The sequence below is a fragment of the Orycteropus afer genome, unplaced genomic scaffold, assembly GCF_000298275.1.
Source record: "Orycteropus afer afer isolate SDZICR_OR568_19922 unplaced genomic scaffold, OryAfe1.0 scaffold00476, whole genome shotgun sequence".
Taxonomy (NCBI): Eukaryota; Metazoa; Chordata; class Mammalia; order Tubulidentata; family Orycteropodidae; genus Orycteropus; species Orycteropus afer.
In genome coordinates this window covers 888,835-940,098 of record NW_006922063.1, presented here as the reverse complement: position 1 = coordinate 940,098, position 51,264 = coordinate 888,835, and the positions used below count along the sequence as shown (strand labels likewise).

General features: G+C 50.3%; 3 protein-coding genes across 3 annotated transcripts; 1 reads left to right on the top strand and 2 right to left on the bottom strand.

Moving 5' to 3' along the window:
- The first annotated feature begins 2,145 nt into the window (after positions 1 to 2,145).
- ATP4A (ATPase H+/K+ transporting subunit alpha) lies at positions 2,146 to 16,610 on the top strand. Its single transcript, XM_007954846.2, has 22 exons — positions 2,146 to 2,157; positions 2,254 to 2,394; positions 2,500 to 2,559; positions 3,030 to 3,233; positions 4,393 to 4,506; positions 4,728 to 4,980; positions 5,288 to 5,556; positions 6,101 to 6,299; positions 6,830 to 6,939; positions 7,020 to 7,154; positions 7,473 to 7,665; positions 8,225 to 8,400; positions 10,254 to 10,390; positions 10,476 to 10,626; positions 10,714 to 10,882; positions 10,973 to 11,127; positions 12,632 to 12,755; positions 13,340 to 13,485; positions 15,608 to 15,741; positions 16,095 to 16,196; positions 16,289 to 16,380; positions 16,582 to 16,610. Exons 1-22 carry the CDS (start codon positions 2,146 to 2,148, stop codon positions 16,608 to 16,610), a joined length of 3,105 nt encoding a protein of 1,034 aa, XP_007953037.1.
- A 4,059-nt stretch (positions 16,611 to 20,669) lies between these two features.
- On the bottom strand, positions 20,670 to 22,357 carry TMEM147 (transmembrane protein 147). The gene is made up of 7 exons (XM_007954844.2): positions 22,281 to 22,357; positions 22,135 to 22,204; positions 21,532 to 21,591; positions 21,306 to 21,442; positions 21,084 to 21,168; positions 20,875 to 20,996; positions 20,670 to 20,793 (listed from the first exon to the last, which is right to left on the bottom strand). Exons 1-7 carry the CDS (start codon positions 22,355 to 22,357, stop codon positions 20,670 to 20,672), a joined length of 675 nt encoding a protein of 224 aa, XP_007953035.1.
- Positions 22,358 to 22,989: 632 nt separating this feature from the next.
- Positions 22,990 to 48,123, bottom strand: GAPDHS (glyceraldehyde-3-phosphate dehydrogenase, spermatogenic). The gene is made up of 11 exons (XM_007954841.1): positions 48,057 to 48,123; positions 44,427 to 44,604; positions 43,466 to 43,562; positions 43,163 to 43,269; positions 26,100 to 26,190; positions 25,899 to 26,017; positions 25,365 to 25,446; positions 24,919 to 25,070; positions 24,574 to 24,736; positions 23,153 to 23,250; positions 22,990 to 23,062 (listed from the first exon to the last, which is right to left on the bottom strand). The coding sequence occupies exons 1-11, from the start codon at positions 48,121 to 48,123 to the stop codon at positions 22,990 to 22,992; spliced, it is 1,227 nt and encodes a 408-aa protein (XP_007953032.1).
- Between the last annotated feature and the right edge of the window lie 3,141 nt (positions 48,124 to 51,264).

Sequence of the window (51,264 nt, the reverse complement as noted above, 5' to 3'; positions counted from 1 at the left end):
ACCCCCCAAAAAAAAAAAAAAAAAGAATAGATAGTTGATTCCAACTCATGGCAATGAACAGGAAGAGTAGAACTCCCCATTCAGTTTCCAAGGCTGTAATCTTGAGGGAAGCAGGCTGCCACATATTCCTCCTGCTGTGTGGCTGGGTTTGAACCCGGTTCAAACCACCGACCTTTTATTTAGTAGCCAAGCACTTAACCACTGTTCACCAGAGCTCCTAAGTTGGGATAAACCCACTACCAATGCCACTGCCATAGAGTTAATCTGACTCACAGCAACCCCCACTGGGTTTGCAAAGCAGTAAATCTTCACAGATTGCCTCATCTTCCTTCCACGGAGCAGCTGATGGGTTTGAACCACCAACCTTCTGGTTAGCAGTCAAATGCCTAGGCACTGTGTCACCAGAGCTCCTGAAGTTGGGATAAAAACCAGTAAGAGGTGTGAATAAAGCAGGGTAAGGAGATGGAGTGTGGTGGGGGTACAGTATTGCAGGGCAACCTCTTTGAAGAGGTGACATTTGAAAGAGACCTGAAGGAGGTTAAGAAAGAGCCATGTACACATCTAAGGAAGTGAGTACCAAACAGAAGGGACTGCAAGTGCAAAGGCCCTGAAGCAGGAATGGCCTTGGCCTGTACAGACTGTAGTAAGACCAGGGCCCACAGAACTGTGCAAGAGAGAGGTGCTCTGATGCCAGATCTTGTAGGTTCCTAGAGACTCCAGGAATGACTATGGAGCTCATCCTGAGCGGGAAGGGAAGCAGACACGGACACTGCTTTTTTATACACGTAGCTCAGCGGAATGAAGGACAGAGGAAGTGGACTCACTGCGAGAGCGGCCTCCTCTCGTGGGGTTTCCTGCAGCAGGTGGGGATGGCCAACCTGCAGGAGCCTGGACTGCTCAACAGCTTTGACATTCCCAGATGACCTGCCTCAGAGGAGAAGGACATCACCAAGGCAATTATCTTATCAGATACACCCACAATCACCCCAGTAGACACACCCACCCAATGAGGTCAAAGGACCCTGATATTCTGCCAGGCTGGCCCCTCACTGCTGCCCACAAAGGTCCCTGCCTAGGGGACATGGAGAGGGTCCCCAGACTGCAAACCCAGCACCAAGCTCAAGCCAGGGCCCTTGGACACATCCCTTCTCCTGCTCTGTACCTCAGTTTATCTGTCTGGGCAGGTCAGGGTGACTGAAAGCTATGCTGGTTATAGCTGGATATCTCTGAGACCCTCCTTGAACCTCTCTGAGCATCAGTTTCACCTTCTACCCAATGGGAATTATACTGCAGCCCTCACAGGAGTTGAGTGCAAGGACTCATAAGGACACATGTGCTGAACCTGGAATATACTTGGTGCTACTGTGAAATCTGGACTTTTCATGAGTGGTACCTTGTAAGAGCTAGGCTCTGGGGTCGAACATAGGCACCTATCCTCTCCCTGATACTTAGCCGTGTGACCTTAGGCAAAGTCCTAAACCTTTCTGTGCCTTTGTTTTCTCAACTGTACAAAGGGACTAATAAGATAACATAACTTTGCAGAGCTGTTGTGAGGAGTTACTGAAATGATTAAAGCACACAGAACACAGTCTAGCACATAGTAAATACCTAGCAAACAGCAGCCATTACAGGGACTGTTGTGAACATCTTCCTCCTCCAGTCCTGCACAGGCTACACGGCTTAAGAGCAGACACTCCTGCAGCTCACCTGCCTGCTCTGAGTCCCAACTCTATTACGTCCTAGCTTGAGGACCACAGGCAAGTGATTTAACCCTTCTACACCTCAGTTTCCCCATCTGTAAAGGGGAGATAAGAATAGTTCCCACCTCACGGGTTCTGTGAGGCTAAATAAGTTAATACATGAGAGCCCTCAGCTCGGTGGGCATGTTTGTTATTCTTGTTGTGAATATACTTAGTGATTCACTGCTTGAGCAGAAGATGAACGGAGCTCCGTGGGGTTTGGGCAGGTTGGGGCAGTCCAGTAGGGAACTTTTAAACGATGTAGACCTGAAGGTCATCCTAAGGAGCCGTGTAATCAACTGTAATCAGGCTGGTTCTGCTCCACCCCCTCCCTCCCTGGATATATCAGGGCTGCTCCAGACCCCAGACTCTGTCTAGGCAAAGGAGGACAACCAAAGCAGGCACCATGGGGAAGGCAGTAAGTGGGGTCCAGGGTCCAGAGGTTGGTGGTCGGGGGCAGGCACTCTCTTGGGGTCTGATGTCTCCTCTGCCACCTTCCCCTCCCCACTCTCAGGAGAACTATGAGCTGTACTCAGTGGAGCTGGGTCCGGGCCCTCGTGGGGACATGGCAGCCAAGATGAGCAAGAAGAAGGCGGGCGGTGGTGGAGGGAAGAAGAAGGAGAAGCTAGAGAACATGAAGAAGGAGATGGAGATTGTGAGCATGGCGCTGGGGCATGGGGCTGATTGGAGCCTGGGCAAGGGCGGGGGCCCAGGGGGCTGGTGAGAACCAGAGAACGAGTTTCTGCCATCGGCCACACAGAACGACCACCAGCTGTCAGTGGCAGAACTGGAACAGAAGTACCAGACCAGTGCAATCAAGGTGAGCTGGGGTAGGCCAAGGGGAAGGGAAGGAGAGGAGAGAGTGATCCACACAGACACATGGAGAGGTGTTTATGTAAGAAAGAGACTGGAGAGAGAGAGAAGTATATAGAGAGACACGGAGAGGGATGGTGGAGAAAAGGCATTAGAAAAGGTCAAAAACAGAGAGAGACAGAGTAAGAGAGGCAGATGGAAAGAGATAGAGACACAGCGAGGCAGAGATAGAGAGAGGCAATGAAGAGAGAGAGAGAGACACCGAGGCAGAGATAACAGGAAAGGAGAGACAGACAAAGGGGGGAGGGAGGAAGGGAGAGGAACAGAGATAGAGAGATGAAGGGAGAGAGACAGAGATGGGGGAGAGGCACAGAGGGAAAGAGCCAGAGGGGTGACCCCACCCCACAGCATGAGGGGTCTTTGGTGAGAGGAAAGCCTTTCTAGCACCCACCATAATCCCTGTCCCTCTGTCCTCAGGGCCTGTCGGCAAGCCTGGCAGCTGAACTGCTGCTGCGAGACGGGCCCAACGCACTAAGGCCACCTCGGGGAACCCCTGAGTACGTGAAGTTTGCACGACAACTGGCAGGAGGTCTGCAGTGTCTCATGTGGGTGGCTGCTGCCATCTGCCTCATTGCCTTCAGCATCCAGGCCAGTGAGGGTGACCTAACCACTGACGACAATGTGAGTGGCAGGTTCTACGAGGCACATATCAGTCACAGGGGTCTGAGACACAAGAGGACATTAAGCATGGGACTCAGTACAATGGGGACATAGGATAAGGATATAAATACATGGAGGTGCAATGCCAAGACATGGGTCATGGGGGTACAAGGACATTGGTGTATGGGATAGAACTGAGGACACACAGGTCACAAGGCTCACAGGGATCACTGAGAATGAGTCTCAGATATGAGGGATAGGATAGGGGCACAAAACATGGAGTTGCAATACTCAAGACATAGACATAGGACATGGAATTAACCAAGGATGGGGATACAGGGAAAATGGACTCAGATGTGGGGATATAGGACATGAGGACATGGGGGGCACAAGGGATATGAGCCTTAGGACCTAGGAAATGGGGAAATACAAGAAATGAAGACATAAAAATGCAGGACAAGGAGTCCTTAGATATATGACAGGGATCAGAACAGGTGACTTGGAGAACTAGGGACATCTTCTGACAATGGACATGGGCCTGAAAAGTCCATAGGACACAGAACATAGGATGGAGACAGAGGAAGATATTGTTCACAGGGACTGGGGTTGGGGACATGAGGACACTGGTCATGAAGGACACAGAACATAGAGCATGAGATCTGCAGCACAAACACACGGAAACGGAGACGTGAGGACAAAGAAACTATTGGGCATAGGGAGGAGAGAATGGCACAAGGTTATGGAAAACACAGAATATGAAACTTGGGGCACAGGAATGCAGGACATGGGGATATAAGCCAATGGAAATGGGAATGAAAGACATGGGGGACAGAGGAAAAGGGAACACATAAAACCAACATACATGGTGACATGGGGCATGAGTCACAGGACATGGGCACATGGAACATGGGACATTTAGGATTCAAGGGCCAGAGGATATGAGATATGGGGACACGAGGACACAAGACACTAAGAATACAGGGTGGTTGATGGTGGGATATGAAGGGCATGGGGAGAGAGGACATAGGACACAGGGAAAAGCACATGAAGCTTCCAGAGTGTCTGGGGAAAAGCCTGGGGTGACCCAGCGGATGCCAAGGGACCAAGGAGCAGGAGGGTGGCCATGTGCAGGCACCGCCAAGTCCTAGGCATAAAGCCCAGCCGCCTCTTCTTCTCCCAGCTATACTTGGCACTGGCTCTCATCGCTGTGGTAGTGGTCACTGGCTGCTTTGGCTACTATCAGGAGTTTAAGAGCACCAACATTATCGCCAGCTTCAAGAACCTTGTACCCCAGGTGGGTCCCAAACATCCCAGGCAGGCCGCCTGGCATCTCTCTGGGGGCTCCTATTTCCCATCAGAACCAACCTGCCCTTCATCCATGGACCCCATCTCTCCCCACTGACTCTCAGCTCTTCCCATGATCCCACCTTTCCCCATTTCTTTCCACCTTTCCACATCCTCATATCTAGCAACCTCCACTTCCATCCCTTCACCTCTGGTGCTCCTGCCCCACAGCAAGCAACTGTGATCCGAGATGGGGACAAGTTCCAGATCAACGCAGACCAGCTGGTGGTAGGCGACCTGGTAGAAATGAAAGGTGGGGATCGAGTGCCAGCCGATATCCGCATCCTGGCAGCCCAGGGCTGCAAGGTGGACAACTCCTCGCTGACTGGAGAGTCTGAGCCGCAGACCCGCTCGCCTGAATGTACACACGACAGCCCTCTGGAGACCCGCAACATCGCCTTCTTCTCCACCATGTGTCTTGAGGGTCTGTGAGGCCCCTGGCTGCCTGCCCATCTGACCACACAGCCTCCACGCTTCCCATTACTACTAAGCCAATCACACTGCCTGCGATGGCTCCTCTACTGCTACGTTCTGACACAAACTGCTTACCTACGCTATGTTCCTGCCACCTGTGCAGGCCACACGTCTGTTTCCCATTATTACTACCCTCCTCCCAGGTCACACTGCCCTCTACTGCCCTCCATGACTGCCCCTTGCTTCAGTTCACATTGCGGTGCACAGCTCCATTGCTGCTCGCCCTGCTCTAAGTCACCCTCTTGGACCCACCGCAGGTACAGCTCAGGGCCTGGTGGTGAGCACAGGGGACCGCACCATAATTGGGCGCATTGCATCTCTGGCATCAGGAGTGGAAAACGAAAAGACACCCATTGCTATTGAGATCGAACACTTTGTGGACATCATCGCAGGCCTGGCCATCCTCTTTGGTGCAACATTTTTTGTGGTGGCCATGTGCATTGGCTACACCTTCCTGCGGGCCATGGTCTTCTTCATGGCTATTGTGGTGGCATATGTGCCTGAGGGACTGTTGGCCACTGTCACGGTGAGTTGGGGAGCCAGAAGAGGGGTGCAGGGAGTTGAAAGGGCTGTCCATCTGTCTAGCCATTCCTCCAGGCTCCACCCGGAACCTCTTTCCATTTACCCATCCAGTCAGCAAACATTTACCAAGGCTACTCTTGGCCACGCTCTGTGCTATAGGCACTGAGGACTCAGAGATGTTGACATCCTGACCAGCTGAGGCGGAGGCCAGTGTGTGCAGCCAGCATGTAAATGGCCTTCAACTGTCAGCTCCCCAGCCCGAGACAGGCCCAGAGGAATGTTTTCTCATTTTTATATTCTGTTGATAAGAAAACTTACAAAACATCCGTTAGAGCAGCTCAGAGAGAGGCCTGGCTATGTTTGGGCAGACTGAGGAAGGCTCCCAGGTGGAAAGCAAAGGCTTGGAGGCAAGACACAGCCTGGCTTTTTCAGACCAATGCTGCGTATGCAGAACTGTGGCTGGGACAAAGGACCCCTGAATGCCAGGGAAGAGGAAGAAGTGGGATTGGAAGCAAAGACTGGGCCGAGCACTTGGTTTCTCCCCTCAGGTCTGCCTGTCTCTGACAGCCAAGCGGCTTGCCAGCAAGAACTGTGTGGTCAAGAACCTGGAGGCAGTGGAAACTCTGGGCTCTACATCAGTAATCTGCTCTGACAAGACAGGAACCCTCACTCAGAACCGCATGACTGTGTCCCATCTGTGGTTTGACAACCACATCCACTCAGCAGATACCACAGAAGACCAGTCAGGTGTGGGGGTCTGCGGGGACAGGAGGCGGGGCAGGCAGGCTCTAAGCTCGGGCTCCGATAGATGGAGGGGATCTAGAAGGGAGCTCTGAGGTTACTGACAGGGGCGAGGGTGTCAATATAAAAGGGAAGGGATTCCATCCCAGCTCTGGGAGAAGCTGGGTTCTGGGCCCAGAGAGAGGATTCGGGTCTGAGACGGAGCTCAGTAAGGGCCTCACAAACCAAACCAAACCAAATTCACCGCCATCGAGTGGATTCTGACTCAGAGCGACTCCATGTGGGTTTCCAAGGCAGTAAATCTTTACAGAAATAGATTGCCCAGTCTTCCTTCCGATAGGTCTCCCAGTACACTCCATATTGGGTCTAGAGAGAAGGTTCACTGAGGAGGGGGTTGGATCTTAGGTCTGAGGAGGAGCCGCTGGCCTAGACCTAGGCGGAGGGGCTCAGTCTGGGTTTGAGGGAGCGGCCGCTGCGGCGGGTCTGGGGCCTGTGTGGGATCCTTCCGGGTTCCAGCCCCCACGTCCGGCCTCTAGGACAGACATTTGACCAGTCTTCGGAGACATGGCGGGCCCTGTGCCGCGTGCTCACCCTGTGCAACAGAGCTGCCTTCAGGTCCGGCCAGGACGCGGTGCCGGTGCCCAAGGTGAGAGCTGGGGACGTCCGGGGCGCCCCCGGGAACCTGGGGCCGCCGCCTTCGTCCCTAACACTGGCCCCCGCTCCCAGCGCATCGTGATCGGTGACGCGTCCGAGACCGCGCTACTCAAGTTCTCTGAGCTGACGCTGGGCAACGCCATGGGCTACCGCGAGCGCTTCCCCAAAGTCTGCGAGATCCCCTTCAACTCCACCAACAAGTTTCAGGTGCGCAGCCTCCGCGGGCAGCCCCGCCCACTCCTCGAGCCCGCTGCCAACCGCATAGTCCCACCACTGGAGGGCCCAGGACCCAGCCGCTTTCTGGTCTTGCCCTTGACGAGTCTTGGCCCTTATTCCCCACCTTTCCCTGGCCAAACCCCACCCTCATCCTCGTCCTGCCCACTGCCAAACAAGGCGGTGCCTTCAGCCAAGCCCCTAACCAGCCCACCCAAAGGATCTGGTGGAAACCCACGCCCCTGCACTCAGCGCACCCCTCCTCCATGCTCGGTAGCCTCGCCTACAGTCCCGCCCCCTCTCTGCCCTCAGCTGTCTATCCACACACTGGAGGATCCACGGGACCCACGGCACGTGCTTGTGATGAAAGGCGCCCCAGAGCGCGTGCTGGAGCGCTGTAGCTCGATCCTCATCAAGGGCCAGGAGTTGCCGCTGGACGAGCAGTGGCGCGAGGCCTTCCAGACGGCCTACCTCAGCCTGGGAGGGCTGGGTGAACGAGTGCTTGGTGAGACCCCCCACGCGAGATAGGGAGGATCCAGAGCATAAAGAGGCCAGTGGACCTTCCTGGACCCTGCCCTGCGCCCTTCTACACACTCACCCTTGATTTTAAAGTTTCCTTCTGACCCCTGACCGCCCTCGGTTCCTCCTCTGAACCCTGATCCTCCCCACCTGTCCTTACCTTGACTTTCCCCATCCTGACTTAACTTGTGATCCTATGTTTTTTTCCAGCCCTTGCCTCAACTGACACCTTTCAGACTCCTCATCTTGACTCTTTGACCTTCCTCAACTTGACTTTCCCTATCCTGGTCTTGACCCCTGACCTCCCCCAATTTTTGTCCTAACCCTTAAATTTCCCTAACCTCTGCCTTGGTTAAACTTAAACCTGCCTGACACTGGAAGGCACAGGCCTGTGGTCTAATTTTGGATCTTTACTTGTGTGACCTTTGGCAAGAGGATGGAGTTAGGTAATATGAATGAAGGGTTTGTCGTTTCTCTCATCTCTTGGCCCTGTCAGGGAAAAGCTCCTCCCAGGGCTCCTCTCTAACTTCCTGTTTCCTGGCTAGGCTTCTGCCAGCTCTACCTGAGTGAGAAGGACTACCCACCTGGCTATGCCTTTGACGTGGAGGCCATGAACTTTCCAACTAGCAACCTGTGCTTTGCGGGACTGGTATCCATGATAGACCCACCCCGAGCCACTGTTCCAGACGCCGTGCTCAAGTGTCGTACAGCAGGCATCCGGGTAGGCCACTTGAAGGGAGGTCCAGGTGATGGTGTGGATGGAGTGTTTAGGGATAGGAAACCCTATCCCTAAACAGGAACTGACTTGAACAAAAAAGGGAATATATTGGTTCATGAAACTGAAAGACTCTGGAGAATGAAGCTTCAGGCATAGCTGGATCCAGGGACTCAGGGTCATTTCATTAGGAATTTGCCTTCCTTCATGTCTCAGCTCTGCTTTTCTCTCCTCAAGGTTTATTCTCAAGCAATTATCTTAGGGGGCAAAGGTTGTCCCCTCAGCGGCTCCAATTGACATCCCATCTGGTTAGCTAGCCCACAGAAAGAGTGCCTCTTTTGTAATAGCTCCATATTGAGTCCCTGAACCAATCACTGTGGCTTGGGGGATGGAATACCTTGATTGGCCGGTCTGGGCTCACTTCCCCAATCTTGGCCAGGGACCTCACTTCAACCAGTTGCCTGGGGGTAGGAGGAGAAATGGTTCTCCAAAGACAAACTGAGGGTGGGAGAACAGATGCTAATCAAGCAGTGCCCAAGGTTTTCTCGTGATCTATAAAGTCCTGTAAGGTCTGGGGCCTATTACCTTCTTAAGTCATTCCTTAGCCCTTCTGCCTCTTTCCCGCTTCTCTCTGAGCGTGCCTCCATGCTGTTCCTCCAACAGTTCAGGCATACTCTCAACTGAGGAACTTTGCATTGCCATTCCCTCGGCCACAAACGCTCTTCTCCCAGATTTTTACATGGCCAACTCCCTCATCTCTTCACGTCTTTGTTCAAGTGCCACCTTCACAATGAGGCCTTCCCTAAACGAAATGAAACCAAACCCATTGCCATTGAAATGATTGACTCATGTGACCTTGAAATTGAGTCACCACTTCCTTCACCCAGCACTTGCCATCCCCTTTTCCCAGCTTTATTATTTTTCTTAGCATTCATCACCTTCTAAAATATTCTGTGGGGACATTGGTATTTCAGTGGTAGCATTCTCACCTTCCATGTAGGAGACATGGGGTCAATTTCTGGCCATTGTCCCTCACAGGCAGCTACCATTCATCTGTCAGTGGGGCTTGCATGTTTTTATGATCGTGAACAGATTTCTGTGCAGCTTCCAGACTAAGACAGATTAGGGAGAAAGGCGTGGTGATCTACTTCCAAAAATCATTTTGAAAACCTCATGTATCACAACAGTTCACTCTGCAGCCAATCATGGGGATGGCACAAGACCATTGTGCATAGAGTCACCATGAATCAGGGACCACCTTGACAGTGGTGATCAAAACAACAAAAGTAACAACATACCATATACACGTATCACCATGGCTAGGTTACAAAGACCAAGCTATTATATGAAAATCAGCATTATGTGAAAACGGAGTGTGACCACATCAGATCGCAAAATGGAGGATTATAACATCATCACGTAACTTTCAAATTACATCATTACATAACTGCTAAACCACTAAGAATCGTGGCCCAACCAAGTAGGCATAATGTTAACCATCACAACCATCTTGCCTCACATGCTGGGGTTTGTTACTGTCAGAAGTACATGATTAATGCACAAAATAGTTGGATAGTAGACTTTTTTTTGTTGTCATAAATGCAAAACATTCAGATAATATAGTCAGTAAGTGAGTACTAGGTGTAATTTATTTATTATGTTTATTTTCTTTCTTCTTCACTAGAACATTAGCTATACTTGGACTTTGATCTGTTTTGTCCCTGTTACTTCCCTGGCACTTCATAGGTGGTCATGATTGGTTGAATAAATGAATGAGTCTATCAGCAGATGTCTACAAGTGAGGATGGGAAAATTGGGATGAGCTGAAAGGGTCAAGAGTCTCCTGGTTACACCTCCAGGTGATCATGGTGACAGGTGACCACCCCATCACAGCCAAGGCCATCGCAGCCAGTGTGGGCATCATCTCAGAGGGCAGTGAGACAGTGGAGGACATCGCTGCCCGCCTCCGAGTGCCCGTGGACCAGGTTAATCGGAAGTAAGCCCTCCTCAGTCCTCCTCAGGGTTCTTGCCACACCCCACGAAGCCTGAGGCCCCAGCAAGTCCCCCTTCTCCTTCCTCAGGGATGCCCGCGCGTGTGTCATCAATGGCATGCAGCTGAAGGACATGGACCCATCAGAGCTGGTTGAGGCACTTCGCACCCACCCTGAGATGGTGTTCGCCCGCACCAGTCCCCAGCAGAAGCTGGTGATTGTGGAGAGCTGCCAACGACTGGTGCGAATCTGATGATGAGGGGTGCAGAGGGATACCCTGGGCTGGCCTCTCGATGATCACCTACCTGCCTGCACCCACTCCCTGCAGGGTGCAATCGTGGCTGTGACAGGGGATGGTGTGAATGACTCCCCAGCCCTGAAGAAGGCAGACATTGGTGTGGCCATGGGCATTGCTGGCTCAGATGCTGCCAAAAATGCAGCCGACATGATCCTCCTGGATGACAACTTCGCCTCCATTGTGACGGGCGTGGAGCAGGGTTCGGGCTGAGCCAGGGGTGGTCTGGGCAATGTGGGCCCAAGAGGAAGCAGGTGGAGAGGAGGCTGAGGTACCTGCTCTATCTCCACAGGGCGGCTGATCTTTGACAACCTGAAGAAGTCCATTGCCTATACACTGACCAAGAACATCCCTGAGCTGACGCCATACCTCATTTACATCACAGTCAGTGTGCCCCTACCCCTTGGGTGCATCACCATCCTCTTCATAGAACTCTGCACTGATATAGTGAGTCTACAGCCCTGATGTCCCCACCCATACAGTGCCCACCGATATATGCTCATGGTCAGACATGATGGACAGAGACTGCCATGGACACTCTTAGACACAGAACAACCCAGAGAAGGCATATGGATACATTGATGGACAGCCAGACATGGAATACAGGTGGCCAGGGAGGTGGGCATGGACAAACCCATGGACACACAGAAATTCAGAGTATTAAGTGACACAGATAGCTAGCCAAACTTGGATCACAGCCAGATATCCCTAAACAGACATGGACAGATAAACACATTCAGACAGACTCCAAGGTAGATGAGAAAGGGCCATAGATGTAGCCATGGCTGGATGCTTGGCCATGTGGACAGTATCAACAACACTTACATGGCACTTACTACTATGGGCCAGGCATACATACTCGTTTACTTAGTTTTGCCCTCAGCCACCCTATGAGATGGGCTTAATTATTGTCAAACTCTTTTTACAAATGAGTAAGTTGAAGCATAAGCAGGTTGAACCAGTGGTAAAGCTAGGATTTGACCCCAGCAGCCAAGGGCCCCAGAGCCTGTGCCCTTGATAAGTACACTTGAAGGAAGTGGTGGTTCAATTTTAAGGTCACTATGACTCCTATCACTCCTTAAACAGGAGCTCTGGTGGCATAGTGCCTAAGGTATCTGACCGCTAACCAGAAGGCTGGTTGTTCAAACCCACCAGCCACTCCTTGGAAGGAAGACTGGGCAATCTACTTCCGTAGTAATACTGCCTCGGAAACCCAAGGAGGGGTCACTATGAGTCGGATCCGACTCAACAGCAGTGAATTTGGTTTGGTTTATGAGTCTAATCTAGTCATGGATTTGATTTGGTTTGGTTGGTTTAGGAAAGGCCTCATTGAGAAGGTGACACCTGAACAAAGACCTCAAAGAGATGAGGGAGTTGGCCATGTGAAAATCTGGAGGAAGAGTGTTTGTGGCAGAGGGGACAGGCAATGCAAAGGCCCGTAGTTGAGAACATGCTCTGCTGCCATTTTGTAGTTACATTCGGACAAGAGGGTGAGTGGGGTGGGAGATACAGGGACCTGAAGAGACAAAAGGCAGAGAAACAGGGAATGGCAAAGACAGGGACACAGACACACAGAGTCACAGAGAAAGATCAGAGCTAGGGACAAAGAAACAAAAAGAGTAAGGACATAAAGAGAAACAGGGAAACAGAGAGGCTGAGACCAGGGTACCCCAGAGGCAAACACAGAATGACAGAGACAGAGAAGATAAAAACAAAAGACATTGATGGAGATGGACACCAGGACAGATGTGGGACTGGACATGCCAGCACTCCTGACAGGGGCAGCCCAGGCCCAGGCCCAGGCCATCCAGGCGAGTGTGACTCTGTGGTCACTGCAGGTCCTGCCCTATAACCAACCACAGTCCCATCCCTGCCCACTGGGGAGCTCCAGAGCACAGGGGACAGGAGCCTAGTCAGACCTTCAGCAAGACTCCTTCCCTCCTTTGGCCAGTTCCCATCTGTGTCTCTGGCCTACGAGAAGGCGGAGAGTGACATCATGCACCTGCGGCCACGGAACCCAAAGCGTGACAGATTGGTCAATGAACCCCTGGCTGCCTACTCCTACTTTCAGATTGGTGAGTGTCCACAGGACCAGGAAGAATGGGGGGCTCTTTAATGGGGCCACTCATTGGCCTTGGGGTCTCCCATTTGGGCTCTGGCTTATTCTGGATCTTAGTGTCTGCTTTTGACCCTGTCTACCCATGATGATCTCTTCAGTTCCCTTGCTCTGTGTGGCCTCTGTGACCCTGTCTCTTGGCCATTGCTTCTTTCTCTTTTTGGTTCTCTGGGTCAGTTTCTCTCCCACGTTGTCTCTGAGTGTCTCTCTCTGTGACTCTCTGTGTCTCTATTGATCTTTCTTGGGATCTTTCTCCCTCTCTTTCTCTGTGTGTCTTTCTTTCCATCTCTGTGTCCTTGTCTCTGTCTTTCTGTGTCACTGTCTACTTGTGTTTCTGTCAGCTTCTCTGTGTTAATGACTGCATCCTTGTCTTTCTCTGTCCTGGTCTCTGTCCCTGTCTCTCTTCATGTGTTCCTGATTTTCTATGTATCTATCTCTCTGTATCCCTGTCTTTCCATGTCCCTCTCACCCTGTGTTCTTGACCTTGTGTCCCCATCTCTGTCTGTGTCTCTACCCTCCCTGTGTCACTTGTCTCTCTCCCAGGTGCCATCCAGTCATTTGCTGGCTTCACTGACTACTTCACAGCCATGGCCCAGGAGGGATGGTTTCCACTGCTGTGTGTGGGGCTACGGCCACAGTGGGAGAACCACCACCTACAAGATCTGCAGGACAGCTATGGCCAGGAGTGGGTGAGCCCTTGCCCTATCCTATCCCATGACTGTCTTGTGCCCAGTGCCACCTACCCAATGTGTGGCCAGTGCTCACTCCTCCACATTTGACTGCACAAAGCAAAAGGGTCTTGGATACCCAGACTGATTGCCAGCCCCCTGCCTGTTCTGGAATGAAGGACCTTTCCTACCACCATCTCTAGTTCCAGACTCCTGCTTCTAATGATCGAAGCTGCAGATGGGTCCTCTCTCCACCCTGACAGACACACGTCACCTCAGATGTGGAACCAGACCCGTTCTTTTTCTGCAACATCACTTACATGCAGTATTTGCATGTGGTGGTCTTTAATGAACTTTGGAGCATAGAGTCTGTCTAGCAGATGTATTTTGTGTAGCTTGTAGAGTTATAGACAGGGTATTCCCTGTGACATATATCATTGTTGTTGTTAGGTGCTGTTCGGTGTTGTTAGGTTCCAGCTCATAGCAACAACAGAACGAAACAGTGCCTGGTCCTGCACCGTCCTCGCAATCCTTGCTGTACTTGAGCCCGTTGTTGTAGCCAGTGTGTCAGTCCATCTTGTTGAGGGTCTTCCCCTTTTTCACTGCCCCTTCACTTTACCAAGCATGTATCCTTCTCCAGGGCCTAGTTCCTTCTGACAACATGACCAAAGTACAAGAGATAAAGTCTGGCCATTCCCACTTCTAAGGAGCATTCTAGCTGCACTTCCTCCAACATAGATTTGAATGCAGACCTTGGAACCAGACTGCCCAGATTCATGACCTGGCCCTGTTCCTCACAAGCATGACCTAGAGCAAATTGCTTCTCTGTGCCTCAGTTTTCTCACCTATGAGAGTGGGAAGAATAGTGTCTACCTCTGGTTTTCACTGTGTACAGGGAAGTCCCAGGACAGCAGCTTTAGCATCACCTGGGGACTTGTTTGCAATGCAAATGCTCAGGACCCACCCCCAGGTCTCTGGGGTGGTGCCTGGCTTCCGTCTGGCAGTTTGTTTTAACAAGTCCCTCAGGGGATTCAGATGCACAGGAAAGTTTGTGTATCACTGACTGACTTCATGGGGTTTTGTGGGGCTTAAGTGAGACAATGCATGTGAAACGGTTGGTACTTGAAGCATACTAAGTGCTCCTACACAATTAGCTGCTACTAAAGTTGTGTTGATACCATGGCTTGGGTTGGGCGCACCTTAGTCTTCAAAGTGACATCTTTGCTCTTCAGCACTTTAAAGAGGTCTTTTGCAGCGTATTTGCCCAGTGCAATACACCATCTGATTTCTTGACTGCTGCTTCCATGGGTGTTGATTATGACTAAGGAAGACTGAAGAAGAGTTGATACCTTTGAATTATGGTGTTGGTGAAGAATACTGAAAGTGCCATGGACACCAGAAGCGTGAACAAATTTGTCCTGGAAAAAATGCAGCCGGAATGCTCTTTGGCAGTGAGAATGGCCAGATTTCATCTCACCTACTTTGGTCATGTTGTCAGAAGGAACCATTCCCTGGAAAAAGGATATCATGCTTGGTAAAGTGGAGGGTCAGCGAAAAAGGTTAAGACTTTCAACGAGATGGATTGACCCAGTGCTGCAATGATGGGCCCAAGTATAGCAAGGATTGTGAGGATGGTGCACAACCGGGCAGTGTCTTGTTGTGTTGTACATAAGGTCACTATGAGTCGGAGCCAACTCAATGGCACCTAACAACAGCAACAAAGCTGTGTTGAAAAATGGGCTGTTTGTGGCTGCTCCCTAAATGGTCATGTGCCCTCTTTCCTCAAAGGCCCACCTGACTCATTTTTGCCACGTGCCTGGTCCCCCAGAGTCACTGGACTTTGCACATCCTCCTTTAAGGTTCCACTCCCCTTTGCCCAGTTCCTCAGGGCCCAGGCCATTCTGGCCCATCCTTTCATTGTGGAAGTAATCTCTCCTCCACGCTGGCCCAGGGGCTGTGCTCCATGTTCTGCTTGACTGTTTTCTGGGCCCTTCATCCTGGGGTCTGCAAACCTGGCAGACCCTGCATCTCTTCTCTCCCTGAGTTCAGCCTTGGACATTTAGGGGCTCAGGACTAGAACCCAAGGGCTGCAGAGGCTCCCCGGCTGGGCTCAGGCTGTGTTTGTTTCTTCCTGGTCCCACAGACATTCGGGCAGCGCCTGTACCAACAGTACACCTGTTACACCGTGTTTTTTATCAGCATCGAAATGTGCCAGATAGCCGACGTCCTCATCCGCAAGACACGCCGCCTTTCCGCCTTCCAGCAGGGCTTCTTCAGGTGTCCCCATCAGCCCCAGCCCTGCCCTGCCTTCCTACCCTGATCCCGTCCCTCACAGGACTGACAGCAGCCAGGGAACACTGGCACAAAATTCTTCCTTATCACCTGGTGAATAACTCCTCCCTGTGCCTCCCAACTGGCCCTTTCACGTTTCATCAACTAAAGGGGTCATGCTGAAGAGCAGGCATCCATGCAGGCCACTCCCGCTAAATGTCTAATACACCCTCCTGCCTTTGGTAGTAAAGAATATACTTTGAACTGGTACCCTGATTTCCATTTGGTCCTGGCTTCTGATGGCCTGTCTTTGTCTTGACCCCCTCAGTCTGAGCTTGGCCCATCTCGCCCTACTGCAGGAATAGGATCCTGGTGATTGCCATTGTGTTCCAGGTGTGCATTGGCTGTTTCCTGTGTTACTGCCCTGGAATGCCTAACATCTTCAACTTCATGCCCATTCGGTAAGGGGTTGTGAGATGTGGGCAGAGAGGTGGGGGCTGTGGGATGCAGACTCAGGGGTAGCCTTCACCTCACCAATACCCTGTACCTTCAGGTTCCAGTGGTGGCTGGTCCCCATGCCCTTCGGCCTCCTCATCTTCGTTTATGATGAGCTGCGGAAACTTGGAGTTCGTTGTTGTCCAGGGAGTGAGTGTGGGGACTGGGAGGTTGGGGGTAAGAGGCAGCTGCTCCAACTTTTGATCCTCAACACTCGACCTCTAAGTCTTTGACCTTCGTATCAGACCACAACTGATCTGAAACCTCTGAGCCCCAAGTGCCCAACCTTGACCTTCTACATCGGCTCCTGTTCTCCAAACCCTGACCTGAGTCTCCTCTCTCCTCTTTCAGGCTGGTGGGACCAGGAACTCTATTATTAGAGGGGCCACTACCTGCACCCCTGCATCCACCACAGCCAGGTGGGGGCAGGGCTTATGGAACCTCTATGGGCAGCCACCAAGTATCTGAGCAATCAAGAGTCCTATGAGCACCTCCTGTGTGCACTTCTGCAGCCCATGGCTCCTCAACCTTGGACGGACTACACTGATTCCTTTTCCCCATCCGTAAGTGGCCCACCACCCCTCTGGAGCAACACCTCCTTGGCCCAGCCTTCTCAGCTGGTCCTGGTGCGGCTGCACCTAAGGTGGTAGTGGTGGAGCTTCAGTGAGTAGGAGCTAGCAGCTCCTGGTGAAATATGTCTGCTTAGGACTCCAGGCCAGATAAGAAGGCTGCCTGGGAGCTCTTTGTTGAAAACACATCTGTGTTGTGTGTGACAGTAATAAAACCAGCTCACACTGATGTGCCAAGCACTGTCTTAAGTGTTTTCCATTAGTCCATTTGGTCTCCCACATCGTACAATTGTGGTCGGGGTAATTTGTTCAGGGCTGTAGAACAAATTGTGCCTAGAACACAATCCCCTACATGTTGTTGTTATGTGCCGTCAAGTCGGCCCTGACTCATAGCGACCCCTCCTTGGGTTTCCGAGGCAGTATCACTACAGAAGTAGGATTGCCCAACCTTCCTTCCGAGGAGTGGCTGGTGGGTTTGAACCGCCAGCCTTCTGGTTAGCAGTCAAGTGCTTTTAGCCACTATACTACCAGAGCTCCTATCCGGTACATAGAGGTACTCAATAAACATTTGTTGGAGAAATTAATTTTTTTTTTTTTCCGGCCCATTTATGGCACTTACAGGCAGAGCAAGGATGCAGTGGCGGGTGGCCTCCTGGGCAGTTGCCTTTAACTGGTCCACTACCTATCCATCACCTGAGCTCTCCTTGTTCTCAGCACCTCTCCTCCCTCCTCGGGAGTCTCCCTGACACAAGTGTCAAACATCTTTCCACATGAAGCAGCCCGTTCCCACCTTTCGCAGATGTCTCCACTAGATTCCACTTGTTCACCCCTTTGCTCCTGTCCTATCACTGGTCAGTCCCTGGAGGCTAAGCCACAGGTCTCCCCTCTACCTGAAAACGTAACCTCTCCCACTACTGGAAATGCCCCTCTTCCTCCCCTCCCCCTTGCCTCTCCTTTGCCCAGTCACTTGTCTTCCAACATTTGAGTCCCTCTGACTGGGGCTTGGGGCTCCCCTCCTTCACCTACCCGTTCCTCACCTGTTTCTCTGTGCTAGTGATGCCACAGGTTAAGCATTTGGCTGCTAACCAAAAGGTTGGTGGTTTGAACCCACCAGCTGTTCTGCACTGCCTCTGTAAACATTTACAGCCTTGTTGTTGTTGTTATGTGCCGTCGAGTCGGCCCCGACTCATAGCGACCCCTCCTTGGGTTTCCGAGGCAGTATCACTACGGAAGTAGGATTGCCCAACCTTCCTTCCGAGGAGTGGCTGGTGGGTTTGAACCGCCAGCCGTCTGGTTAGCAGGCAAGTGTCTTAGCCACTATGCTACCAGAGCTCCCTTACAGCCTTGGGAACCCAATTTACTCAAAGGCAGTGAGTTTGGTTTTTGGAGTGATGCCCACGTATGTCTCCAGTCTTCCCCAGCATGTCCAAGGGGGCCCACACTGGCAGCCCTGCATCATCCCCCAAACCTGCTCCTTTCCACTGCCTCCATCTCAGTATAGCCCCATGGTCCCATCAGTGGGGTTCATACACCCAGGCTGGGAAAACATGGCGAGACCGCAGAGCTTATTCACACCCTCCTTACTCACTTGTTATCTTTCCACTGCCCGACCCCCTGCCAACAAAATAAAAGCAGTCCATAGGTTACTACCACCTCTCTGCTGCTCTTGATCCACTCCCACTACCTCTTTTGGCGCTGTGCTGGCCTGCCCCTGTGGTTCTCTATGGTTCCCCAGTGCCCTTGGTCAACTCCCTGGCCCAGCCTTCTGCAGTCTGGCCCCTGCTGACTGTGAGTCTCCCAAGCCCTTTTGAATTCATCCAGGTCTTGTTTCTCTGCAAAGGCTAGGCCCATTTTCTGACCTCAAAGTTTTGACACAGGCCTTGACATCTGCTTTTCTCCTCTTTGCCCCACTACATCATCCTTCAGGTTCAGCTCATATATCCTCTCCTTCAAGAAGCCCACTTTCCCCCCAGGCCAGGTCAGGCACCTCCTCTGGGACCCCATAACCCTGTTTCCCCTCTTGGTCCTAGGCTTCCCTCCTCCCAGTCCTGCCACCATCTTGAGCTTCATCCACCACAGCCCCATCACTCTGGCCTATGCTCCTCCCACCTCGGCCCCAACCACTCCGGTCCACTACCTGGGGAAGGATCCTTTTCCCTCAGCCCCATGAAAGCCAGGATTCTTTCACAGCTGGTCACCAGCAGGGGGCTTGGATAAGCACCTCTGCTCAGTAAATAGTTGGTGAACTAACCATCATTTCTGTAACGTTTACTTGTTCCAATACATGATGGGACAGTCATGGAAGTGTGGGGGGAAAAATAACCCTATTACATATCTGTAATGTGACCCAGATCGGTTGTGGGGGTGTCCCAGCTGCAATCTTTTCACATCAAAGTCAGGAAGACCCATCAACCATTGCCCCAAAAAGAGGCAATGAGGGGGTACAACTAGATGGTGGCTGTCCCATGTGAATCTGAGGAAACGTCCTCCCTCTGAAAACACCAGGGCTGTTCACAGCAGAGCTAACAGAACTGTCCTTAGTGTTTTCCCAAGTCAAGAGCTAAATAACATAATGGCAGGACCCAAAAAGCCTGGTAAAGAGAATAGACAACTGCCCCTCCTACCCTAGGATCCCACTGGAAACATCAGGCCTGGGGAGCAGCTTCCTGGGTGGGCAGGAATTGTATCAATGTGGTGCTTAAGCATTTCATTCAAAGTCCTGCTTCTGACACATCTCTTGGGGAGGGAACCGAGGCAGGGAGCAGGACTCACTGCACAAATGAAGGGCTGGGGGGAGAAGAGTGGCATCCAGGGCAACAGCCAGGTGGTGGGCTCAATTGCTCTGCTATTTTGCTACCTCTATGCCCTGCTCATCAGCCACTCCTCGGAAGGAAGGCTGGGCGATCTACCTCTGTAGCAATACCACCTTGAAAACCCAGAGAGGGGTCGCCATGAGTTGGGGCTGACTCCACGGCACAAAACAACAACATACCCTGCCCTAAGGAGACTCAGGCCAGGGATTAGATCTGAGGGCCAGAGATGATTGCCTAACTCTCACCCCCAGTGTCTTGCAGCCTAAGCTTGAATGATGTTAAGAATTTGGCTGGAAACTTATCAATCATGGGAGAACAGAAGGGCAGTATTTGCACAGGGAGAGACGGCTCAGGGGGCAGGAGTGCATGGGAAGGAAGGACACAGGGAAGAGGCAACTACGGGAAGGAAGTGGGAAGAGAACTAATACACTATGGGGAATTGCAGACAAAATATGTTATGAACTGCTGTACAGAAAATGAATTTGCTTTGTAAATTTTCACACAAATCACAATAAAATTAAAAAAGAAAAAAGAATTTGGCTGGAGCAAGTTATTCCAGGAAGCAGATCCAGAGAGATCAAGGGAGCCACAAATTGTTGCAAGTAAGGAAGGTAACCTAGTTAAACAGGTCAGATAGACCTCCTTGGCTGCCATACAGGGATGGATCAAAGGGGAAGACTGGAGCTGGAAGCTCAGTAGATGACCAGCTGGGGCAGGGGGAGAGCCAGGCTGGACTGACGTGAGGGTGTGACAAGGTGAGGCCCCCAAGAGCTTTGACTTGCCTCTGCTGCTGCTCAGAGATCATTTGTTTCATCCAATCCCTCAGTCTACCCTGGGAAATAAGGAGCCTGAGGAACTGGTCTAGGAACGAAGGGCAAATCAGTGGATTGGCCAGGTTCCCAGCTCACCTACCCAGCTCCTCCGGCACCAAGGATGAACCTGGCATTTGGAGATGATTCCAAAGAGAAATGTAGGCAGAAACAATTTTCCAAACACTGTTTACTTCACTGAAACCTGGGAAGGGACAGGGAGGTATGTGAACGCCTGAACACCAAGCCTAGGAGTGCACGTTGACAACAGCGACATACAGGGCCAGGGTGCTGAGGGCCAGCAGCCCTGTCACCACCGCTCGGGCCAGCAACGCTGTCCAGCTGCCCAGGGAACAGAGGTGGACAAAGGTCCTGTGGAGAAACATCACAATGAGAGGAGGAGACTAGATAACCCACCCCACTGAACCCAGCCTCTAGCCCCAACCAGCTCACTCCATGACAAAGGCCTTGTAGACACTAAGGAACATCAGCAGGAGAACTGCTGGGCGGAAGGTGTGGTACAGGTCGTATCGCGTTATCATCCAGACCTGGGCAGATGCGATGATGTAATGGACCTGCAGGGAGGCAGAAGTCAGGGCTGGGCTTTAATATGGCCACCAACATAAAGGTGTAGACACTGAGGGGAGCCCAGGACTGCGTACCAGACTGATGTTGGAATCAATGCTCATCTGGATGTATTTCCAGTCAAATTCAATGCCTCGGGCTCCGACCCAGAGGGGGATGCAGCTGAGGAAGGCAGAAGGAAGGCTCCTCTGGTACCCACACACTCTCAATACCCACAATGTGCTCCCCTGCCCTCCTGCACCTTCCTTGGACCCAGGTGTCCTTTCTCAGGAGTCTGGGATCCAGGCTGCTGCACGCACCGGGACATAATGAGTTCAGCGGTGGCCCAGCCCAGGGCAGCAACCATGATCTTGTATTCTCCCTTGCCAGCGTTCCGGGACATGACAAGGTTCAGGCCTATGAGGTCTGCCACGTCCACGCTGGCCTTCATGAACTCCTGTGGGTCCAGGGATTGGGTTGAGGCTTGAGCAAGCATGGGGTAAAGGACCCCATTCCTATTCCCTCGTTCTCCCTTGCCCTTCTCACCCCTATGAAGTCATAGATGCCTCCTTCCCAAGTGGGAAAGAAAGTGGCCAGGAACAACATCTGAGAACAGAAAACAGAGAGGTCACCTCAAGGTGAGAAGAAGAAGCCACCTGTCTGGGTTTTGTGAGTGGTTAGTGTGTGTAGGAGGGGCAAGACCCTGGGGCTATGGGAACAGCTGAAATGGGGCCATTAGATAGCAAGACACTTCCAGAGCTTTGGGAGACAGTAGGCAGGAGCTCTGGTCTCTGAGGAGGCTGAAAGTGTGAGCTCTGTGGTGGCCACAGGGAAGCTGGGTCAGGTCTGGAGTGACCAGTGCTGGCTACCTGGGCCATGGTGGAGGCACCGTGTGGAGTCTTGGGAGTTATTTAGGCCTCTTAACCGTACAAAACTCTTAACCATGCAGCTGAGCTTTTCTCAATTTTACGAACAGTGCTATGGAAAAGTACTTCAAGACCCTCCTTGAGTTCACGTCTTCCAAACTCCTTCCTCTATAGGTGTTCTAAAGCCCTCGCAAGGCAGAGTCCTGAGGGTGGTCCCGTCCTGGGGGATGTAAGGCGGAGGCGGATCCCTGGGTCTAGGACCCTGGGTGAAGGCAGCCCTCACCTTGCAAAGCTGAACAAAGAGGTAGGTGACCCCGGCCTGGACGCATTTCCAGAAGGCGTTGTACTCTGACCTGGAGGAGCAGGCGGTAAGGCGTCCTCTCCGCCCCGTACCCTCTCCGCCCCGCGCCCTCGCCGCCCCGCACTCACAGGCCGCTGCACTTGTACGTGATGAAGTAGGGGAAGTAGGCGAGGGCGAAACAGTTCCCGAAGTGGAACAGGGTCATGATGCCGGCCGCCCGGTCCCGCCGGCACGGGGGTCGCGAGGCCGCGTCTCTGAGCGCGGGTCCCCGCCGTCACCGCTCTCACGCCACCCAGGGCCAGGATCCCACCTGCCTCCGCCGCGGCCCGCGCGCGGCCTTCTGGGAACCGTAGTCCCGGCCCCGAGCTTCGGCGCGCAGTGACGTCAGAGTCTGGCCAGGCGCGACAGGTCCTGGAGCGTTCCTTCCGGGAACACCGATGCCGTTTGGGGACCGGCTCCGGGGCTTGCTGCCCGGTCTTAACTACTGCTGTGGCTCTTCTCGTTTCCCCGAAGTGGAACCTCTCTCGGAGTTGAGGCTACGACCCCTTATCCAGGACTGCAGGTCGATCGAGTTGAGTGGGGTTGGGCTTGAACACAGGTCTGAACCCGAGTGACCAGGCGCAGAAACAAAGGACACAGTTGTGAAGATTCTTGGTGGTGGTTGTTTTTTTGTTTTGTTTTTATTTCATCAGCTAGCAAAGCGGTGCGGAGTCCTTACGTATGGTGCCCTTCTTCCTCTAGTGAGCCGAGGGTGCGAATGGGGGCTAACGGGTTCTAGCCCGTGAGATCACCGGAAAGCGAGGCGAGGCGGGGTGGGTTGGGGGCGGTCTTGCCTCTTCACTTATCTTGCTCGAACATATAGCGAAGAAGGTCGACCACTCGGTGACTGTAGCCATATTCGTTGTCATACCTGGGAAGGAGGAAGCGGAGGTCAGGGACTTACCTTCTCGACTTCCCTGCTTTTCCTCCTAATTCTCTTACTCCTTTCGGGAGCCCTTACCAGGAAATGAGCTTCACGAAGTTGTCGTTGAGAGCTATGCCGGCCTTGGCATCAAAGATGGAGGAATGGGGGTCGGTGATGAAGTCGGAGGAGACCACCTGGGCGTCAAAATTTAAAAAATAAGTGAGGGTAGCAGAGCCAGGACCACCAGGAGCTCAGGCTTGGGACTTTTGCGCCTGGCTCCTATTCTTATCTCTGCCACTTAAAGGCATGTGTCCTTTGGCCTTGGGCAAGTGGCTTGACTTCTCTGACCCTGTGTTATTTGCTGGGTGGGGGTGGTGTGTAGATGTCATGAAATGAGGACTGTAAAGTGTCCAGCACAGGCATGATCAAGGCCAGTGGTTCTGCCTGCAGAGGACTGACCAAAGGATACTCACCACAAACACCCCAGTGCTGTACTAATAACCACCACTTCCGGGGAACAGGGGAGACAGTATGAACCTGACAGCGCAGAGGCCCTCTCCCAGGAGTGTCCAGGAACCTGCACCTGGACAAGTGGGAGGAGCTAGCTAATGTGGCACTGGACACACTATCTGGGGTGGAAGGACCAGCAAGCACAGAGGCTTTCGGATTTTCACCCCAGTGTGGTCAGAAGCCAGGAGTCAGTAGATGATGCAAACGGTTAAGCGCTTAGGGCTATTAAAGGAAAGGCTGGGGGTGTGCATCCACACAGAGGTGCCTCAGAAAAAAGACCTGGCGATCTATGGAAAGTTACAGCTGTGAATACCCAGTGGTGTGCAGTTCTACCCTGAATCACATGCAGTTGCCATGAGTTGGTTGACTTGCTGGGCAGTTGGCATTTTTTTGGGTGGTGGGAGGGTTTTCAGCAGGAGGGTTTTCTGATCCCATTGAAATAAGAGGTCCTGGCTGCTTTGTGAGAATGGACTGGGAGGAGCTGAAGCAGGGAGATAGCACCAAGGTGGACAGGCAGAGGCGGCAGCTCTGGGAGCGCAGTGGCAGTGACATCTGCGTCTCACAGGGAAGGCACTTGGCTTGGCCATGAAGAATTGCTGAAAAAATGGGAGCGATTGTCTTTGATTCATTAAGCGTATACTGCGTGTCAGCTGTGTGCCAGGCCTGGGCTAGGGAGGTGAAAGGATAGCCCCCTAAATCTTTGCTTTTGTGGAATGGGGCCAACAGTGACTGAAATGAAATGTCAGATATGAAAAGAACCACAAAAATAGCATCTCTGGGGTGGGGTGGGGAGGAGGTCTTGCTGAGGAGGTAGGTTGTAGCATTTGAAAGAAATGAGGGCAGACTGTGGGGCCTCCAGGGGGAAAAGCTTTCTAGACCCAAGGAACATCAAAGCCAAAGGCCCTGAGGCAGAGAGCTGTGTCCTATCCTGGCAGCTCCCTGGCAAGTGTGAATTGTGCCCCTCCCACAGACACATCCTCCCAGGGTCCCTCCTCCTCAGCCCCTACCTCATCCTCGGTATAGGCCAGGATGCCATGCATGGGCCCTTTGGCTGCCACTTTTATGGCCTCCTTGATGTCTGAGTACGTGGCAGGCCGGGCCAGGCGGCAGGTCAGGTCCACGACAGACACGTCTGGTGTTGGCACCCGGAATGCCATTCCTGTCAGCTTCCTGGTGACACGTCCAGGGATGGGAGTCAGAACCCAGGGACTTCTCCCTCCATCCCCCCTTGCCCTCGGTCTTGGCCATGCCCTTGCTTTCCTTTCGCTTGAAAGAAAGTGAAGGCTTTCAGGGCCAGTCCAGTCCCCCTGGGGTGTGCCCTCCCCCCTGCCTGCAGCATCCTGCCTTCATACCCTTTGAGTTCGGGGATGACTTTGCCTACAGCCTTGGCAGCCCCGGTGGAGGCTGGGATGATGTTCTGGTGGGCACCCCGTCCATCTCGCCAGGCCTTCTTTGATGGCCCATCCACAGTCTTCTGGGTGGCCGTGTAGGAATGGACTGTGGTCTTGGAGAAGAAGAGGGCTGAGGTGAGGCCTTCTTTCTGTTCCTGAGCTCCCATGCCTCTGTCTTTCAGGCCTGGGACAGTGGCTCGGATAGGGAGACTAGTGGGGCAGGACACGTGTATGCCAGGGTTCAGCCTTGCCTGAGAGTTGCATAGTGTTTTAAAAGACTTTACCACCCATGGGGCTTTTCTCTTCAAACTTAGTGTGTTAACTGTACGTGCCAAGTAAGTCCTGGGGAAGAAGAGGCTGGTTTTCCCCGCCATCCCTCCTGCCCCAGCCCCTTGTGCTTGACTCACCATCAGTCCTTCCACGATCCCAAATTGCTCATGGATAACCTTGGCCAGGGGGGCCAGGCAGTTGGTGGTGCAGGATGCGTTGCTGAAATGGCCCAGGTGTAAGGGCTCTGTGAGACGAGATGCAGAACCACCCCTCTACCCCTACCCCTCTTTTGGGGAACGTCCACCTGGTTTTGTGAAAAATCAGGTTGGGGGACGACATGGGTCATTGAGGGGGTGCCATCCGAATGAAGGTGCTACCAGAAGTGTGGCTGGGGGAAGCTCCCTCAAGTATGGTCTCTAAAAGTCTTACATTTCCAACAGATGTTTTTAGGGTAGCATTTACATGATTGCCGTTTCGACTTCAGGGAAGAGGAGCAGATCTGTGGATCTATGGATCAGGAAGCAGCAGGGGTCTCATGGGAGTGGAGGTGGGGAGTTTTGGGGGAGAGGCTCATCCCTCCTCATCACGGACTAGCGTGTCCTCTGGCCACCACCTGTATACTTCTGAATGCTGCTCCATGTCCCTTCTTATCTACCCACCCCCACTGTTACCTGACGATTTTCATGGTGCCAGGGTTATAGTCCTTTTCGTTCACACCCATGACAAACATGGGCGCATCTGGTGAGGGTGCGCAGATGACCACCCGTTGGGCACCTGCTGTGATGTGGTCCTAGGAAGGAGGCACAGGGGTTATATGGTGCTTCAGTGCCGCAGCGCCCTACCCCACATCAGCCCCGGCACCTCTCACTTACCGAAGCCGCCTCTGTGGAGAGGTACACGCCTGTGGACTCCACCACAAACGGGTTCCCAACGGTCTTCCAGGGGATTTCTTTGGGCTGCTTGCTGTGGAGGGAATGGCACAGCTGTGAGCCGGTCCCTCTCCTGTGTAGGCCTCAGCTTCACAGTCCACAGCCTTCACAGGCTCAGAGGTTGACCAGACACCTTCCTGCCTAGCCTGAAACCTGTGTGCCTTTCACCCACTCAGCTGTCACAGATGGACCCTGTTGGCCTTGCTTCTCACCACTGCCCCCCTACCCACCTTGTGGGCACTTTTCTGGTCTGCCCTGCCTCTGCCTCCCCTGGGTATAAGCTCCCACTTCCTCCACCTATGCCTCAGCAGACCATCCCAGATGACCTCCAGCCAGGTCGGACCCTTTCTGCGTAGACTGCACCGAATGTCAACTGTGTGAGGACCAAGTCTGCCCTGCTGCTTCCCCTTCCAGGTCCCCAGCCCTCCCAGGGGAGGTCTGAGACAGCCTTGGGGCCAGCAGTAGTTAATGGTTTATATTAGAAAAGGAAAAGTAGTTTTACTGCTTTATAAACTTACATTTCTTATTGATTGATTGATTGATTGATTGTGATTTGGGTGAAGATTTTCAGAGCAAATTCACTTTCCATACAGCAGTTCACATATACTTTGTCTCATGTCATTGACCACAGTTTACCACAATGCAACAGCTCCCCTCCAACTTCCTCCCTATAGTACCACTTCCCAGTGTCCATGTCTCCATACTCTCCTGCCCCCTGAGCTGTCTCCCCTGTGCATAAGCAGCCCTTCCTTCTCCCATGATTGTTCTCTCTAGGGCATGTGTCTACTTGAGGTAAATGTTTAACTCACATGCCTGTACTTTTTTTGGCTGGAAACCACAGGTGTGGGTTCAATTCCAGACCTGAAGGTTAGCTAGGGGCCATAGTCTCAGTGGTTCCACCAGGCTCTATTGGACTAGCAAACCTGGTCCCCACCTTCTTTTTTCCCCTCCAAATGATTTTGAGTTTTGTTCCACATTGTTCTCCCTCTCTATCCAGGATCTCCTACATCCCTTCCAAGTGGATGACAGTGGTAGCCGGGCACCATCTAGTTCTTCTGGTCTCAGAGTTGTATAGGATGCAGATCGGGTGGTGTACCAGTCACTAGTAAACTTACATTTCTATTTGATGTTTTGTCAAATGTTTCTATTAGAACTATATCACACAGGTAGTATCACTATACTACTTGGTATTGGCAAACAACCAATGAATGAACTGTACTGGGCTTTTCTCTTGCGGCTGCAGTTGCTCTGCACTTGCTAGCATCTGGCTCATCTGCTAGACCACTCCTTGGCAGCAGGGTCTGGTCTGTTTCTTTGGCCATTGAGCCTGTACCCCCCTACCCTGGGCAGGGGCTCAACTGGTTTTTGTAGTTGTTTTTATTAGTCATTCCATAGACACCGTGTGCAGGTGTTGTAGGTGCTTTCCTGTGAAGTGCAGGGAATTACTTGATATGGTTCTTCTAGCCACAGCCTTTGTGGCTCCCACCAGATGCCTGGGTGGAACTATGTAAATGTGAGCTGCTTGTGGCCCACAGAGGGGATAGCTTGCTAATAATGTAAGTAAGGTACATGGCACCCCTGTGGGGCTGGGACCTTGGAAATAAGGTGTATGGAACTGTAGCATGGGTATTGGTCAGTTTTGCCATTCCACTAGGCTTGAAAATGAGCCCTCCTGGAGACAGAAAGGAGCTCTGGTAGCACAGTGCCTAAGGCCTTTGGCTGCTAACCAGAAGGCTGGTGGTTCAAACCCACTAGCCACTCTGTGGAAGGAAGACTGGGCAATCTACTTCCATAAAGATTTACCGCCTCAGAAACCCAAAGGGGGTCACTATGAGTCGGAATCAGCTTGATGGTAGTGAGTTTGGCGTTTGAGAGGCAGTAAAGGGGGATCTCACTGTCATTAAGAAAGAATCAGTAGTAGAGCATGTCCTTGGACCCAAGATCCCTGTGCTGGAATGACTGAGAGAGACCTGCACAAGACAGAGTGTGGTGGGCTTCCTTGGCCCATGGAGTGAGAAAGCTGAGTGCCTTCAGGCAGGAGGCTAGCTGGCGGAGTGGGGTGCCTCCCTGGGCATGCATGACAACTGAGTTTTGTTACACTGGCCTGAGGAGAGTGGAGGCTGAGGCCAGAGAGAAGTGTGCCTGTGGCACGTCTGAGAAGAAGCTGTCCTGATGGAAGAATTGTATTGAGAGCATTCTTGACCCTGAACTTGAACTTGAACCTGTTAGTTCCCTGATAAACCCCATAGTCATGAGTATTGTGTGTGAGTTCTGTGTGGCCACTGCAACGAATTATCAAACCCAGCTGAGAAGTAGAGTGTGCTGAGGGCGGGATAGTTGGTGTCAGAATTGGTAAAATGGTTGGATGTGGCGCCCGGCTGACTTCAGTCTCATAGGAACCAGCCTTGGGCTGTTGATGGTGATTGTCTCTCCCCTTTGTGAAGTCAGAGGAGGCTAGCACCATACCCTTTTTGTGACCTGTATTAACCTCCATCCTGCTTAGGCCAGTGTAATCCTCACAACCCAAGGAGTAAGTACTATCATTATTCCCAATTTATAGGGGAGGGAGCAGCGGGCAGAGTTGGCTGGGAGAGCAGGCAGGCAGGCTGGCCTGAGGGTCTGCATGGCCATGATGAATGAAAGAATGAGCAGTGAGTGAGTGGCCCTTTCTCCCTGGGGTACCATGCATGGGTATTCTCTCCCCAGCCATCTGCTCTGTCAGCCCAACTAGCCAACTAGTTCTTTTCTGACACCCCCCTTTCCTGCCTTCCAAGTTGGCAAACATTCAGTTGTCTTTACAGATGTGCTGAGCTGACATAGGGCAAAGAATGGACCCCAGCTTCTGCCCTTAGTTGTTTTGAAGATTCCATTCATTCATTCAGCAAGGAGGTACTGAGTGCAGTAATTGCTCTAGGGTTACTTGTTGGTCCCACCTGTGCCCTGGGGTACCAAAGCAGCAGTGGTATGGGTACGCTGACACACTGACAGTTGCCTGTCTGCAAGGAGGTTGGGGCTTGTGGCGAACATGCCCTTCCAAGTGTTCCACTCACATGTATTAACTCTAGTTGTTTCCTAACTGGTCGCAGCAGTGGGCACGGTCCCCATCTCTGTCATACTTGAGGAAACAGGCTCAGGGATGTCCTCTCTCTTGCCCAGGGCCAAGCTAGGAAGGGGTAGAGCAGGCCACAGTGCGCACAAACAAGGAGGACTTGTGCTGAGTGCCTGGAGACTGACAACAGAGCAGGGAGGTAGGGAGAGAAGGACCGAGTTGCGGTGTCCAGAGAAGGCAACACTTGAGTTGGGGCACCCACGGAGGGCACAGACATTCCCGTGGCAGGAACAGTGGTTCTCGGGCTGAGGGGGACAGATAGCATGTCTGAGTAGCGACTGTTCTGCTGGAATTGTTGGTGTCGTTTGGAACTCAGGTCAAGCACCTGCTTCCATTCCTACTGACATGCTCTTTAGTACCAGCTCCCCTCAGCCCCCCACAAGCACACAGGGACCTCTTTACCATTCACTTTGCCCCAAAAAATAAAAAGGGAAGGACTGAGAGTAGACCTGCTAGGAGGGAGGTGCCTTGGAAACTGCAGACCGTGCCTAGGATTTGGACCTTGTGGGGGTGAGGAAGTCCAGGTGAGACAGGCGGGAACTGGGCTGGTCAGATCAAGCGCCTGCAACTGACATTGTATTGGAATCAAGCCTGCGTGTAGACCACCTCGTAACTCTTGCTGCTGGCACCAAAGACTAGAAGCTTAGGCAAAGTAAGCTGCACTTCAAACACCCAGATCAGTTGTTCAGGTTCCTCACTGGATGCCCACCAGGTACAGAGCAGGCACAGTAAAGGTCAGTGTCACCGATGAATGGCCTTCCACCTGAGCAAGTCAGGAGCAGGAGCCCCTTGCCTGGACTCGAACCAGGGTCCAGAGACGTCATGCATGTGCAACATCCCAGAATAAGTCATTTCAGGCATCCCAGCAGCCTTTGCAATGGATTCCATCTTTGTTCGACAGCCCCCTACTTCCTCCATGAGGGTGCGCCTGATTTTCATAACATCACCCATTTTATGAATGGAAATGATACATTTTGTCCCGCCTGAAAACCTTTACAAGCCCTGTTGTTGTTGTTGTTATGTGCCGTCGAGTCAGCCCTGACTCATAGCGACCCCTCCTTGGGTTTCCGAGGCAGTATCACTACGGAAGTAGGATTGCCCAACCTTCCTTACAAGCCCTAGGAGATCCTTTGTTCCGAGAGAGACTGGAGGCTACATCTCTTCCTAGTAAGCTCTCTTTTTCTCTTTAATAAACCTCTCTAATAAATGTTGGCTTGGTGTGGACACTCTGCCTCTCCTGATCAGTTCTTTATCGGCAGAAGGCAAGGACCCCAGGTAACATCATGGTGGGCCAGCCAGGGAGAGACATTAAGTGTCCCGAGTTGGAGAGGTCTGTGAAACCCCAACGGATGGACGAGTAGCTGCCAAGACTTGATTTGTCTTGTGGCTCTCCCTCCTGGTGAGTAGACCTATAATCCAGAACCTTTAAAATTAAGTCTCCGCAGGAACCAAACCTTTCTTTCTCCTGATCTTATTTCTCATTTTTTTCCTTGTTTTCTTTTTATTCTTTTTTTTTTTTTGGCCTCACTGAGGGATGGTGTCCCTGGTCTGAGCCATGAGGCTGCCAAGAGCAGCCTTGGGCCCAGCTCTGATCACACCATGGTTCCGTTAGGTGGAGTGACCCCCGCCCCCCAAGCAGGATGGCTGTGATCAGGGTTGGGCGAAGAGCTGGGAAGCCCCAGGGAGCTCTGCCTGGAACCCTGTGGCCTCAAAGCTGTCACTTTCTTTTCTTTGACGTTGGCGCCATCTAGTGGCCTTTTCTGTGCTTTTTCATCCTTTTCTCCCTGAATTTGAACTTCTCATTCTCTTCCCTTGAAAACTGGATACCTGTTGGGCGAGTGCCTTCCTTACCGTTTGTTACTTCTACGCACTCTGTCTCCACCTTTGGGGATGCTTTCAGTGTCAGTATTTTCTCCGAATCTCGTCTTGTAACTGTCATTTCTCCTCCTTGTATCTGTGAGCTGTGGATCCAGAATATTTGGACTCAGAAACTTTTCTTCTTGTCTTGTTAAACGTTTGTGTTTTTGCTACTCAGTTTCCTATTTTGAAGTTGTCCCTGTAAGTGGAACCTGGATTTGGTGTAAATTAGGTTGGATAGAAGACACTTTCATTGCCTGGAGGCACTTTCTCAGGTTTCTGTCCTTCCCACCCCCACACCATTACTTTGTTTCCAATTCCTGAAGTTTGACTACAGTTTTATTTCTTCCTTCTTGGTCCCAGTCTTTGGGAAAATTCTTCTGTAATTCTGTAGCGTTTCCCTTACCTCCTGCCCTGTGGACAAGCCCATCTTGTTTTTGTGAGAATTCAGGGTGACCATCTTGGTGTTCTATGGGAGGGTGAAGGGGAAACTTTCTTGTCTGATTGGACACCTTTGTCCTTGCCATCACAGCGCTGGGATTCAGGGTTTAGAGGTATCTGGAACCTGGCCCAGTTTCATGTCTGCATTTTCATGGCTAGTCAGCCAGGGTGCCATCCAGTGGCTGGCTGGTCCGTGTCTTTCTGAGCAAGGGAGACACCCCCGCCCCCTGGAGATCTCTCCAGAAAACCTTCAACCTGTGACTTGGCAGACTCAGCTCGGACCCAATGATTGCTCCTTGAGAGGCAGCAAAGGAACCTTATTTCAGGTAAACTTAACGTTGGTTCTAATCAGAGATTTGAGCTTGTAATCTGGTCATTATGAACCAAGGTTGAAGTTGCTGAGCCTGCGCTGAGGGCGGCAGCACCCGGTGTCTGAGCAGGGGATGTGAAAGCAGCAGTCCTTGTCCCGTTACGGCCATTAAACTAACCTGTTCACCGACTTTTCTGTTCTAATTTTCTGGTTGTTTCTTTTGTAACCAGTTTTTGAGATGGGTGACAGCCAGAGCGTACCAGAGGGCACTCCTCTAGGATGTATTTTAGGACCCAACTCATAGCGACCCCTCCTTGGATTTCCGAGGCAGTATCACTACGGAAGTAGATTGCCCCATCGTCCTTCCGAGGAGTGGCTGGTGGGTTTGAACCACCAGCCTTCTGGTTAGCAGTCAAGTGCCTTAGGTACTATGCTACCAGAGCTCCCATAAATTTTGATACTAGTTTGCAATTAGATTTGTTTTGTTCCTGCATTGGCAAACAGGGCAAGAAAATGTGTGTGTACACACACACACACACACCAACCAAACCAAACTCACTGCTGTTGAGTCAGACCCAACTCATAGCGACCCCCGCCTTGGGTTTCCAAGGTGGTATCTCTACGGAAGTAGATTGCCCAACCTTCCTTCCGAGAAGGGGCTGGTGGGTTTGAACCGCCAGCCTTCTGGTTAGCAGTCAAGTGCCTTGGGCACTATGCTACCAGAGCTCCCGTGTGTGTGTGTGTGTGTGTGTGTGTGTATGTGTGTATATACATACACATATATATATACATATATGTGTTTATCATTGTACATATATATATGTCTATATATTTTTGGAACGATAAAAATATATATCTATCTTTGTATCTATGTATGTTTCTATTTTTTTTTTGCAGTACCACCTGGCCCCAATACACTTTGGGAGGGGTTAAGAAAAATGGCTGAAGAATGGTAGTCTCTCCTATAACACCATTTTACATATATATGTCTGATAGCACTTTCAATACCTGAAGTGTCATCCGCCACAGGCCTCCTGACTATATGACAAACATATCTCCCACCTTATAATTCCCAAGGGGGCCAGCACTGCCACTTCTTGTACTGGTGGGACCCCCATCAGCCCAGGAAAGTGTACCCCCTCTTCTCCTAGCCTAATTCTTGTACCTGCCAGACCTAACCTCCTAATCTGTCCCCCTCTTTCCCCTATACTGATGCCAGAATTGGTGCCCTAACCTTCTTCTGTGGGACTTGGGTCTGGAAGCAGATCAAACCCTCCAGTGGCAAATGTGGGTAAGTTGCTTCCCTTGAGGCAAGTGGTAGGCAGAAACGGAGAAACCACCTGAGCACAGGTCCCTTTTTCTGTTCCTGACCTAGGACTATGTAAAGAAAAATTGGGTAGTTTTCCAGAAGACCTGATGGATTCAGAGATGAATTTATCAAGCTTAGTCTAACTTGTGATATGACCTGGGAGAATGCAATTGTCATTTTGACTCGCTGCACTCCAGATGAGAATATGGGATCCTAAGACGAGAGAACATGGAGACACTACCTGCCCTCCTCAGTGGACCCCATACTTGGACCAGGAGGAGAGGCGGTCCCAGAGGCTGATCTCAGTTGGGACTGTAATGAAAATGGCAGGAAAAAGGCTAAACATTTGGTTACTTGTGTGGTAGAGGGAATGCAAAAATACGTCACGACCTAGTGTATTACAACAAAGTTAAGGAGGTCACAGAAGTGGAAGAAAACCCAGCTGTGTTCTTGGGGCAGCTTACAGAAGCATTTAGGAACTCTACTAACACCGATACAGACAGCCCAGAGGGCAGGGCTCTAGTGGCCATGCACAGTATAACACAATCAGCCGTAGACATGAGGAGGAAACTATAGAAGCTGGAGGCAGGCCCCCAGACCCTGCTCTCACAGCTCGTAGAGGAGGCCTTTAAGGTATTTAACATCAGAGACTGGGCAGAGGAGGCAAGGAAGCCTAGGAGAAGAGAGAAAAAGGTCCAAGTGTTGGCGGTAGCCATACGAGGACTTCCATCTCATGGTAACCATGTGGACCAGAACCATTTTGCACCACTGAGAGAACTCGGAGTCAGGCTGGATGGCTTGGGCCCAGACCAGTACAGATGCTGTGAGGAAAGGGGCCACCGGCAGAAGGAGTGCCCTGACACCCTAAAATGGGCACCTGGTGGACCCTTCCTGTGGGTCACCTCCCTTCCTGGCTCCCCTGCCTAAGGATGTAGAGCCCTACTATTGAAGGTACCCAGAGCCCCCGGCCAGAAGACCATCATCATAACATCCACAGAGCCTCAGATAACCACTGAAGTGGAAGGTAAAGACATTGAATTCCTTTTAGATATGGGGGCTGCCTACTTTGTCCTGACTCAACCTCTTGGCCAACTCTCCAACTGTGACAGCATGGTAGTAGGGGCCGACCGAAAGCCTAAGATAATCAAGTTTACCCTTCTTATTTGCAGGGTTAAAGGGAAATCTGTCGTCCACCCCTTTACATACCTGAATGTCGAGTCCCCTTGTTAAGACAGGACTGGCTCTCCAAACTGAAAGCCATTGTTTCTTTGGGAGCAAACCCTTAGGAGAAAACCTGCTACTTTTAAATGCAGGACAAATTGTGGGCATGAAATCTCTTGAGGTGTGGTAGTTATGTCACTTTGTCAGCTTGGCTGGGCAGCTGGTGGTAGTTATTCCCCAGGATGAGACTGGCAATCAACTCCATGGTGGGATCTACCACAAGCAGCTGAGTAGCTGCCTTTGGGATGTGGTCTGCTTCCTGTATATAAGGAGAAGCCTTGGGAATGGTGTCTAGCCTATGGCACGCTTGGACCCTGCATGTAGCCATGTCGTTGGTCAGCAGCCTGCTTTATGCTCTGCCGACCTTGGCCTGCCGTGTGGTTTGGTAACATCGGGACTTTGTCAACCTTGGGGCTTCTCAGCCTCAGCATCCAGCAGCTGTCTGAGTGAAGAAACGCCTCTAGCTCCAGTGGGCCAGGAGCAGGAGCAGAGCTGGATCCCAAGGTTGAGGGGCTTTCACCCAGCCCCTAGAGCTTGGCACTTTGAATTTGGACTTAAAGCCTCCAAATTGTAAGGATAAACTCCTGTTTGTTAAGGCCATCCCATTCCTGTCAGAGCGGCACTAGGTAACCAGAACGGAATGTAAATACAGAGAATATTCTTGACCCTGGACTTAACCAAGTGCTTCCTAGATTATGGGACACTTCTACCCCAGGAAGGGCTGAGAACATTGACTCTGGCCTCATTAAATTGAAACCAGGAGTACCATACCCCTGGAAGAGATGATACCCTTCGAAGCCTGAAGCACAGAAAGGAATAAGACCCATTTTGGAGCATTTTTTATAGCATGAAATAATTAAGCCTTGCCAGCACCCATGCAACACACCTACCCTTCCAGTGCAAAAGCCAGGTGGCAGCTATGGGTTTGTTCAAGACCTCAGGGCAGTGAATGGGGCAGTGGTCCCTGTACATCCAGTCGTCCCTAATCCCTCTATCTTGCTCATCCAAGTGCCAGGGAAGCCCAGTAATTCTCAGTGTTAGACCTAAAAGATGGTTCCTTTTGCATATCTCTGCACAGCACATGCCAATAGCTTTTTGCTTTTGAGTGGTGGGACCCTAACACTCAGGAGACCACTCAATGTACCTGGACTCACTTAACCTCACAGTTTCAGAGATTCTCCCCCATTTGTTTGGAAATGCTCTGGCTGGAGAACTGAGGGAACGACAGTTGTCAGATAGTATATTGTTACCATATGTAGATGATGTGTTGATAGCTATTCCAACCACAACAAGTTCAGAAAAAGTACTCTATTGGTACTAAACTTCCTGGGGGAACAAGGATACTGAGTGTTCCCAAAAAAGGCCTAAGTCTCAAATAACAGGTACAGTACCTGGGCTTTACACTAACTCCAGGGAAGTGGATTCTGGTTCCAGAGCGGAAAAAGGTTATCACTGCTTTACTGGCACCTGCCACCAGGAAGCAGCTGAGGGGCTTCCTAGGGATGGCTGGATTTTGCCAAATTTGGATCCCTAACTTTGGTCTTAGAGCAAGACCCCTGTATGAGGCCCTCAAGGGGGAAGAGAGAGCCCTCTTGGACTGGATCCCAGAATGGCAATAGGCTTTTGACAAGCTAAGAACAGACTTAGGGAAGGCTACAGTCCTAGGGTACCCAGATTTAAGAAAACCCTTTAAACTGTTTGTGCATGAGAAGCAAGGGGTGGCTGGAGAGGTCCTCAGGAAACTGGCCCTACACCCAGGCCCGTAGCCTATTTCCAAAGCAGCTTGACCCTCTGGGCCAAGGATGCTAGGGTGCCTCTGGGCAGTTGCAGCTACTGCCTTATCCATGAAAGAGGCATCCAAGTTTTCTTTGGGACAACCCACTGACATACTGACTCCCCATCAGGTACAGTGTCTGTATTGGAAGCTAAAGGGAGCCATTGGTTTTCGGGAGGCAGATCACTCAATATCCAGTAGTACTCCCAGACACCCCAGAAATCACTTTGAGGGTTTGTCACACTTTGAATCCAGCTACATTTTTACCTACCAGAGAAACTTGACATTTAGGCCATGACTGTGTACAAGTAATTAATGAGGTCCACTCGGGCCAACTGAACCTTCAAGACACCCCCTTAGAAAATCCAGGTGAGGAATGATTTACAGATAGAAGCAGCTTTGTGGAGCAGGGAGTCCACAAAGCAGGGTATGCAATTGTTAGCCTGACACAGGTGACAGAGGCAAAGGCTTTGCCCCCAGGGACTTCAGCCCAGAAGGTGGAACTAATTGCCCTCATCTGGGCATTGCAGTTAAGGAAACAAATGTCTATTAGTATTTACACTGACTCAAAATTCTCTTATTGTACATGCCCATGCCGTTATCTGGAAGGAGCAGGGAATGTGGACAACTAAAAACTCTCCAATAAAATGCAAGGAATTGGTGCTTGAATTCTTAGAGGCCATTAATCTTCCCAAACAGTTAGCAGTTATTCATTGCAAAGGACACCAAAAGGGAGAGAGTTACACAGTCCTCAGCAATAACAGAGGTGACTTGGCTGCTAAACAGGCAGCCCAAGCATCTGGGCTTGAGACTGAAAAAGTTAGCTTTTATTCCCTACAAGTTGGAGACCCAGCTTCCCCAGTATTCTGAAGGCAGAAAGGAGGAAGGAGCAAAGAGAGGATTTACCCAACAGAGTCTAGGTGGGTGGCTAGTCAACGATAAAGGAATACTCAGTGCTCTCGAGTTTAGACTATGGACGATTGTTAAAGGCCTTCCACTCTGCTACACACTATGGAAGAGATGCATTAGTTAATCTGAGCAGATGCTTTTGTGGGAGAAACTTATATAAGGTGGTTAAGCAGGTGGTACTCAATTGTGAAACCTGCCAGAGGAATAATCCTGAGTCACACCCAATACCCCCTCTGCTGTTAAAGCCAGTCCAGGATAGAGGAACTTACCCGGGAGAGATCTGGTAGATGGGCTTCACTGTCATGCCTCCATGCTGAGGCTATAAATATCTGCTAGTCTGTGTTGTCAGCTTTACAGGATGGGTAGAAGCCTTCCCAGCTAGGACTGAGAAGCCCACTGAAGCGAGTAAGAAAGTAAGACCTTCTCTTGAGAAAGTCAGGAGACTTTGAAGATCTCTTGAAAGAGATCCTCCCCAGGTATGGGCTCCCAAGGTCCTTGCAGTCTTGACAGTGGCCTGGCTTTTATAGCCAAAGTTAACTAAGGATTATCCACAGCTCTGGTGGCGTAGTGCCTAAGGCTAAGGCTAGACTGCTAACCAGAAGGCTGGCGGTTCAAACCTACCAGCTGCTCCTTGGAAGCAAGACTGGAAAATCTTCTTCCATAGAGATACTGCCTTGGAAACCCAAGGATGGGTCACTATGAGTCGGAACCGACTGGACAGCAGTTTCTGTCATCTTCTGCATCCACAGCTTTGGGAATCACTTGTAAGTTACATGCAGCCTGGCACCTTGAATCATCTGGAAAGGTAGAAAGAAGGAACCAGGCTTTGAAGAGAACTGTAGCTAAGTTATGCCGAGAGACCTGGGAGTCCTGGATGAGACTGCTACCAATCACCCTCCTGAGAATTAGATCTGCCCCTAGGGGTGATCTGAGACTCAACTCCTATGAAACATTATATGGTCGGCCTTGCCTCACTACTGACCTCCTAAGGGACCCTGAGCTTAACAACTCCCTATGGTACATCATCGACCTGGGACAGTGCAGGAAATCTGAAGGGAGTATGTAACAAGATGCTGCCTGGCCCAGAGAAAGGAATGAGCACTTCTATCCGTCCAGGGGTCTGGTTCTCCTGAAATCTTGGAAGGAGGGGACCCCTGAGAGGCACTTACACGAGAAGTGGAAAGGCCGCTTCCAAGTAATCTGACTACTACAACTGCAGCCAAGCTTCAGGGAGTGTCTCCATAGATACATAACTCTAGAATAAAACTTTTCCCCCACAGAAGGTTGAGACACCACCTGACTGGGAGGAACTTGAAGCCCACTATACTTGTGTATCAGGAGCTCTGGTAGCATAGTGCCTAAGGCACTTGACTGCTAACCAGAAGGCTGGCAGTTCAAACCTGCCAGCCACTCCTCGGAAGGAAGATGGGGCAATCTACTTCCATAGAGATACTGCCTCGGAAACCCAAGGAGGGGTTGCTTGCTATGAGTCGGGTCTGACTCGACGGCATATAACAACAACATACTTGTGAACCGGTTGAAGACCTGAAGTACCTTTTCAAGAAATAGGACAGACAAGGCCAATGGGTTCCCAGCATCTTTTTCTTCTTGTGTGGACTCTCTTACCATTTGTCTTTCCAGAGAATTCCCAGAGTACCTCACTCACACGTTTATCTGGGGAACAGCCTGTGGGAATCGCCTGCAGGCCTGCTGGATCTGTCACACGTCCACCAGGAGCAGCCTCCCCAGGTTACTCCCTTCACCCAGAAACTCAACTCAACGCATATACGTTCCTTCGAGGGACCCCTGATACCAAACTAGTTGCCTTGAAGGTACACCCGGCCATAGTAACAGACGTACCCTATGTTTCCTACCATATAAGGCATTTGTGACACCCAACTCCCAGAGGCCCCCAGCTATTGCTACTGCTTCTCATCACTTCCAACAGCTTACTGTCTTTATCTACGAGAAGCACAATGCAGCTAAGGCAACCTGGCCAGAGCCTAGCCAGACCTTCAGCACCTATGGGTGGGGCTACAACCCATTGGCTCCCTTAAGAGTCCCACAACTGCAAGATGGACCAAAGAGTGCCAAAAGAATGGGCCAGTCATCATATTCTTCTGTTTCCCAACTGAAGTTTTTGCCTATGAGCTCTTTGACGGGAGCATGGTCATTACATTTGCTGAGGAGGCAAAAAGTGGGTAGTAATCAATGATGCAAGGTCGTGTGGCGTGAGGAGTTTCCCAGGGATCAAATGAATATGCAGGATAAGGATAAGCTGCAGAAGGGTTTGGAGTAGGCTAGGACAGAGTGAAGACCCCTAAAAATGAATGGAACCCTCCCTGACTGCTCCTCTGGGAACCACACCCTACAACAGTGGGTTGATAAGGTAAACGGGAATCTGTTGTATGCACCTCCTGGACTTTGGTTTATTTGCTCCTGGGAAAAGGGTGACTCCTTCCTAGCCCTAAACTGTCTGGTACAGTAGTGTACAGGGGATGTGCTCAGTTGGCCATGTAACCCCAGCTGAGCAAAACTCCCGTATTTTCACTCCCTTGCCACCTTCTAAGCCCTTAACTAACCCAAAGGGAAGAAAGAAACAGGCTGCTCTTAACTTAATGGGCTTGGGAGTAGCCACCCTAGTGACCGGCAGTTTGACCAGGAACGTAATTTGTAACACTCAAAATGCCCAAAATATCTCTGCAGTGGTTGAAGAGGTGGCTAAAAATTCAGGGTAAGGACTCAGGGCCTTCCCAACTCCTTGCCCAGTGGGGCCCTAGATCACTTTTTGGCCCTGAACCACCTCTTGGCAGAGCAAGGAGGGGTTTGTGCCGTAGTCAACACATCTTGTTGCATGTACATTACCTCCTCTGGAGAGGCTGAGCTCCATGTACAGAAGCTATTAGAAAATGCCCAGTGGCTCAGAGAGTCCAGATCACAATTAGCTAACAGCTTACGGAATCAGATAAAAATCTCCCATCAGCCGCTTGGTTTTTGCCCCTAGTAGGACTGTTGGTGGCTTTGCTACTTCTATTTATCTTTGGTCCTTGTATCTTTAATCTCCTTGTTAAGCTTGTTTCTTCCAGAATGCAACAATTCCAACGCAAGCTAATGATGATGCAGAGATCCCAACCCTGGAAAGGAGCCTGCCGGCCCATATAAACCATTAGAACAGGTAGTGAGAGATTTCTACTCTGATAGGCAAGTTGCTGGCCCTGTGCCGGCTTGAAGAAACTACAGAAGAGGTTACCACCCATATTCCCCATAAAGATTTATGAGTATGAAATCTCTCGGGGGTGTGAGATAAGCAGGGGACCAGGCTGGCCCGGATCAAACAGCCTCTGACTCAGTATTCTTGGAATCTAAGCCTATGTGCAGACCACCACATAACTCTTAATGCTGGCGCCAGAAACTAGAAGCTTATACAAGATAAGCAGCCACACTTCAAACCCCCACAAGCTTGACCAGTTGTAAAACGCTGATAAACCTTCTGAGTTATTTTTCAAGTTCCTCACTAAGTGCCCACCAGTTGCAAAGCATGCATGGTGAAAGTCAACATGACCAATGAACGACCTTCCACTAGAGGCAGTCAGCAGGAGTCCCTTGCTGGGACTCAAATCAGGGTCCAGAGACATCATGCTGGTGCAACATCCCAGAATAAGTCATGTCAGGCATCCTAGCAGCTTTTGCAACAGATTCCATCTTTGTTCCAACAGCCTTTGCAAAGGAATCCATCTTGGCTGCTTCCTGCATGGGGATGCATCTGATTTTCATAACCCCGCCCATTTCATGAATAAAGATGATATTACCTCCCTCCCCCTCCCCTACCTAACAACCTTTGAAATCCTTTGTTCGGAGAGAGACTGGAGGCTAGCGTAGGTGGAAGCCTCTCTCTGTGTCTTCCTTGTGAGCCATTTTTTCACTTTAATAAACCTTATCTTTAATGAACTGTGGGTTGGTGTGGACACTCTGCCTCTCCTGATCAATTATCAGTAAAAGGCAAGGATCCTTGCTTAGCATCTCAGGACCCTGGTAGCACAGGTAGCTACAGAAATAGCAGTGACTAATAATTTACATTAGGAAGGTAGGTAGGTTTAATGTTTCCCATTTTACAGATTTTTAATTTTTCTGCTATCTTGAAATATGGTTCAATATATTTGTGTTTGGAGCATATTAAACATCTAATGTTAATGCTTTTGACATAGACTGTGAACACCTTTAAAGGAAGGACGAGTATTAATATCAGTGTGAGCTCTGTGAGAAGGGTGTTAAGTCAGCACTGCCCCAGTGTGATGAAATGAGTTCCTATATGTAGCCTTTTGCCTTTGGAAAAAGAGCCTGAGAAATTTTTTTTCCCCAAGCCCTGAGGAATTACCCTAGTTTCCTGCCCTAAAAGGTTTTTACTTTTGTCTAGGTTGATTGATATTTCTTGGGTAAACTGTAAACAACTTGGTTTGATACTTTTTGTCTGGTCCTGGGCTGCAGCATGTCCCATGATTGGTATGAAGCTTGCAGGGACTGGTCAATAGATTACGCAAATGAGGCGAGTTGTAGCCTACTAAGTAAATGGAGTATCTGTGGCCTACTGAGAGGAGACTGGTCAGTTTCATTGGTTTGTGGTCCTGGTGGGAGGGGCATAACTTAAAATTGACAAAGATTTTGTAAATATACCTACTCTTATTGTCTCCTTATCAGACATTTACAATAGTAAAAAAAATTTATTATCTGACTATTTTGTGCGTTAATGACAGTAATGAATGCTAAGGTACAAAGCGAGAGTGATGGTTAAGGTTGTGATGGTCAGTGGTTTGGCAGTTGTATTTTGGCAGCTTTGTAATGATGTAGTCATTCTCCATTTTGTGATCTGATGGGGTCATCCTTCATTTCCACATAATGCCAATTTTTTTTTTAACGACCTGGTCATTGGAACCTAACCCTGTGAATAAGTGGCGAATGAGTGTATAACAGCTAGCGCCACATAAGTTTTTCCAGACAGAAGCAGAAAGAGAAGCAGAAGGAAGAAAGAAGAGAGAAGCAGCAGAGAGAAGAGGCAAGGAACCTCCAACAAAGAGCTGTTACACTCGTCAAGTGCTGTACCGCTGAGGACAATGAGAGGTCCAGGAGACCTGCTTCCAGAATGGGCAGAGTTGGTGGTAGCAGACGGCAGGGCCAAGAGGAGGCCTGTCCTGCTGATAAGAGCTGCGAGCTGCCCTGCACTGAAGAGGGGAGAATGCCTATATGCTTCCTGATCCTGATCCTGAGTCATAGCCTATTAATCCTGTACCCTGATACTTCCTTAATAAACCACTTAACTCTAAGTATGGTCTGTGAGTTCTGTGTGGCCATTGTGATGGATTATCCAACCCAGAACAGAAGGAGAGAGTGCCATAGGAGGGCTGGTATCAGAACTGGTAAAAACGTGAGAGGGTAGAGATATGTCCGACCACCTCATGGGAATCAGCTTTGGGCTGATAGTGATTCTCATCATTCTTCCTTGTGAATTTAGAACTTCGCACCCAGTGTGAAAGGTGCTGTGTCAGCGTCCCAAGAGGTAGGTGGTCAGTGTGGCTGAGGCTGCTGAGTGGGGTGCTAGTGCTTGGGGCCCCCTCAGGAACTGAGATCTTATTTGTAGGGTGATGAGAAGCCGTTGGAGCATTTAGATGGAGTGACCTGGTCCAGTTGATGTTTTAAAAAGACTTTAGCTGCTATATATACTGATTGGAAGGCTTTGGTTAGATAAGGATGCTATTTCCTGGAAGGGGAAATGAATAAGTTTGGGGTTGATGGTGCATCAAGAATTTTAGACACGTTGGCTGACATGCCTGTGAGGAAAACATGCAACTGCGTATTTAAAAAGGATTCTTGAGTAGAGTGGGGCATCCTTCTAGATTAGTGCTTCTTAAGCCTTTTAGGGGTCAGGGACCTTTGAGACCCCCTCTCCAGCCTAGTACAGAGGCATGCACACATACAGTTTAGGGGGTTATGAACCCCACTGAGAGACTAGCATCCCGTTTTGGTTGCTCTGCATCCCATCTTAATGTTCTATGGGTGTGCATCAGATAGATGCTAGTCTTACCACTGGAAAACACTGATCTGTTGGTTATCCACGACCAGCCTGCCATTCTTCAATTCCACACTCCCCTTATATCTGCCATGAGTGGAATCATACTTAAACATGTACACCTGCAGGGAATAGAATGGATCCTAGTCTTGTGGTGGCAGGGACAGAGGAATGAGCATCCCTAGAGAGTCCCCCCACTGGTGAAGGTGTGGACCTGCCCCACATTGCAACTGGCAGCCTCCATCCATACAGCACCCCCGGAACCACCTCCCCACCCTGGTCCCACCCTTCCTGTCCACACCCTTTCTCGCTGCTTACCATGTATTCTGGGTCAATGAATGGATCGTTCACTGCCACCACCCTAACACCCTTCTCCATGCAGGCACGCAGCACCAGGCGGCCGATGCGTCCAAATCTGCCCGGGAACAAGGATTGTAAGGGCTAGCCTCCGAACCCTCGACCAGCAGGCAGAGGAGGGGTGGGAGAGGACAGGTGAGGGGAGCAGGCCCTCTCCAGGGGGTTGGGTGGGTGTCCTCAGTCTGGGGGAAGAAGGTGACCGCCCCAGTGGGTTGCCATCATCTCTGGCCTAGATGATCTCCCCAGCTTCATAACTGCTTTTCTCCTCGGTCCACCCGCCCCTACCCCTATTTTCCACTTTGTAGCTGGACAGATCTTTTAAATGGCAGCTCGGGTTATGTCTCTTGGCCTGAAACCTCCATATCTCCTTGTCACTGAACCAAGATGCACACTTCTTGTTATGATCGACCAGCCCCACTGCTGGCTTTCCCACTTCGCTCCCTACTCTCCCCGGCTGGTTCTTCACTAGCCACGCTGGCCGAGCTGCCTTTGAATGCACTGAACTTGCCCCCTCCTTCCCAGAGCCGCTGCTTGGCCCTCTGCCTGGAAGGCTCGTTCCCCAGCAAACGGTACAGGGGGTTGCCTTTTGTCATTCAGGTCTCACTGCAGTGTCACCTTCTTGCAGAGGCCTCTCTGACCATCCCAGCTAATGCTACCCTTTCCACTCTTCCACCACTGAATTCGTACTGTTCAGCACACACCACTGAACTCCCTTGTTCTTTTGGTTATTGTTTTCCCCACTAGGATGTGAGCTCGCTGAGCACAGGGGCCCCATCTACCTTATTCCGTGAGGTGTCTCCAGGACCGGCAGAATGAAAAGTACTCTTGGTGAGAAATGCAGAGGGGCCCCCAGTGTGTACCCAGAGGAGGGGTGAGGCCCCGAGGCTTGCAGAGCAGCTCAGGGGCCAGGGCAGAGACTCACCCATTGATGCCAACAGTCAACTCCTGAATCTCAGAAATCTTAGTTGGTGGTGGCGGCGGCGGCAGTGATGGCGGCAGCTCAACTTGTACAGTCTCAGTGACCAGCTCCGGTTTGGGCTCAGGCTCAGGCTGGGGCTCCGCCTCAACCTTGGGCTCAGGTGGGGGCTGTGCTCTGGGCACTATGGAGAGAGGGCGGGAAATGGGGGAGGAGGGACAATTTACTGCACAGTCAGAGTGAAAGAGATCAAACTACCAGCCAGAACCTGCTGCTAGTTCCCGGCCCTGAGTGGTCAACGGTCCAACCAGTGTTTCCCAAGCCTACCTGATCCACAGAATGGGAGGGGAGGGTGTAGGCCTGTTTTAAAGTATCAATGCCAGGGCCTCTGCTCTAAAGAGTCTAATTCAGTGGGCATGTATTTTGAACAATTGGTCTGAGTGATAGTCTCTGTGCCTCAGTTCTTTGTCTGTAAAAATGGAAGTAATAGTACTTGTCTCAGAGGGTAACTGGGAGGATTAGATGAGGTAATATACATGGTAGGAGCCTTGGTGGGTCAATGGTTAAGTGCTTGGCTGCTAGCCAAAAGGTTGGTGGTTCAAACCCACCCAGTGGCTCCACAGGAGGAAGACCTCATGGCCTGCTCCCATAAAGATTATAGCCTAGAAAACCCCACAGGGCCATTTGACTCTGTCACAAGGGGTCGCTGTGAATCAGAAATCAACTCGACAGCATCTAACTATGTGTGTGTGTGTGTGTGTGCGCGCGCGTGTGCGTGTATGGTGGCATAGTGCCTAAGGCACCTGACTGCTAACCAGAAGGGCGGTGGTTCAAACCCACCAGCCATCCTTGGAAGGAAGGTTGGGCAATCTACTTCCATAGTGATACCACCTCAGAAACCAAGGAGGGGTCGCAATGAGTCAGATCTGACTCCACTGCAGTGAGTTTGGTTGAGGGTTTAGTTTTGGTTTATACACACACATGGCGCTTATGATACAGTAGGAACATTCCACACAAGTATTTCTGTGATCATTGCCCCAATTTGTCTGATAATTGTTGATCTAGTTGAAACCTGTAAACCAAACCCGTTGCCATCAAGTCAATTCCAACTCATAGCGACCCTATAGGACAGAGTAGAACTGCCCCATAGGTCTATCAAGGCCGTAAATCTTTATGGAAGCAGACTGTCACATCTTTTTCCTGTAGAGAGGCTGGGGGGTTCAAACCATTGACCTTTTGGTTAGCAGCCAAGCAAGTAACTACTGCACCAGCAGGGCACCTCCTGATCTAGTTCATTGGTCTATATAGATTGTTCTAATGACAAGAACCACCTAGGGAGGGCTCTTCCTATGAAAATCTGGTTCAGTAGGTCTGCACTGAGCCTAGTACTCCAAATGGTTCTTATCCTCAGGGAAGTTTAGAAAATATGGGTGTATCATACCATATGAACCAACTGTATCAAACTCAGCTCTAGCCTCTCCAAACACACGCTCCCACATTGATTGGACTTTAAAACACCTGTGCTTGGAGGTGTGCTCCCACCTGAGCTGCAGGGAGGGCCTGAAGAGCGGAGAGGAGACAGAGTGGAGGCAGCCTGATAGACAGTAAGGGGTCTGGGCCGCAGAGGGCTTCAAGCTGGGGAATCAAGTCTGGGTACCAGCCTGGGTTCAGCCGCCTGAAGTGGTGTGGTCTCGCAAAGTTCATGAACCTCTCTGGCTTGGTTCCTGGGTGTCACATCTGGTCCTCCAACTGGAGGCTGCAGTGGTGACAGTGAGACGTCAAGGTATAGCAGCTTTTTTTTTTTTTTTTTTTTTTTGTTACAGGAGGGGAGGCAGTGAGATGCTAAGAGTGTCCATGAGGAAAGGGCGAGAGAAAGGAGAGGCTGGAGGTTGACACCGGAATCAAGGACTCCTGGGAAGTGGCTGGGTCTGGCGGGAGGTGGAGGTCGAATAGAGGCCAGGGCACCACTGACGTCTTCCTGCTGCCACAGACCTTGTAGCCTGAGGCTGGGCTATGGGTGTTTCCACTGGTAGTAGGAATTCATAAAGGTATTAGTGTTTATAGGTGACAAGTGACCCCGTGGTCATTGGTGACCTTGAGGATGTATTATGCATTCCTGGGGGTTCTGTTTCTGCTATCATGAAAGGGAGGGAGATTTGTCTATCTAGGTTGAGGATGGGTATCTGAGTCCACTAAGACCTTCAGGAAAAAACTCAGTCCTCCTTTCCCTACTTTCCCAGCCCCACCCCTCTCCTCCTGTCCACCCTAGTGGTGGGGTACATGGGCTGAAGGAAAGTTGCCATGCTGGGGCGGAAGAGTGAGCAGTGAGGAATTTCAGTGTTTGAGTGTCTGGGAGGTAAAACAAGGACATAGGTGGGTGTCCCCCAGTTAAAATGATGCTCCCATTTCCTGGGTGTTATCACGGGGCCAGGTGCTACACTGAGCTCTTAGCCAGCATCTCACTGAATCCTGGGAGGTACACACTATAAATCCACTTTACAGCGGGAGAAACTGAGGTTTGAGGCCATGGAGTGAATACTAGCAAGGAAGGGGTTAAGCCCAGTGGCCCTTAACCTCTCTGATGTTGTCTTCAGGGTCTCCTCAACCCTGCAGCTGGGAGGCTTCCCAGCTGGCACCTAGCCCCCAGAAGTGAGGCAACAGCCAGGAAACTGGGGCTGGTAGACGTGGGTTCGCCTGGCTGGGCTGTGTGTGCCCAGGGGCAGGGAGCAATAGCACTGGGCCCTCAAGTCTACCGTCTGCTTGCAGAGAGTCCTGGGTAAGCAATTTGCCCTCTCTTACCTCTGCAGGCCGCTCTGTAAAATGGGGACATTAAACACACTGGCCTCACGTGGGGTTGTGAGACTTCAGTGAGCACGCATCCAGGATTAGCATGGACCTGGTAGGTAGCAAGGAGCACTGGTGGGGTAGTGCCTAAGGCATTTGACTGCTAACCAGAAGGCTGGTAGTTCACACCCACCAGGCACTCCTCAGAGGGCAAACTGGGCAATCTACTTCTGTACAGATACCCCCTCGATACCCCAAGGAGGGGTCTCTGTGAGTCTGAGACTAGATGGCAGTGAGTTTGGACTTTTTTTTTTTTTTTGTAGGTTGTACTGCTCTTGCTGTGTGCACCAGGGAAGACAGAAGTCTACCAACATCCAAAGCAACCCTTTTCGCACAGGCCACCACGAACATCACACAATTATATAAGAAAACAGTTGGCCAGCAATCTTTGAGCAGTCACCAGCTCGCCTTTGAAATGCTCCTCGTGAGGCCCTCTTCTCGCCACCCTGACTCCTGCCTCTAGGCTGGCTCCTGAGTCTAACCTTTCCACCCCTCAGAAGTAGAGCAAGGCCCACCCTGCCCTGGAGGCAAAGTTCCCAGAGCTGTAAAAACCACTTAGGCAGCAAACCAGGCGGGTGAAAAAGACAAGGATGGAGGAGGGGGTGAGGAGATTTTGGGATTTAGGAGCCCCGTTCCGCCTAGGCCGACCCTCCCCTAAGCTTCCGGCCTCCTCCGTGGGCAGTGCGCTCTGGATAGGAGGTACTCTGGACCCGACGAGCACCCTGTGCGAGTGAGGCGTGTCCCCGAACCACGCTTTCTTCTTTCTCTGGGGCCCCACTGCTGCCTCCTTACCCGTGCATGGTTGTCTCAGCAGCTGGACAACGGTGACATTGGTGAGGACGACATCGCGCTTCGACATGGCCACCTAAGGTCTCATGGCCTAGCCGGTCTCACTTCTGTGATGTTACTGAGATGCTTGGCGCCAGTGGGTCTGGAGCATGTTGCCGTGACGTCACAGTGCCCAATGATGTCACAAACGCTGCTAGGGGCAGTGACAGCTCTAGCACCCAGTGCAGTAACTGATGGTGTCACGGCCTCTCCCATCCATGGGTCACTTCCCAACCTTAGTAACGTTTATTATCAAATTGAATAATAATGTGGTAACTAGTAAATTGCTTAAATGTATTTCTTAAATGATATAAATACCACAAAATTGTTTTGTAAAATCTTTCTACAATGAGTTACATTAGTAAGTTACAACATTCTTAGAAACGGAGTGGAGGACTTTTAAAATTTTTCTCCTTTTCTTTTAATTACTATCTCATTTTCAGAAAAAAAAAAACAAACTACTGATCAAAACAAAACCAAATTTGCTGCCGTTGAGTTGATTCAGACGCATAGCCCCCCAGTGGGTTTCCAAGGAGGAAAATCTTTATGGAAGTAGATTGCCCTGTCTTCCTTCCCTGGGGCTGCTCACGGGTTTGAACTGCAAACCTCTTTTTTTATTTTTGCAGTGTTTCCTCCCCTCCCCTCCCACCCTTGGTAACCAACAAAGTAAGTTTCCTTCCATATATAAACCTTTCCTTGGCTTTTTTCCAAGAACTAGTAAAACATTTGTTCTTCTGTAACATTTCACTCAGCGTAATGGCTCCCAGTTCATCCATGTTCTGCGGGATTTCGCATATTCTGCATCATTGTTTCTTTATTCTTCTTTTAAATACATTTTATTGAAATATAATCTATGCACAGTGAAATACACAAAACTAAAGTGACATGGGTCAGTGCTTTTTTTTTTTTGCACTTTTCCCTCCCCTCTCCTCCCAGCCCTGGTAACCAAAGAGTTTCCTTCCATATATAAACCTTTCTTAAACTTTTTACAGTAATGAACTAATACTCTATTTGTCCTTCTGGGATTGACTTATTTCACTCAGCATAATGTCCTCCAAGTTCATCCACGTTATGTGGTGGTTTGCAGATTCTGCATTGTTCTTCAGTGTTGCATAGTATTCCATTGTGTGTATGTACCATAGTTTGGTTATCCATTCTTCTGTTGATGGGCACCTAGGTTCTTTCCATCTTTTTGCTACTGTAAGTAGTGCTGGGATGAACATGGGTATGTGTATAACTGTTCTTGTCCTAGCTGTCACTTCTTTAGGATATATACCTGTTGTTGTTGTTATGTGCCGTCGAGTCGGCCCTGACTCATAGCGACCCCTCCTTGGGTTTCCGAGGCAGTATCACTACGGAAGTAGGATTGCCCAACCTTCCTTCCGAGGAGTGGCTAGTAATGGTATTTCTAATTCCAACTTTTTAAGGAATCATAATACTGCTTTCCATAGTGGCTGTATAATTTTTCAGTCCCGCCAGCAGTGTATGAGAGTCCCAATCTCTCCACATCCTCTCCAGCATTTGTTATTTTCTGTCTTGTTGGACTTTGCTATTAGTGGTGGGGCCAGCTCATTGTGTTTTGATTTGCATCTCTCTAACGGCTAATGATCATGAAGATTTCTTCATGTATTTGTTGGCTGCCTGAATATCCTCTTTGGTGAAGTGTCTTTTCATGTTTTCTGCCCATTTTTTAATTGGATTGTTAATCTTTTTGTTGTTGAGGTGTTGGAGTTTTCTATAAATTTTAGAGATAAGTCCTCTGTCAGTTGTTGCCGAATATTTTTTTCCCAGTCTGTAAGTTCACTTTTTATTCCTTTAGAGAAGGCTTTGGAAGCAAATAAAAATTTAATTTTCAGAAGGTCCCATTCATCTAGTTTGCCTTCTGCAGTTTGTGCATTTTGGGTTAGGCTTGACAGTCTATTTATGCCATAAATTAGGGCGCCTAAATTTGCCTCTAGTTTTTCCTTGAGGAACTTGATAGTATTAGGTTTCACATTTAAGTCTTTGATCCATCTGGAGTTAGTTTTTGTGTATAGTGTGAGGTATGGATCTTGTTTCATTTTTCTACAAATGGATATCCAGTTTTGCCAGCACCATTTATTAAAGAGACTCTCTTCTCTCTTCCCCATGTAATGGATTTTAGCCCTTTGTCAAAAATCAGCTGACCATAGGTGGATGGATCTATTTCCGGGTTCTCAATTCTGTTCCACTGGTCTACGTGTCTGTCGTACCAATACCAGGCAGTTTTGACTACTGTGACTGTATAGTAGGTTGAGATCCGGGAGTGAGAGACCTCCAGTTTGTTCTTCTTCAATAGTGCTTTGCTTATCTGAGGCCTCTTCCCTTTCCATATAAAATCAGTGATTGGTTTGTCCATATCCTTAAAGAATGTTGATAGGATCTGGATTGGGATTGCATTGAATGTATAGATTGCTTTGGGTAGAATTGACATTTTCACAATGTTCATGCTTCCTATCCACAAGCCTGGTATGCTCTTCCATTTATGTTGCTCTCTTATGGTTTCTTGAAGTAGGGTTTTGTACGGTCTTTTGTGTCCCTAGTGAGATTTATTCCCAAGTATTTAATTTTTGGGACAGCTATTGTAAACAATATGGTTTCCTTCTTTCCTTTTCAGCAGTCTCTTTGCTGGTGTAGAGGAATCCAACTGATTTTTGGATGTTCTTCTTGTATCCTGCCACGATGCTAAATCTCTCAGTTAGTTACAGAAGTTTTCTTGCTGAGTCTCTTGGGTTTTCTATGTATAGGACAATATCATCAGCAAGTAGGGATAGTTTGACTTCTTCCTTACCAATTTAGATGCCTTTGATTTCCCTTTCTTGCCTTATTGCTCCAGCTAGGACTTCCAATACAATGTCAAATAAAAGCAATAGAGGGCATCCTTGTCTGGTTCCTGTTCGCAAAGGGAATGGTTTCAGTCTCTCTCCATTGAGAATAATGTTGGCTGTTGGTTTTTCATAGATGCCCTTTATTATGTTGAAGAATTACCTTTCTATTCCTATTTTGCTGAGCATTTTGATCAGGAATGGGTGTTGGATTTTATCAAATGTCTTTTCTGCATCAATTGATATGATCATGTGGTTCTTTTCTTTTGTTTTATTTATGTGATGGATGATGTTGATTGTTTTTCTCATGTTGAACCATCCTTGCATAC

Bases quoted from the DNA above. Each gene is read 5' to 3' on its own strand.
- ATP4A (XM_007954846.2), top strand. The intron at 7,155-7,472 runs GTGCGCAGCCTC...CTCTGCCCTCAG, and splicing joins ACTCCACCAACAAGTTTCAG to CTGTCTATCCACACACTGGA. The intron at 15,742-16,094 runs GTGTCCCCATCA...GCCCTACTGCAG, and splicing joins TTCCAGCAGGGCTTCTTCAG to GAATAGGATCCTGGTGATTG.
- TMEM147 (XM_007954844.2), bottom strand. From the start codon at position 22,357: ATGACCCTGTTCCACTTCGGGAACTGTTTCGCCCTCGCCTACTTCCCC. The intron at 21,169-21,305 runs GTGCGTGCAGCA...TGCCTTCCTCAG, and splicing joins GCTGAACTCATTATGTCCCG to CTGCATCCCCCTCTGGGTCG. The intron at 20,997-21,083 runs GTACGCAGTCCT...GCCTCCCTGCAG, and splicing joins TTGATTCCAACATCAGTCTG to GTCCATTACATCATCGCATC.
- GAPDHS (XM_007954841.1), bottom strand. From the start codon at position 48,123: ATGTCGAAGCGCGATGTCGTCCTCACCAATGTCACCGTTGTCCAGCTG. The intron at 26,018-26,099 runs GTAAGTGAGAGG...CCTCCTTCCTAG, and splicing joins TCTCCACAGAGGCGGCTTCG to GACCACATCACAGCAGGTGC. The intron at 24,737-24,918 runs GTATGAAGGCAG...ACGTGTCACCAG, and splicing joins GTCATCCCCGAACTCAAAGG to GAAGCTGACAGGAATGGCAT.